A 72,089-nucleotide genomic window follows, 5' to 3' on the forward strand; every position below is an offset into this window, starting at 1 on the left:
TGATAATGTATTTACACTAAAGTGAATATTCTTAACATTATGGGATACCCACTGATAATGCAGTACTTCGTCGTGGCATCTATTTGTATTGTTTCAGCAATACATAATGTTCATTGTTTTGTAGCAATTTATGATAATAAGTGTGTGGTAAGCTACAGAGCTACCATACAATGAGGGGTGACACAGATTACCGTAAATGTTATGTTTCTCGTACTTCTTCAGTTTCCTCATCTGATGCCCGTTCCGAGAAAGAACATTCCACTAATGTCTGGCCAGTAGTGGGTGATATTATGTACAAATTGTATTCCAAATTTGTTTCATGTTACATTACAATGATTGAAACAAAATGGTCAGGTAGATTACAGGTGGGGGTAACGTAGATTGCGTGATATCAGTTTTCTACGTTACCTCGTTGAGATGTATTTTTTCAAATTTAAAGCTGTATCCCACCAACTGTCATTGATTCTGATGGAGAGAGTTGTACTTCTTTAAAGGGAATCAACATTACTGTCATTACATATATGTTTTTTTAATCTGCGTTATTCCATTCGTCGCAGAAATCAAGTAGATTTCAAAATAAACAAGAGTCATCAGAAGATGACATATCCGCCCGGCCGACACATATTTGAAATGACAAATCATCCGACAATTACTTATTGTGTTTTTAGACCAAGTCAGAATTTCCATGGAATTCATGAAAAATATAAATGCCATATATCTGTAATCAGAAAAAAAATCACCATTTCAAGATCTGTCTTGTATATCTGCCAACGTCTTTTGAAAGATATGAAATGGTTTTCGGGTAGTGCTCCAGAAACGAAGTCAGCAACATGCTCATGGAATAATAATAATACATCATAAAAACCTGTAAATAGCAAAAGGCACCACTTTGGGGCCTGCCACACATATCTACCAAGTAACACTGATAGATATTAACAAGTTTTTGAGTTCTGCTCTGGAAACGAAACACACCTCTCACTTTTGAGACTATGTCAAAAATGTTTCCATGGAAACCTAGAAAATGATGAATCACAAAAACCTGGAAATACCAAAGGGCACCACTTTGGGGCCTGCCACACATATCTACAAAGTTGTGCAGAAAAATATTAAACGGTTTTTGAGTTCTGCTCCGGAAACAAAGCCCTTACCTCCATTTTGAGACTAAGTCCGAAATGTGTCCATAGAAACCAAGAAAATGATGAATCACAAAAACCTGGAAATACCAAAGGGCACCACTTTGGGGCCTGCCACACATATCTACAAAGTTGTGCAGACAAATATTGAACGGTTTTTGAGTTCTGCTCCGGAAGCGAAGCCCATTCCTCCATTTTGAGACTAAGTCCGAAACATTTCCATGGAAACCGAGAAAATAATAAATCACAATGCCAATGTTAAATCAATGAATTTCCTCGGTTATGTAGCCACGCAACCTTGACCTTGATAATGTATTTACGCTAAAGTGAATATTCTTAACATTATGGGATACCCACTGATAATGCAGTACTTCGTCGTGGCATCTATTTGTATTGTTTCATCAATACATAATGTTCATTGTTTTGTAGCAATTTATGATAATAAGTGTGTGGTAAGCTACAGAGCTACCATACAATGAGGGGTGACACAGATTACCGTAAATGTTATGTTTCTCGTACTTCTTCAGTTTCCTCATCTGATGCCCGTTCCGAGAAAGAACATTCCACTAATGTCTGGCCAGTAGTGGGTGATATTATGTACAAATTGTATTCCAAATTTGTTTCATGTTACATTACAATGATTGAAACAAAATGGTCAGGTAGATTACAGGTGGGGGTAACGTAGATTGCGCGATTTCAGTTTTCGACGTTACCTCGTTGAGATGTATTTTTTCAAATTTAAAGCTGTATCCCACCAACTGTCATTGATTCTGATGGAGAGAGTTGTACTTCTTTAAAGGGAATCAACATTACTGTCATTACATATATGTTTTTTTAATCTGCGTTATTCCATTCGTCACAGAAATCAAGTAGATTTCAAAATAAACAAGAGTCATCAGAAGATGACATATCCGCCCGGCCGACACATATTTGAAATGACAAATCATCCGACAATTACTTATTGTGTTTTTAGACCAAGTCTGAATTTCCATGGAATTCATGAAAAATATAAATGCCATATATCTGTAATCAGAAAAAAAATCACCATTTCAAGATCTGTCTTGTATATCTGCCAACGTCTTTTGAAAGATATGAAATGGTTTTCGGGTAGTGCTCCAGAAACGAAGTCAGCAACATGCTCATGGAATAATAATAATACATCATAAAAACCTGTAAATAGCAAAAGGCACCACTTTGGGGCCTGCCACACATATCTACCAAGTAACACTGATAGATATTAACAAGTTTTTGAGTTCTGCTCTGGAAACGAAACACACCTCTCACTTTTGAGACTATGTCAAAAATGTTTCCATGGAAACCTAGAAAATGATGAATCACAAAAACCTGGAAATACCAAAGGGCACCACTTTGGGGCCTGCCACACATATCTACAAAGTTGTGCAGAAAAATATTAAACGGTTTTTGAGTTCTGCTCCGGAAACAAAGCCCTTACCTCCATTTTGAGACTAAGTCCGAAATGTGTCCATAGAAACCAAGAAAATGATGAATCACAAAAACCTGGAAATACCAAAGGGCACCACTTTGGGGCCTGCCACACATATCTACAAAGTTGTGCAGACAAATATTGAACGGTTTTTGAGTTCTGCTCCGGAAGCGAAGCCCATTCCTCCATTTTGAGACTAAGTCCGAAACATTTCCATGGAAACCGAGAAAATAATAAATCACAATGCCAATGTTAAATCAATGAATTTCCTCGGTTATGTAGCCACGCAACCTTGACCTTGATAATGTATTTACGCTAAAGTGAATATTCTTAACATTATGGGATACCCACTGATAATGCAGTACTTCGTCGTGGCATCTATTTGTATTGTTTCATCAATACATAATGTTCATTGTTTTGTAGCAATTTATGATAATAAGTGTGTGGTAAGCTACAGAGCTACCATACAATGAGGGGTGACACAGATTACCGTAAATGTTATGTTTCTCGTACTTCTTCAGTTTCCTCATCTGATGCCCGTTCCGAGAAAGAACATTCCACTAATGTCTGGCCAGTAGTGGGTGATATTATGTACAAATTGTATTCCAAATTTGTTTCATGTTACATTACAATGATTGAAACAAAATGGTCAGGTAGATTACAGGTGGGGGTAACGTAGATTGCGCGATTTCAGTTTTCGACGTTACCTCGTTGAGATGTATTTTTTCAAATTTAAAGCTGTATCCCACCAACTGTCATTGATTCTGATGGAGAGAGTTGTACTTCTTTAAAGGGAATCAACATTACTGTCATTACATAGATGTTTTTTTAATCTGCGTTATTCCATTCGTCACAGAAATCAAGTAGATTTCAAAATAAACAAGAGTCATCAGAAGATGACATATCCGCCCGGCCGACACATATTTGAAATGACAAATCATCCGACAATTACTTATTGTGTTTTTAGACCAAGTCTGAATTTCCATGGAATTCATGAAAAATATAAATGCCATATATCTGTAATCAGAAAAAAAATCACCATTTCAAGATCTGTCTTGTATATCTGCCAACGTCTTTTGAAAGATATGAAATGGTTTTCGGGTAGTGCTCCAGAAACGAAGTCAGCAACATGCTCATGGAATAATAATAATACATCATAAAAACCTGTAAATAGCAAAAGGCACCACTTTGGGGCCTGCCACACATATCTACCAAGTAACACTGATAGATATTAACAAGTTTTTGAGTTCTGCTCTGGAACGAAACACACCTCTCACTTTTGAGACTATGTCAAAAATGTTTCCATGGAAACCTAGAAAATGATGAATCACAAAAACCTGGAAATACCAAAGGGCACCACTTTGGGGCCTGCCACACATATCTACAAAGTTGTGCAGAAAAATATTAAACGGTTTTTGAGTTCTGCTCCGGAAACAAAGCCCTTACCTCCATTTTGAGACTAAGTCCGAAATGTGTCCATAGAAACCAAGAAAATGATGAATCACAAAAACCTGGAAATACCAAAGGGCACCACTTTGGGGCCTGCCACACATATCTACAAAGTTGTGCAGACAAATATTGAACGGTTTTTGAGTTCTGCTCCGGAAGCGAAGCCCATTCCTCCATTTTGAGACTAAGTCCGAAACATTTCCATGGAAACCGAGAAAATAATAAATCACAATGCCAATGTTAAATCAATGAATTTCCTCGGTTATGTAGCCACGCAACCTTGACCTTGATAATGTATTTACACTAAAGTGAATATTCTTAACATTATGGGATACCCACTGATAATGCAATACTTCGTCGTGGCATCTATTTGTATTGTTTCATCAATACATAATGTTCATTGTTTTGTAGCAATTTATGATAATAAGTGTGTGGTAAGCTACAGAGCTACCATACAATGAGGGGTGACACAGATTACCGTAAATGTTATGTTTCTCGTACTTCTTCAGTTTCCTCATCTGATGCCCGTTCCGAGAAAGAACATTCCACTAATGTCTGGCCAGTAGTGGGTGATATTATGTACAAATTGTATTCCAAATTTGTTTCATGTTACATTACAATGATTGAAACAAAATGGTCAGGTAGATTACAGGTGGGGGTAACGTAGATTGCGTGATATCAGTTTTCTACGTTACCTCGTTGAGATGTATTTTTTCAAAAAGAAAGCTGTATCCCACCAACTGTCATTGATTCTGATGGAGAGAGTTGTACTTCTTTAAAGGGAATCAACATTACTGTCATTACATATATGTTTTTTTAATCTGCGTTATTCCATTCGTCACAGAAATCAAGTAGATTTCAAAATAAACAAGAGTCATCAGAAGATGACATATCCGCCCGGCCGACACATATTTGAAATGACAAATCATCCGACAATTACTTATTGTGTTTTTAGACCAAGTCTGAATTTCCATGGAATTCATGAAAAATATAAATGCCATATATCTGTAATCAGAAAAAAAATCACCATTTCAAGATCTGTCTTGTATATCTGCCAACGTCTTTTGAAAGATATGAAATGGTTTTCGGGTAGTGCTCCAGAAACGAAGTCAGCAACATGCTCATGGAATAATAATAATACATCATAAAAACCTGTAAATAGCAAAAGGCACCACTTTGGGGCCTGCCACACATATCTACCAAGTAACACTGATAGATATTAACAAGTTTTTGAGTTCTGCTCTGGAAACGAAACACACCTCTCACTTTTGAGACTATGTCAAAAATGTTTCCATGGAAACCTAGAAAATGATGAATCACAAAAACCTGGAAATACCAAAGGGCACCACTTTGGGGCCTGCCACACATATCTACAAAGTTGTGCAGAAAAATATTAAACGGTTTTTGAGTTCTGCTCCGGAAACAAAGCCCTTACCTCCATTTTGAGACTAAGTCCGAAATGTGTCCATAGAAACCAAGAAAATGATGAATCACAAAAACCTGGAAATACCAAAGGGCACCACTTTGGGGCCTGCCACACATATCTACAAAGTTGTGCAGACAAATATTGAACGGTTTTTGAGTTCTGCTCCGGAAGCGAAGCCCATTCCTCCATTTTGAGACTAAGTCCGAAACATTTCCATGGAAACCGAGAAAATAATAAATCACAATGCCAATGTTAAATCAATGAATTTCCTCGGTTATGTAGCCACGCAACCTTGACCTTGATAATGTATTTACGCTAAAGTGAATATTCTTAACATTATGGGATACCCACTGATAATGCAGTACTTCGTCGTGGCATCTATTTGTATTGTTTCATCAATACATAATGTTCATTGTTTTGTAGCAATTTATGATAATAAGTGTGTGGTAAGCTACAGAGCTACCATACAATGAGGGGTGACACAGATTACCGTAAATGTTATGTTTCTCGTACTTCTTCAGTTTCCTCATCTGATGCCCGTTCCGAGAAAGAACATTCCACTAATGTCTGGCCAGTAGTGGGTGATATTATGTACAAATTGTATTCCAAATTTGTTTCATGTTACATTACAATGATTGAAACAAAATGGTCAGGTAGATTACAGGTGGGGGTAACGTAGATTGCGCGATTTCAGTTTTCGACGTTACCTCGTTGAGATGTATTTTTTCAAATTTAAAGCTGTATCCCACCAACTGTCATTGATTCTGATGGAGAGAGTTGTACTTCTTTAAAGGGAATCAACATTACTGTCATTACATAGATGTTTTTTTAATCTGCGTTATTCCATTCGTCACAGAAATCAAGTAGATTTCAAAATAAACAAGAGTCATCAGAAGATGACATATCCGCCCGGCCGACACATATTTGAAATGACAAATCATCCGACAATTACTTATTGTGTTTTTAGACCAAGTCTGAATTTCCATGGAATTCATGAAAAATATAAATGCCATATATCTGTAATCAGAAAAAAAATCACCATTTCAAGATCTGTCTTGTATATCTGCCAACGTCTTTTGAAAGATATGAAATGGTTTTCGGGTAGTGCTCCAGAAACGAAGTCAGCAACATGCTCATGGAATAATAATAATACATCATAAAAACCTGTAAATAGCAAAAGGCACCACTTTGGGGCCTGCCACACATATCTACCAAGTAACACTGATAGATATTAACAAGTTTTTGAGTTCTGCTCTGGAACGAAACACACCTCTCACTTTTGAGACTATGTCAAAAATGTTTCCATGGAAACCTAGAAAATGATGAATCACAAAAACCTGGAAATACCAAAGGGCACCACTTTGGGGCCTGCCACACATATCTACAAAGTTGTGCAGAAAAATATTAAACGGTTTTTGAGTTCTGCTCCGGAAACAAAGCCCTTACCTCCATTTTGAGACTAAGTCCGAAATGTGTCCATAGAAACCAAGAAAATGATGAATCACAAAAACCTGGAAATACCAAAGGGCACCACTTTGGGGCCTGCCACACATATCTACAAAGTTGTGCAGACAAATATTGAACGGTTTTTGAGTTCTGCTCCGGAAGCGAAGCCCATTCCTCCATTTTGAGACTAAGTCCGAAACATTTCCATGGAAACCGAGAAAATAATAAATCACAATGCCAATGTTAAATCAATGAATTTCCTCGGTTATGTAGCCACGCAACCTTGACCTTGATAATGTATTTACACTAAAGTGAATATTCTTAACATTATGGGATACCCACTGATAATGCAATACTTCGTCGTGGCATCTATTTGTATTGTTTCATCAATACATAATGTTCATTGTTTTGTAGCAATTTATGATAATAAGTGTGTGGTAAGCTACAGAGCTACCATACAATGAGGGGTGACACAGATTACCGTAAATGTTATGTTTCTCGTACTTCTTCAGTTTCCTCATCTGATGCCCGTTCCGAGAAAGAACATTCCACTAATGTCTGGCCAGTAGTGGGTGATATTATGTACAAATTGTATTCCAAATTTGTTTCATGTTACATTACAATGATTGAAACAAAATGGTCAGGTAGATTACAGGTGGGGGTAACGTAGATTGCGTGATATCAGTTTTCGACGTTACCTCGTTGAGATGTATTTTTTCAAAAAGAAAGCTGTATCCCACCAACTGTCATTGATTCTGATGGAGAGAGTTGTACTTCTTTAAAGGGAATCAACATTACTGTCATTACATATATGTTTTTTTAATCTGCGTTATTCCATTCGTCACAGAAATCAAGTAGATTTCAAAATAAACAAGAGTCATCAGAAGATGACATATCCGCCCGGCCGACACATATTTGAAATGACAAATCATCCGACAATTACTTATTGTGTTTTTAGACCAAGTCTGAATTTCCATGGAATTCATGAAAAATATAAATGCCATATATCTGTAATCAGAAAAAAAATCACCATTTCAAGATCTGTCTTGTATATCTGCCAACGTCTTTTGAAAGATATGAAATGGTTTTCGGGTAGTGCTCCAGAAACGAAGTCAGCAACATGCTCATGGAATAATAATAATACATCATAAAAACCTGTAAATAGCAAAAGGCACCACTTTGGGGCCTGCCACACATATCTACCAAGTAACACTGATAGATATTAACAAGTTTTTGAGTTCTGCTCTGGAAACGAAACACACCTCTCACTTTTGAGACTATGTCAAAAATGTTTCCATGGAAACCTAGAAAATGATGAATCACAAAAACCTGGAAATACCAAAGGGCACCACTTTGGGGCCTGCCACACATATCTACAAAGTTGTGCAGACAAATATTGAACGGTTTTTGAGTTCTGCTCCGGAAGCGAAGCCCATTCCTCCATTTTGAGACTAAGTCCGAAACATTTCCATGGAAACCGAGAAAATAATAAATCACAAAAACCTGTACATCGCAAATGGCACCACTTTGGTGCCTGCCACACATATCTACCAAGTTTAGCAGAAAAACATTGAACGGTTTTTGAGTTTGCTCCGGAAACGAAGCCTGCCCCACCATTCGACTAACACCAAAATGTTCCATGGAAAAACAAAAAAAATTAAAAATGCCAAAACTCTGTAAACAGCAAAAGGCACATCTATAGGTTGAGATCATTACATCTACCAATTTTGGTCTGAAAATATTGAACGGTTTCTGAGTTCTGCTCCGGAAACAAAATGATTACGGACGGACGGACGGACGGACGGACGGACGGACGGACGAGGCGTCGACTATATCTCCCCGCATTACATGCCGGGGGCATGAAAAGATACCGGTATTGTCATCCAACTGTGACGGGCTAAGGGATTATTTCCTATTCTTGATTTTTGCGCACCATTTTCCACGAGTTGTCACCAGTTAAAACCTACTAAAAATTCACAGAAAGTCAACACTTTATTTGTCAAAAATATATTTGGCTATTGACTCCACTTTACACAGAACGGGTGGATTACGCAAACCTAATGTTGTGACAATCAACAACCATCCCACAACGTTGTTAGTTGGGTTGTGTATTGGTTTATCTTGTATTGTATTGTATTGTATTGTATTGTATTGTATTGTATTGTATTGTATTGTATTGTATTGCCAACTAAATTTTGAACGTATCCCGTCGCTTTTGTCCACGTAAGTTCTGTCCTACCTCCCGCTGACGTGTACACGTTGATGAAGTCAATGACGTCTGTGCAGCTATATGAGGTGAACATCTGTCCTAACAACAGCTTGCCACACAAATCACATATTTTATCCGACAGTTTTATGGTGTTGATTTCATGTCCTAGTCAAAATGGCCTAAAAACTGCCAAGGCACACACAAAAAGTAAAAATGGACATTCAATATTTTATTATAATTTATTACTCATCGCATTTGTGTTATTTGATATCAAGGTTTAAACATGAGAAAAGATGTTATATCTAACAAAACTTGATGTTCATTACACATGAACAAATCATTTTAAACAAATAACAAATATATATGTATGTTCTTTATTCGTGCCCAAGCACCTTTTTACTGTTTATTTTTACTGTTTATCAGTTGTGTCTAGTAAAAAAACTTGATCATTCCAACAGTCCTCCTGAAGATTGGCCATTGATGCTTCCGTCACCTGAAAAGTAAAAGAACAATTACAAAAGACACAAGAATCAACAATTAATTCAACAATGGCGGCTAATTAACGAGGAACTTCTGGATTCACATATCAATTAAGGTTACACAATGCATGTAACCATGTGTTGATTAGTAATTAGCGAGCCATTTAAGGATATGTGGAGTGATCTCTTGAAGACTAAACTGAAAATAAACTTAATGAATGAATGAACGAATGAATTAACATTATTTACTATATAATATATATGATTACCTAATAAATCTGAGAACAGGGGAAATACCTTTTCAACATAGGTGTATCCACTAGACTCCATCAGTAGAGGTTTCCCCTTCTGTGAGCTGGTCTCGAGGAAGGTGAACTTCTCTTCCACCTCAGTGACAATCACAAAGCGTCAATAAGGAAAGTACTCCAATAATAAACACCTAGTTTTGTGTGATATACCTTCTTTTGTCATTTTCACACGTTCATGTCAAATAATACAAATGTCATGAGTATTGAAAAATAATAAAATAATGTATGGCCATTTTAACTAGGGTCAATGTGGCAATTTTGTCAGGCGGCCATTTTGACCTGTTCCCTTTGATTTCAGTAGTAATTTTAAAAAGTAAGCTTGTTGTGATTTAGGGTTTGAGGGATTTGGCCTAGATCTCGAGATTGCAAACTCAACAGTCACTGACAGCAGGTACAGTTGGGACTTGACACAAATGAGATTTCCCAGGAAAATGGAACATCTCCTTTCAGTACTGAGAAAAATGTCGTCTTCTATGCCTTTCGTAACTAACGCCCTAGCCCCCTAACCCCCCACCCCCACCCCCCACAAGGTATTGTCATGGTAGACATGTGGTGTACTCTCTGTCACCCAGATGTGGCCCTCTTTGCGTCATGGCAGACATGTGGTGTACTCTGTCGCCCATATGTGTCCTCCTTTGTGTCATGGCATACATATGGCATTCCTTGTGTCATGGCTTACATGTGGTATTCCTTGTGTCATGGCTTACATGTGGCGTTCCTTGTGTCATGGGAGACATGTGGTATTCCTTGTGTCGTGGCAGACATGTGGTATTCCTTGTGTCATGGCTTACATGTGGCATTCCTTGTGTCATGGCCTACATGTGGTATTCCTTGTGTCATGGCTTACATGTGGTATTCCTTGTGTCATGGCTTACATGTGGTATTCCTTGTGTCATGGCTTACATGTGGTATTCCTTGTGTCATGGCTTACATGTGGTATTCCTTGTGTCATGGCTTACATATGGCATTCCTTGTGTCATGGCTTACATGTAGCATTCCTTGTGTCATGGCATACATATGGCATTCCTTGTGTCATGGCTTACATGTGGTATTCCTCGCGTCATGGCTTACATGTGGTATTCCTTGTGTCATGGCTTACATGTGGCATTCCCTGTGTCATGGCAGACATGTGGTTTCTTTCTTTGTTTATGTTAAACATATGGCATTCCTTGTGTCATGGCTTACATTTGGCATTCTTTGTGTCATGGCATACATGTGGCATTCCTTGTGTCATGGCTTACATATGACATTCTCTGTGTCATGGCTTACATGTGGTATTCCTTGTGTCATGGCTTACATGAGGCATTCCTTGTGTCATGGCAGACATGTGGTTTCTTTCTTTGTTTATGTTAAACATATGGCATTCCTTGTGTCATGAGATACATGTGGCGTTCCTTGTGTCATGTCATACATGTGGTGCTCTTTCTGATGTGGCATACATTTTCAGTGATTAACTTGCAAATCATGAGGCAAACACTCATTACTTTTAAATGAACTGCTTTATGGGACTCAGCCTAAGAAAACTGAATTTAGCAAATACAATACAAGTAAAATTACCTTTGGCAAAAACTTAATGTAAATTTAGCTTTGCATTTGTTGACCCCGCTCAAATGTTTACTCAACAATTGTATTACCAATAATGGTGAAGAATATAAAAGACATATAAATTCCATTATTGCAAATATTAAAAAGCGTATGAAGCAGTATAAGAAAACTTACAGCTGCATGAAAAGATATATATCAGTATCTGCATTTTGATAAATGTACATCATACATTAGAATAATACAGGTTATATGGAAGCATAGCAGGGAAGAATGACTCCTCAAAATAATCCACAGACACAAGTGTTGTGAAACTATGTTTGTGAGATAGCCCTGTAGCATTTCCTCATCCACTCTCAGAGGAGGATACTTGCCACAGATAGAACAAAGAACCATTCTTGGGGACTCATCAAGTGGCATTACTATGTGCTGAATGATATTCAAGGGTTTGGACAGCTTAATGTGGGGAGCCCTAATCACCTGAATAATCCTGATGTAAAAAGAAACATAAACCTTGCTGAAGTAAGCCGTTACTTGCAACTCGTGGTGACCAAAGGGAACAAACACTGTATGTGGCATAGAGATAGGCATCAGTGATACTGACATATTTAAGTTTACAAACACATCAAACAGAGAGGATACATTAGTGGCTGATTGGCACGCCTGAGACATCTGCACAAGAATAGTGACTGTTCCGAGCTGAACATTGCTCTCAACCTTTGGGTGTCACTGCGTGTGTCTATGACAACCCCACTCTCATGCCCACTGCTGCATTCATAAGACAACCCACCCACACCCACACCCTCATCCATACAATCATCTCATCCCCAGTTTCATTCTTGTCCCATCCATCTTCTCCCCATTTCACTCTGTGAAAGCACTATATAAAGTGTTAAGAATATGTAGTGAGAATAGTTTATATGTTATAATATACACATGAATATATATAAATATCTGTAAATATGTTTATAACATCTGAAGTTAATCTAAAATACTTTAACTACCTGTTCACCATTAAGCTGAGAAGCTCTGCTTACCGCTGACCACTTTCCATTGTATGTAATTAAGCTGGGGTAAGGAAAATACAATAAGATTATATAACTGCAGCTTGGGTTTGACTTGATTAAGCTGGGTAACAAAAAGAAAGGTGATCAGTACCAAGGTCGGGCGTGAAGAGGTTGGCCATGTCGGCTATCTTCATTTTGTCTACATGAGAGTGCCATGTCGGCATAGTTTATGACAATTATTTGGATATATGTGATTAAGAAAGTAAAACTTTTAACCATACACTGTGATACTTGTTTTGCCAGTGTTAAAACTATTATGAAAATTGTTGTGTGATCTCTCCACTTGTAGGAAATGAGAGTGAGTGAGTTTGGTTTTATGTCGGTTTTAAGAATATTCTAGTAACCTGACGGCACCAGAAATGGACTTCACACATTATGCCCATGTGGAGAATCAAAGCCAGGTCCTCAGCATGCTGAGAATAACGTGTTGTCCACTAGGCTACCCCACTGCCCCGCACTATATAAAACATGACATTCAAAATATACAACAGAAACAGGACTACCAAATAAAATAAATCTGTGGTAGTTAACAAAACAAACGTGTGAATACTGACACTCCGAATGGTAGCCATTTACAAGCAGTAACTCTAACCATATGACAAAAAGTAGATTAAATACCATGTGCCAACCACGTCAGCGAGTCTGACCACCACATCTGGTGACCCACCTCTTATGATAAACATGCATCACTGAAAATCAGTTCGACTCAGATCTTCGCTAGTCTAGATGTAGATCTTTAGACAAATGTATAAGTGTTAATTACCCTCAGTAAAAACTCAAAATATCACAAAATATATAAACGGACAACTGTAATCTTCATCTCATTTTGAGTCCAAGATTTCCATGATAGTGATCTCCCCGACTGTCAGACAGCTTAGGGCAAACAGATAGTGATGTTAATGTAATAAGCAAAATACAAGCCAGTTATGATGTTGAAGTAATATTCATACATACCTGAAAATGTTACACATTTTGAAAAGAAAACGTACTGGCATGGCAAACAGACAAAACCATATTCATTCCGGACAATCAATTGTGTGAGTGATAAACAGTAAGATTTCATTGGGTTGCTGAAACAAGGGAGACAACCCCTGGGACTGAGATGTACAGCTGTTGTAGCATGACATGGTCAGGTCTGGGCAGGTCTGAGGCAAGTCACATGTCACATCTGTACACAAATATCATAACAAGGTTACATGTTTATTATGTTGATAGAAACTTGAAATTGGATAAAAATTTCTGAGATGATCTCCATGAGACAATTCTCATTACAAACTGTCATATCAGAGACCATATAATCTATTATATGGTCTCTGGTCATATATAGAGTCCGTAATAACATATATGTCATACATACAAACACTTTGAACCAGGAATTATGGGTACCCAATAAAATAGATAATCTCAAGATAAAAAGATGAGTACTGAGTATTGTGTAAGTGAAGCAAAACAGCAGACATATCTCAGGGAGTGGATGGACCAGACGTGACAGAACTGTATTGTACACAGTTTGGAATATAACTCGCAGATCACAGACTTTTGACAGCTTGAGTGATCATTCTTCTGGTCAAGAACATTCATGTACGTCCATGAGCTATGATTGTTAGAAATAAGAAACGATACAGCTTCATTAAGATATACTGGATGATGCAATCTACTGAGCTGAAAGAGGTCAAATGCTACTAATACTTTGTCAGTGATGGCAGCCATTTCAAAAACTACATGCCAGATAACTACACACAAATATACACATCAAATCATGATTTAGTGGAGATTCATAGTTCAGACCATTAAGAGGGAACACCTTCAGATAGGCACCCGATGAATAGAAAGGACTGTAGTACCCACAGGCGGACAAAACTAGACTGTTGGATTTTAACACGAACATGCATAAATATCAACTGTTTGTCATTTTTCTTACTGCTGCAAGACAGCGTACAGCTTCTTTTCCATGTCTGCCATGAGAAACATGTATGAGCGATGTCCCTTGGTCTCTTGTTCGAGTTTATCTGAACCTAACCAGTGCTTGAGTACACAGGTACCCCGTTAGAGCCCTACTTTCAGAAGTCATGGCTGAGTGAAAACTGATTCTGACTTTGGGTGCAATAAATCACATCTGAAGTAATTATATTCATTATAACTCTCTGAACTTGGGAAATAGTTGGACACATTTGCTAACATAAACACTGTATAAACTTATGATTCAGTAGGCACATTAATCTGTGCGCCATCACTAATAAGCCAATATACATAAACCTGTAAATAAACGAACAAGTATGAGAATGAAAACATACTTGATTGGACACATACAATACTTTGCTCTTGAAGGTTAAGGAAATGTTTAACATTTTAATAGCCATTTTACAAAAAAAAATCTCTTGGTGTTAGTACCTACATCAAAATGATGCACTCATTGCCAAAAAGAAGTTGACTATCCATAGAACTTGATTCTCCTTCATCTTTACAACTTCTAAAATGCCTGTAAAGGAACTGAATGAGGTCACTGGGGACCCAGGTGCCTGGAACTAATCCTATCCTGGAACACCCACTGGGATTAATGCTGATGGACATGACTGATGAATCCAGTACTCTCTGGTTGCATGGCAGACATCGTTGGTGTTCTTGTTGGCTCATTTCTCTGAAAATGGAGGCTGGAAAGGTTCTGTTGATGAAGAGTCACTGACATTTGCTGTTGTTGATGGTATTGTTGCTGCTGCCACTGCTGTTGTTGCTGGTAGAATTGCTGTTGCTGAGGAATCAGATCAATGCTGGGAATTGTGTTCTGATTGTTCTGAGTTGGCTGCTGTAATGGCTGGGAAGCATCATGTCTGATCTGCACTCCCCATGGTCCTTGAGGACCCCGAGGGTGCAACCGTATGCTGGAGGCCTCTGATGATGTACATCTATGCTGGGGGTTCTGATGATCGGTGGATGATGTCGTTGTACTGATGTGGCCACGGAAGCTTCCAACTTGGTGGCTCTGTATTGTATGAGGGGAATAACTCTCACACTCATTGGCAAGTAATGGAAACGGTGCAACAGGAGAAATGAAGACTTCACCTGTATGTCCACCTCCTGGCTGTGAGCGCCATGTCACACCTCTCATGGGGTGGGACTGAGTATTCAATAAGAAATGACTCCCGGAGTAATGCTGAGGGTTCGGTGTGACAGTCCTTTGTGGGCAAGGTGGTCTGGAATGGGGCACCTGTTGATGCTGCTGCTGGTTTTCAGATGCTACAGGCTGCTCCAGAACATACCCTGAGGCTGGTTGAAACAACTGCATTGGATGTACATGTGAACTAGCTGATTGGTCAAAGACAGGATACTGGGAGCTATGTTGGTCAGAAGCTGTGCTGCCCTGTGGGAGTCCACCTGAAGTGCACTGTATTGGCTGAGCATAAACACTTCCAGAATTCTGAAATATCTGTGCACCAAGAGGCATATTACCCTGAGTCATGTTAACGTGAGGCATGAACTGTTGGTATTGATAGCTGTTGTCCTGGGAAACTTTGTCAGTCACATCTTTTGCCTCTGTGTCTGATCTGCTTGAATTGATGTTAATTGGCAGCAATGTTACAGGGGTTCCTTTTTCATCAGTTCTATAGACAACTCCAAAAACATGGCGGTCAGGTGGAGGTCGGACTGTTGCAGGAGTATCAGAATCAAAGTAGGAACTGTTGTGTCTCAGTCCTGATGCAAGGTCTTGATACCCTTCCAAGTGTCTACTGTTAGATCTTCCCATCGCTGATCCTGTCTTTTGTTCTGAGTAGCTTTGATGATTGTCTTGCCATTGATTGTCTGCATGCCATTCTGATTTATCTACAGCATCTTGTTTTAGAAGATTTCTATGATGATCTTTTGCCTTCTTTGCCATGGCAAAGGGTCCTGACGAGGTCATGTTTAACTGTTTGTGTTCACATCCTTTCATATCCGAGTCGTCTCTTGGTTGATCTGGCATAAAAGTCACATGAGCTGATTTCAAAAGCGTCTGAGATTCTACTCTGTCATTAGCAGAGGGTACATTTGTCCATGATGATTCAGCTTGCTTACACGGATGTGTCAGTTCACTTGGCGCTGTCTGACCACTTGGTGCAGTCTGTTTACATGCTGCTGCCTGTTCACAAGCTGGTCTCTGTTCATGTGGTAGTGTCTGTTTGAATGTTGGTGTCTGTTTCAAAGGTGGTGTTTGTTGACATGGCAATGTCTGTTCAACATGCTGAGAGGGTGACCTTTGAACAAAATCAACCACAGAGGCAGATACCTTTTCTTTGCCTATCATGGCACAAGGTTCATCCTGTTCTGGGATGGATGTCGATTTTGTAAATGGTGTGGGCGTGGCGATAGGCTGCAGTTCGTTGTTTTCAAAACTCTCCACGCTACTCTCTGAAAACATGTGTTGCCTGCGACTTGAATCTGCAAAACCATTTAACTCCCCTAAGTCAACACTCCGACCTTCAAAACCACTAGCATGAATGTCAAGGTTACTAGGTTTTATTGATAGGTCTTTAAAGCGTTCTGGCAGTTTTTCCTTGGGAGAGGGATCACCACACAGATTAACACATCCTTGTGGCTGACATAAAGATGGAGTTGAAGATGCCACAGGTCTGCCATCATTTGCAACAATGTTGAGGGTTACACTTTCTGATCTTGCAGGAGACTCCAGGGGCCCAGTTCCTGCAATATCAAGAGTATCATGCTTCAGCCCTCTGGTCGGCTGATTGGAACCATCGTGCTGGCTTGCTTCAGGAATTGCATTTCTTTGCCGCAAAAGTTCATTCAGTGTTAGGTGGCCAGGTTTGTTATTTGTGTCTGCCTGTCCGTCTGGTTTAATTGGCTGTTGTGTGTTGTCATCCATAGATTCAGAAAAGGGATCAGTTTTTGTGTCTTGAGCCTCATCCTGATGACCATGGTTTGATGGATCAAGCCAGCTGTCCTCATCAGTTCCTGTAAAGAATGCATAATGATTAAAAACACAAGTGTAACACAAGTGCTGGTAATGGTATACACCCTGTGATACAATACACCATGATACTAAATTTTAGTCACGATGAAAATTGCCAAAGTACTGTGCATTGAAGCTGCAATATAATAAAAAAATCTTGATACAAGGGTGGTGACATGATATGTATCACAATACTGAAATCCTTAATTCTAAAACCAATTGTAACACACCTTACAAACAAAACCACTTTAAGGTATTTTGTTAAATTCCACCAGTGTTTTTCAGTGTTCATTCGGAAATAAGATAATTATTAAGTTTATAGACAGACTTTGTGAATATTCATAAAATGCGAGCGCTATGTTTGACCTAGTTCCTGATGCTGGCATTTCCAAGAAACTATAAGTATGCATATATTTTAATCATCAAACAAATGTAAGTGTCTCTTGGCAGATATCATGATTTGACAATATTCAAAGTTAAACATGGATGTATCATGGCCCATTTGAAGTATCATATTGAGATATATGACAGCAAAATTTTATATTGATCCACTGTACTGGCAGCTTATGGATCAAAGCATTAATGTGTATCAATGAATTGTCACAATGCTATGTGATACACATTTCCACTACATCCCTGTCTCAAGCTGTATTTAATCCTGACAATACGCATGATGTGGTGGCATCCATCACCGAGAATGACACAAACTCACATCCACGCAAAGGCAACATTCATCCTTGATTTACCATCCCAGCATTTAACACTATTATTGACTCAGTCTATTCAAAATGAGGAGGTTGGGCGCTTTTGTCAATCAAACGAAATTGTAATGTTTCATTTGTACTGTTTTGCTTCATACTGTTCACAGTCACTACTCACAGTGTATTCTGTCAGTGTGGAGGGGTTCAAAAATGTTTTTGTAAGCCACTTGCCATGGGGCTATTACTGGGCTATTTATCGAAAAGTGATAAATAGCCAAAAAAGGTAACTGCACTTTATTATCATTGTGAAATTTAATAACTACATTTTGAGCAGACAAGTGTATTTGCAGTTTGAAACTGTAAGCAGAAATTACAACAGACAAGTAAGTAGACAATTACTTGAGTGCCCAAAATGAAAACAAACTTGTCCCAGGTGTCGCGTGATGGGATTTTTTAACAACTGGTGTGGTGAATCATAGGTGTGTGTTGCCTTGAGTTCCAGTCAGTGGTCACAGTTTCACCAATCAGGTTATCTCTCAATCAGTGATGTTAGCCACTACATGTATCATGCAGTAATCGTAAAAGCAAAATATAAACGTTACTGTGTCAAAAACATTAATTTACACATGAAATCAGAATATTCACAAAATATAATATCTGTCCATCACACTAAACATGACATCAAAACCAATTTTTTATCTGCTATTTCAAATTATTACAGTGTACACAAGCCCTGTTGCCTGATGACTACCAGGTTAACATTAGGATTAGGAATATTTTAAGTTGTTCACGGGTCACGAGGGGAACATGGGTTGATGTACCCTTGATATTTGTGTAGGAAGGTGAACATAAACAAACATTCAGGGTACATCCACCAATGGGCACCATGGGACCAATGAACAACTGAACAATGTATTTATCTCTCTGAACATGAGGTGTTCAAAGTTAATTTTGAATTGTTTGAGGCACATTAAATACAAAACTTTATGTAGTCACCACTAGATTTTGCAGAGGACAAAAAACACAGATTTAGAGTTATCTCCCTTCCATCATATTGGCAATTTCTGTAAATCATACATGATTCAATGTTATTCAATGTTATTCAAGATAAAGAATCACTACCACAAAGTTCCAAATGAGTTTGTCATTGCCAGCAGGGTACATAAAAATGTTACTCGCTTGTAAGCAGGGTACACTGAAAATAAATAGACGTGAGCTTTGCCAATCAGAAAGTGACATTTACGTGTGAGTAGCGCTGTATGTACAGTGAGTCTGTGTGTGGACTCTGGTTTTATAACGCTAGTCCAGTGAGGCACCACGCTATCGTTTACCATGGATATAGCACACCAACGTTATAATGATTCCAAACCAACCACTCCTTGACTGATCCCAACTTGAAGACACTTAACTACACGTGGATCACGTAGAGTCCTCAGTAAGTGAGTTTAGTTTTACTTTATTCCAGCTATATGGCGGCAGTCTGTAAATAATCAACTCTGGACCAGACAATCCAGTGATCAATGAGCACTGATCTACACTGTTGGGACAAGATGGACTGTGTCAGCCAAGTCAGCGAGCCTAACCATCCAATCCCATTAGTTCCCTCTTGTGACAAGAATGCTTCACTGAAGGTCCACAACCCACATCTTCAGAGGTGTAGGTTCCTCAGCCTGAGAGCAATTTTATTATACAATGGGATGAGAAGCGTTTACTACTAAACCTGTTTCCTGGGTGTCCAGCCACTGTTTCTTCAGTTGATCAACCTTGAAAGTTTTGTCAGTCAGGTTGTGACGAATAGCATTAGTCCTCATGAGCTCTACCAGGACACGGTGTTTTGTCAGAGCTACAGACTCATTTGGACGCACTGAAATATACGAAGGACATGTTGACAAAAAATACAACCATACACGCCATATGGTGATGTCACAGTGTTAACAGACATGGATAGCTGCACAGTGATCAGAATAAAATATCCAGGACCTGAAGAAACAGACTCTCCTAATTTTAACTTTGGATCATGGCTATTTTAGCCAATCAGATGTCAGCTTTCTAAAACACTCTCAGTGACTCACTCAGTGACTTACCAAACTCCCCTCTCAATCATGTGGAGACCTACCCGCCCTCACAAAATGAGTTGCTTACTTTTGTTTAAATCCTCTGCTGTGAAGTCACTGGCAAAATGTGCAACCTTTTGCAAATGGTCTTGCGCTCTTTTAGCCAGCTGTTCAAAGAATCGAGCAAAGATCTGGCCTGAAACAAGAATCCAAATAACTCAAGAAAATGTACATTTCAAGATAAACCATAGAGCAGACTAACTGAATACCAGTACACATGCCAAATTTGTTGATACCAAATTACAAATATTGCTACATTGTCAGGGCTGGTTACAACATAGGCATCTAGCCATACTTACTGCAAAGCATGCTCCATGCCAGTCAGTGTGATTGTAGATTCTGGACCATGACAGTATGATAACAAGTGTTATTTATTCACCAGTGTTGTTGCACGGAATAACTGCAGATATGATAATTGGCCAAACTGCAAACTTTGGTTGGATCCTTTCGTCATACACAAAATTTATATATCTTGAATTTGATATCACTGTGACCAGATGTAACCAAATTACATGTATATTGTTGTTTATTGTTTGTTCAGTCAGTAATCAGTTGGTGTTAAATAATTGCTTCTTGACTAATCAGTCCATAGGTTGAGTATATTAAACATGAATATGATGACACCCAGTGAACAAAGTGAAGGAGGCTGATGACTTGTTTTGTCCTCTTGCTCAGCACCGTATTCTTACCCAAAATGCAATGAGCCTGTGTATTTTATTAAATCTGTGAGAGCAGCTTGCTGGTCCACCCACTTACTCCATTTCTCCTCATCTGCCAAGTTATCGCTGTTGACAATGCGTAAAGCATCTTGTGATGACCCCTGGACAATTACAGCTGACAAATCTTCCTGGTCAAAGGACATATCTTCAAGATCTTTCAGTTCCCGTCCTGAGCAAATCAAAACAACAAAAGAAAATTCATTTAAATGAATTGAGATTCTATCACATTTTATGAACATACAATGCCCTTTACAAAGTGGACAGTGTAACACATAATATATTTGGGATTACATTTTCTCAATAAAATACTTTGGTTGGGTTCAGAATGACTGCCTGTTCGCTTGCAAAATGTTAGCTGACCTTTGCTCGGGCCTGTCAAAACTTACTGAAGCTGGCCTGCATGGCTTGTGATAATTTAAGAGCTGATTACGTTTCCTGAATCCTGACTTGCTAATTTTATTGACAGCATCGTCCTCAGCAACATAAACAAATAGTTGAATGCATGTTATTACAAATAACTGTATCTAATCGTAAGCAGTAATGTGATTGGTCAGTTCTGAAGTGCCAAACTTGGCACATAGATAGGTATGGTGGTGTGCTGGTGCGTTTTGGTAGTTTTGGAATTCTGAATTCAATATTTTTGGTGTTTACATGGCAACTAGTTCGACTAACTCAGATTGGTGGTAGAGCTCTTTTCTAGAACAGAATCTGTAAACCATTCACTGTTTCTTCACCAAATTTTGTACACATGCATATCTAGGGGCACTGGTACTGGAGTGTTTTGGTACTTTAGGAATTCTGATTAAAATATATTTTGCGATTCCATGGCAACAAGTTTGGCTTAAGCTGAATTTGGTGGTAGTGCTCCTTTCTGGAGCAGAACTCAAAACCCTTTTAATACTCTCCTTCCACTTTGCTAGATGCACGCCCAAGCATTTGACATAATCATAACTCGTAGACATATTCAGTAGAAGAATATTTTGCCAATGTGGGGGATATTGATGACTCTTCTTATCTCAAAATGTATGGGTATTCTTAAAGTGTGTCCCATCAATGCCAGAGGCTCAGAGTTGAAACAATAAATCTGTGAAATGAATACTCGAACTGTTCAGGTCAGTAAGATGTCTGAAGGGCCAGTGACATTTTCAGGTCACTAGCCCCACTGGCTAGAGACATTTTGAATCTATTTCTAAAACTGGTTGGATTGTGTCCTATCCCGGATTCAAAGAGCCCAGGCTGTGACTAAGTGACTGGAAGCTGACTTTGTGTGCAGTGGCGACTAGATGGCAAACTCTTATGACTTGGGTTCAAATTCCAGAACGACAGAAACCTTTAAATAAGTAAGTCAAGACCAGATGAGTGATGATGTCTGATGGGGCAGTCAGAAATGCCCTAGCAATATCAAAGTAAACACCATACACATATGTATGTGTGTGTGGTCATGGACTCACTGAAGCACAGACATACCCATAGGGTATATGCTTGCCTTTGTCCCACAAATTACATCTACTCCATCGGTTGCTGAAGATTATCTACCCCAGGAAATTGTTTGGTCAGCATTTTAGAGGTTTGTAAGTCATTAAGGAAGCAGATGATTTTATGGATTACAACTTGCACGTTGCCATGACTACTACTGCTATATCACCAAGATGTTGCCATGGTACTTAAACCATGCTTCCACTCTATCAGGTACTTCTAACATAAAGACTCTACAGTAATTTGCATTGATTCTGAAACCAATTTCAGAATACAATTGCTGACTTAGTTTAGAATTTTAATTTGGAAACATACATGATGCAAGTACTTACACCTGCCTGTCGACTGGTACACGCAGCCATGTCAGTAGAGAGGATGTGCTAACAGGAGGATATCATTTGCATAAACACTGTACATACCAATACCAATCTACTGCAAAAATATATCACTTAATCTCCTTATTTCTGAACATCTCACTCAGTCCTCAATCCCATCTCACTGTCCTGTACGTACTATATATTTTGGTTGTAAATCACATTCTGTCATTCACCAGATGAATGGACAAGAAGTAGCCCAGAAAAGTTGGGTTGTAAATCCTTACAATACATTGTTAAGCTGTAACCATAGTAACACAGAGATGTAACACAGGAAACTACTTGAACCTGCAATACTACATGTATTGTCATGTCAGTTAGTAATCACTGTAATATTTACTAATAATATGCGTAAGTTTGACCGATAGTCACACAACTTTTCCAGAAATTTCTAATGTTGAAATAAATACCTACCCTATTTAATTGCTTAGTATAATAGTAATGCTGGGGTCACTATCAAATGATCAGTTAACTACAAACTTTAGCAGCTAGACGAGCTTATTAAATGAAAACATAATAACATGGAAAAAACAAACCTTGTAAAAGTATTACTTACGCAAACAAGTGTTCCCAAAACATTTGTGCTCGACTATGAGAAAACATGATTGGCTGGCTGCTTGGTGAAAGCTAGCAATTATTGATAATCTCAGTTCATCTGAGCACAGAGTTCTAGTTTCAGTCACAAAACATGGCAATCCGGGAGACACTTAATTATAAGTTTTAAGGTTCCTTACAGACAAAATGAGGGTAACAGTGTAGAAAATTGTCTGTTTTGATAATTCTGTTAAGAGTCTGGAATGCGTCATTGGTCATGTGGATGGGCAAATGGAATGGTGCACATAACTGCTCTGAAAGAAACAACCAAACACATGGCAAAGTATAGAGGACTTGCAGGAACAATGAATAATATTTTGTGTCTTCTAGATGGAGTGAATAGTTTTTGTGCATCCATTCTCTACATTTGTGCAAATATGGATAAACACCTGTGTGTCACACAAAAGTCTAGGACAACACAAGGCAATGGTATAAACTGCTGAAATTTCATTCAGGTGAATTAAAAGCTAATCATAAGAGCATGCACGCACGCATGCGCGCACACACACACACACAGCTAACGGTAGATGCTTACCTACTAAGGACAAGACAGTAACATTCCCACCACACCAGTTATGAACAATCTTGAAGACATCTTCTCGGAATGAAAAGTCAAAGTTGTCAAGGAAAAATTTCCTCACTTCATCTTCAGTGAAAGGCATGATTTTCACTGATTCCATTTTGAATTGTGAAAAAGAGAGCTTCATCCATGAAGTTAGAATAAAGGTTACATTTGTGATTCTTGTTTTGAATGACTTCAGTGCATTGATCACAAACGACTGGACAATACCCTTACTGTTCCGATCAATATTGTCCAACAAGAGATTCACATGAGATTCCTGATTTTCAAGAAGAAATGTTGCAAACTTCTTCACCAAATCATTTATCATTTCCTGCCGATCACTGCTGTCAAAAATAATTGATGACTTGGTCTCAGTCTTTTGGATAACATCTTTTTCAAAACATGTCTTAAAGTTTGCCTCAACTTCTTCTTTTGTCTTTCCTGGAACTTTCTGACAGTCAATGTGGAAGCATGTGTGTTGCTGATGTCGCTCAACCCTTCTCAAGCAGACCTCTGCAAATCTTGACACACCAATGCCTGGTTCTCCATCTATACAGAATACACGAGTCTTCTTTGACACTATCCGAATAGCAAGCTCCTCAGACAGTTGCTCCCTGCCTATAAACTTGTGTTCAACCTCCATCTCTTCGTTATTCATTGTAGCTAGAAAACAAAAACAAAAGTTATTAGGTGTTTGGGACATTAGTGTTGACAGTCAGTATATATGCAAGTCAGGACCAGACAATCCAGTGACTGACATCATGATTATCAATGTATGCAACTGGGATACAGAGACAAGCATCAACCAGTTCAAGCGATACTGTTAGTTGCCTATATGAGTATAATCATGATAACCACTTCTTATGACAAACATGGCCATGGGTTGCTGCAGACAGATTTTAATCCTGACCTTCACTGGTCACAGGTATTATAAACTGAATCTTACTGCTTGTTATTTTGATCATATATGACCCGTGAAGGTCCCGGGGTAGAACAGGCCTTCAGCAACCCATGCTTGCCATAAAAGGTGACTATGCTTGTCGTAAAAGGCGACTAACAGGATTGGGTGGTGAGGCTCGCTGACTTGGTTGATACATGTGATAGGTTCCCAATTGTGCAGATCGATGGTCTTGCTGTTGGTCACTGGATTGTCTGGTCCAGACTCGATTATTTACAGACTGTCGCCATACAGCTGGAACATTGCTGAGTGTGGCATGAAACTCACTCACTCACTCACTCACTCACTGACTCACTCATTCACTCACTCAATCATATATTTTTGAGAAGTAACAATGTTTGAAGCACTTCATAGACCCGTCATCTCTTTGATGGAACCCATGAATACAGGCATGGTGGTGACAAACCTACAGCTCTGACCCAGATGTCTGATCCTGGAAGATGTATGGGAAGCAACTCATTCATTCGTAGGTAGGTAGGTAGGTAGGTAGGTAGGTAGGTAGGTAGGTAGGTAGGTTACATACATACATACATACATACATACATACATACATACATACATACATACATACATACATACATACATACATACATACATACATACATACATACATACATACATACATACATACATACATACATACATACGTACGTTATAACACATATGTATGCATGCATGCATGCACGCACGTACACCCTCATTAATCTGTACACTGCCAGTCAGTGATATTATTCGGATTATCAATTTCAATATCTAACTTTCATAGTCACCAACCCAACAGTAACCATGGTAACTGTCCTGATGTAGGGGGTTCTGGTTTTCTGTATGAATAATTATTAACAAACATCTGGGAATATATTAGTTATATCCTACATACTTAAACATGTTTCGCTTACACTGCCCAGATAATGGGCCAAGGTTTCTGGGTTAAAGAAGACTCTCCATTTGAGAAGCAAACATCTACACACATATTAAATCTCCACATGATCAGTTAAAGGGGCACTGATGCGGAGCGAATAATGTTTCTCGGCAACGGTCTAATTACGAAACCAAACCGCAAATTGGTCAGCGCCCGCTCCTTCGACCGTGACGGACAAAGGAACTGGGCTCCTGTCCATATTAGCACAATTTCTTCGCCTAAACAGTCAGGAGGCCGGATGCCCATCATATGCCATTTGTTTAAAAATATCCATGGTATTCCTTGTCTGATCGTAACCAAATATCCCAGCAGTGTAGTTCTTTTCGGATGCTTGGATGGTATAGTTACTGATCCAATTTGATCCTATTTCTGTGTTTTTAACCTCGATATTTAATCATGTTACATGAAAATATGATGTCTACAGGCACGTAGCAAGCCATTTGTTTCAGTACGGAAGATTGCAAAGCTTTATATTTAGGTAGTTTTGAGTGTTGGTTCAGCTGTGATAGCAAATATCGCACGTAAATTTTGGTAGCTATGGTAGCTACAATGGTTTATTATTTATGATAATAAAAACACACAGTTGATTTATTTGAATTCGTAAACAAAAAACGATGACTTTGCCTTTGGTAGAGAAATCTGAAAATTTTCTTACATGAAAACCCCTTATTTCACCTATTTACCCAAGTACACAGCAAATGCCTGTGTGTATTCCTTATGTAACGAAATTCAGTTGGTATCCTCAAAACAGTATCGGCCCATAAGTGTTTTCAGGCTGCATGCGACACAGAGATTACATCTTCCTTGCTGTAACTTGCGTTTGAACCTACACGTGTTATTTGTCATCATTCTCTGGATGGTCAATTAACGAATTTATAACAGGTATAATTAGTAGTAACACCACTTCGGTTACTCAACAAAGGTTCCCATTTGGCATTTCTCCTGTCTGGAGTAAATACTCAACATTATAAATTAAGGTCTGTAATGGCAAATGTATTGTATGTTATGTAATATGTGCATGTAAGTGATGCAAGAGGGTTTATCAGCTGAGTTGCAAAAACAAACATTGATCAAAGGATTAACCGATAACACACTGATTGATTAATTACTTTTATCTCCTAGCGGATTTGTCAAAAGGCAGTGTGTGTAGATGACTACACCCTGTCGTAAAGAGTGAGTGCAAAAACAACATCCTCCCTTCAAAGAATTAACCACCCTTGCGCTGATTGATTGATTGTTCATTATTGGTTAACTAAATTACTTAGAATAGTGGACATCATACAATTAGTTGCCAGGTGTGCTATCTTGGGAGACCAATGAAAGGTTTATCTGGTTTTCACTAACGAAAGACGTGGAACGATGTGTTACTTTTTCGCAAACTAGACAGTTGTAAGACGCGACACAGAGCAGGATTATTTACCAGCTGCAGATGAATGGAATACGATTTCTTTTACATGGATATTGATGGATGCATTCCTGAACAAGGTAGTAGCCTGACATTGTTGCTATAAAATTAGTCTGTTTTACTTTCATTATTTGCATTTTGTTTTAATTTATTTGTTGTAGCATTCAGCAGAATCTGTATGACAGAAAACACACACTAGATCGCGTATGTGTGTGAAATAGGATCCAAATTGACAATGTATAAATGTTGCTGTTATGTTAGAAATTTACTATGAGTATAAGCAGATCGTGTGTTCTTTCATTAATTTTCAGAATCATACAAATATGACAATAAACTAATCAGGGTTATGAGACAAAATATAGAGACGTACATTGGCTTCGTTATTGTTCTGTCCTAATAGTTTTTTACCATTTCTACCACTGGCAGATGATTAACCTTCAAAGTGTTTCATTTGTTTTCATAATACATTTGTAATGAAGTAAAAATGACTTCAGCTAAGTTGATCTGTCTATAATTAAACTATCAGTTGCGTTTACGGAATGCGCAGCAGAGGTCACGAACCAGTCACGAATTCTGGGATATCATCCGGGTACTCACGGGAGAAAAACAATAACAAACGTTTACACCAGTCCACGGAAATTGCTCCGCATCAGTGCCCCTTTAATGTCATAAGTTCTATCTCTGAAACCATGGTAAACTTAGATGTCTTAGTATTTTCCCAGACAGTACTTTGAAAAAGAAGGTATGTCACTTTGACATTGCTAACCTAAGCAAGTCACCATGAAATGCACTGATTTCAGTGTTCAGTGTCTGTATTTCATCATGATCATTTATGTAAAAAAAACCATGAATTTCGGAGGTAATGTCTTTCAGTACCTTTCCGGAAAGAATTACCTTGAACAACAATAATTACTGTGTAGATTTTTATTTGTCCCTCATAATAACCGTCACGGTCAATTGATTATGGTATATGAACAGTTCTGAGAAAGCTACAACGATTTCTTGGAAAAGTTGGGTTGGGTTGACAACAAACCGTTGATTCGTTTATGACAAGCAAGATATAAGGGGAAAACAAGCTTACCTCACTCTTTGACAATACCCCAGTACGCAGACTTTCGTATCAGTTTCCCCAATCAGCCATTGCTGAATATTTGTGTGTTGCTACCTGTTGATAGATGTCTGTTCCATCTGTGTTGGTGACATCACCTAACATATAGTGGATAAGTAAACATATCATTTACATTCTTAGATGAATATTTACACACACAAACATTTACCAAATTGCTATCTTCGAAATCGCCTGTGACTTGAATCGGGAAATCCCAAAATTACGCATTACTTTCTGTAGTAGTTATCTCCCTTGGCAGTGTGATTTTTTTTTTTACCCCGAGTATTTTACGAGAGCTTTTAATGTAAATAAATAATGTACAAAGGGAAGTGACTCTCCATATACCATGTTGCTTCATGGAGAAGTCTGGCCAAGGCTATGGACAGGTATGACATTAGTCGAATAATTATTCATAGACTTTAGTGAGAAAATTGACAAATCGTTTAAACTTACAGAAGGAAATGGTGACTTTGTACATGTCATGCATGGAGGTAATGACAGATGGTGATCTACTTCCTGGATGAGTTAAGACTTTCAAGTGTTTGTACTTTCAGTTTGAGTTGTGAAGTATTTCTTCGAAGTGAAATCTCTCAGGGAGTCGTGATACAGCATGTATGATCTTTATTCATCACCAATACGCATGCTTCAGGAAATGTTTGGGCTGATATTGTGGTGAGTAGACATTTGATGTTAAATACCTTTGTACTGGCAAAACATCAACTTCTTTTTTATTGCAAAAGCCCATTTTTTCTTATTAAAGAAAATGAACACTCCCATGAGGGTGTTTGGTTTCACATTTAAAACTTTCAACTATACGATTGACAGTGTCATGATGCTAATTGAGAATTTGAACAAGTGTGTAATTTTCACTTTTAAGTAGCAATTAACATTGTGGAGAGAAAGGTTTAGTATTTACTCACAATTGTTTCCCAGTACTCCGTGAAAGAACACGTTTTACTGTTGGCTTTCTTTTGGAAAATCTCCCCCTTCATGATTTCACTCATGAAGTTTATGCATTCTGAAATGTAGTCAGTAGTCAGTCATTGTATTTTCACTTTGGCCTAATTATTTAACCTCTTTTAACCAGTGAGATCTATAAACTCTTGTGAGTCAAGTCAGTTTTTATGTCATGTTTTATTAGCAAGTTGTGTATTTCCACTTAAGAACTGATTTTGAAGGTACTAATGTTTGATGGGCAGCAGATTTTGGGTTGAAAAGAACCAGAGAATCAATAACAGCTTAACAGGATGCATAGGTCAGAGAGATGAAAGATAATAATCTTTATAGGACTAACTTGCAAGCCCAGTCCACATGAAGGCTAAAACAATTGCTAACATAACATACTTACACCTTGCAGGGGAACCCTGTCGCAGGTAGCAATTCGTCAGGACAACTGCATTGTCTGACATCACTTTCTTTCTCATTGGGGTTTCAGCATCGTCATTGCATAGATCTACTTGTGAGAGGCTGGTGAGCTAGTACTCTCAGTGTGCTGACTTGATGCCAACATAGATCCTGTCTGAGATGAGATCATCCAACCATGACTTGCATATGTCGCAAGAAACATATTCATGTCTGTAACAGTTAAGTGTTTTGATGCACAGAAGTTTCAGGGGATCCTGTCTGTCATTCAAGCATAGTGGACTAAATATCAGGAGGTCATCAGTGAGTTCTGGTAGCAAAGTGTACTGAACTTGCATGAAGTTCCTTAAACAGACATCACATATTGGTGTAGAGGACATGAAATATGGAGAGGTGGTCATAAGACAATAGTATATTATCCCTGAGTGTTGTCATTGATGGTGGTCCTAATGACTTCCTGAAAGGAATTGTGTTACTAGTTGATAGGAAACTAGCCTATTATTCCAAAAATCTCCTTTAAATTCATCACTTTCAGAGATCAACAATTGAGGCTGTTCAAGGACTTGTCATTTCCGATGGGGAAATGAATCTGTAAGAGGAAACTATTATATCATTTGTATGATCATCATTTAATCCTTCGGTATGGAGGAAACAAGAGATGAGGATGTTTTGCAGCCCTTTGTTGGGAGGGAGGATTCCCTGCAACAGTTGTGGGGTCTGTGGAGCAGGTACCGCATCATTGGAGTGTTTGGCATGAGATCTGTTGGCAAATCCAGAACTGTTGAAGAATTCATCAACCGCATGAAATTGGAACATCCATGTTCAGACTCAGTTCATCACATACTTATAGATCTGAATGCTGTTAGCAGTCTGCAGCGTTTCATTTTCCAAGTCAAAACCGCTTTTGGTTTCTTTGATGATGTCCAAATCGATGAAGTTGAACAGTTGGTCGGAAATATTCTGAGCAAGATGGAGAGTACTCCATCAATATTCTATGTCGTCAACTTTGACAATGCTGAAGACATGATAGAAAGTGAAGTGAAAGCTGACTTTGTTCTGACTTGCGGAACGCTGATTGAGAGATGTATGAATCTGAAGATCGTCTTCACATCAACTGCCAAAGTGACCTTCCCTCGATACGCCAGCATATATTGCTGGATGGACCTGCCGCCGCTGTCTCATGACGATGGAGTGGCTCTCCTGAGTTTGATCACCCCAAGTGTACAGTACGACCAGGGAGTTATCGACAAGATTGTGGAACTGTGCATGGGTCTACCCTTGGCTGTCCTTATGACAGGTAGGTTCAGCTGAGCTTTCTCTTAGCTGGTCAATCGAGAGTTATTTGAATCCTTGAAAGTGCATTGATTATTAACATGATATATCTTACTTTGATGTCTGTCTGTATATCTTGCTGTTACCGTGTTCTGCCTGTTTATATGTCTGAATATCAGCAGTCTTTGGTCTGTATGGTTGTGTTCTTTATCTGTATCTTTTTCTGTCTGTTCTTTTTTTTTTCCTATTTGTCTGAATGGCCATCCTGTGGGACATTTGTCTCTCTGTGTGTCTGTCTGTCAGTTTGTCTGTATCTGTCTTTAGTCATGTGTCTGAGTGGCTAGCCTGCTCTCTCTTTTTCTGTCTCATGCATTTTCTTGTAACTATCAACAGTTTGTGGATGTGTGGTAATATTTGTCTCACAATTGGTTTCAGGCTCAGAGCTGGAGATAGACAATCATTTCCTGAGTCCATACCAGATGGTGGACATCTTAACCCAGAGCCGACTGGAGGCATGTGATGATGACTCAGGTGACACTGAAAGAGCTCTAAAGTCGACAAAGCATTTCTCCCTCATTGTATAGACAAAGATCTGGGTTAATTGATCTTCACTAACGCATGCCTGTCATAAGACAGGATTGGGTGGTCAGACTCACTGCCTTAGTTTTCCTGGATTATTTACAAACCACCGCCATATAGCTGGAATATTGCTGAGTGCAGGGAGAACTCAACTCAGCTAGCTCCACTTCCCCACAATAGTCTTCGAACAATGCCCTGTACTTCTGACAAATCTAGATTGTCTTTTGACAATGCCCCATCCTTCTGGTAACTCCAGATATTCCTCTAACAATGCCCTGTGCTTCTGGCAATTCCAGATCGTCTTCTAACAATGACCTGCCCTCCTGGCAACTGTACATGAGTTTGGCAATGTTCTTACTGAAGTGTAGAGCAGTCTTCCCTTGGCAACCATCAAGAAACTTATTTGGAACATTAGTCAACAGTGCCAAGTTGTGCCAGTCTGGTATACAAGATACAAGCTAATGAGAGTTGTTTTAGGGAATACAAATATATTCTGTCATTATCTGATGTTTCAGTTTTGCTCAGATAATGTCATTTGACAGGTGATCAGATTGATTATTGATCATGTTGTACTCGACCCTCAACAAATGTGGTATTGTTGGTCCCAAATAGTCTACATCATGCATATTGCATGCTCATGACATATTCTGTGTTGCTTATTGTGTGCTTCCAAAGGTGTGGAATGTTGTATGTATTTTGTCACTAGTTTGTGGGGCCCTGACAACTATTTCCAAGATTGCTGTGATATAACTGGAACGCTACAGCATGCAGTCACACACTCACTCTGATGACATTTCAGATGGCACACAGGCCCGACTGGAGGCCTGGAGTAGAGACTGCAGTTATGCAGAGGAGGAACAGATTGGTGAGACTGGTCCCTAGTAACAATAAGTATTCCAAACTAGCCCATGTGCTCCAAGCCTGCTCAGGTGTCACTGAGCCAGTGCACATCATTAGCAAATTGTAAAAAGTTAAATTTGATTCTTCTCAGTATTTTTTAAATCATTCAGGGGTATTTCATTGTGGACAAGTGTATTATTCTTTTTATTATTTGAGAATGTTTAACTGTAATATCATATCATATACAATTTTTGGAAAAGTATCATGATGAAGGTTTGTTTTAATAGTCTGTTGTGTTAAACAATCATATTTCGTTTGTGTAACGAATCCGAAAATTAATGTTTACCCTAGATTCAAGTTACTTCCCTTGAGTTTTATGTTACTTTGTAGTGTTTCAAAGAGCACAGTATTAAACAAACCGAACCTTCTAAATGGTCTGATCAATCATAACAAGGTGGCAGCGATTGTGTGAACTATCGTGTAAATGAACGATCAACAAGCAGCTGACAACATACCACAACAGGAAAACCTTCACATTCTACAACAATACTAAACACTGTACACAATTCCTGAGATGAACAGGTCTGAAGAGGAGTGTGGTGAAGCTTTTAGTTTGTTCAAACAAACAATGTTATTGTTCTGCAAAGATGAAGAAATAACTGATGAAGGTAAAATGGCACTGAAGATCAAACGTGGTCTTGGCAATGAAGGTTTACGTCGTTTAAATGCATCAGTGAAGACCCGGACAAAATATGGACTTTCTTTGAAAAGCAACTGAAATTGCAAGTAAATTTTCGTGTGTATGGACTTGAATTGATGCAATTTCGTCAGAAAGAAGGCGAAACCATCGATCAGTTTGTAAGTAGATGTAAAACACTCGCTCTGAAATGTGAGTTCGATGGTGCTGAGTTACAGAAGAGAATCTTAATTTTAATTGCAATTGCCGGCTACTAGTGCTACAGTGGAGGTATGCAACATAGAAGGCGCACATGTTCAAACTGTGGGCTACAACACAAGCCAAAGTCATGACCAGCATACAAAGACATATGTGATGGTTGTGGTGGAAAAGGCCGCTGGAAGAAAATGTGTCGTAAATCAAAGGCCGAAAGTGAAACCCCAAAGCAGGGTAAATGAAAAAAATGTAGAGCCAAGAAGGACAAGGGTAAAGACTTTCACGCTCTGGATCAACAGGAGTCTGGTGAACATGGTGACTACGCAGTAGAGTACTATGATGTCACAGTCTCCAACCAGTGTATGGATGCAGTCGACACAGTTCGTGATTCTGCATACATCTGAAAATCAATGCCCCATCCTTGGAAGGCACCCATAATCTACGGGTAAGATTGACACAGGCGCAGCAGGCAATACATTGCCAACCAGAACTTACCACCAGATGTATGATGACGTACCATATGAACGTGTCCTCATGCCAGTAGGAAACACGAAACTCATACAATGGAGAATCCATCAAGTGTGTAGGCACTATTCAAATGAAATGTCAGTACAAGGATTCTGAATTTCAAGAAACTCTCTTCTATGTAGTGGATGTCCCTGGACCTGCCATTGTTGAGCTACCCACTTGCGAGTCTCTCAACCTTGTCCCAATCAACTGTGTCGTCATTTGTCACAGAGCCTGTCAGTGAGTCAGGACATTTTCCAACAACATATGAATGAGATCTTGGAAGGGCTTCCCAGCGTTGTTAGGATTACTGACGATGTGTGTGTCGGGTGAAACCGAAAGGGATCATGATAATAACCTCTTGAACCTTCTCATCAGAGCAAAGGTAAAAGGGCTTGTCGTCAACTCAGAAAAGTGCCTGATTAAAAAAAAGTCCATTCCCTTCTTTGGCAACCTGTACACCAATACCGGCGTTTACCCTGATCCATCAAAGCTCAAGGATATCAGGAAAATGCCAACGCCAACCTCCAAGGATGACTTACACAGATTCCTGGGTATGCTCACATACCTGAGTGCTTACATGCCTAACTTCAGCGCCCAGTCAAAGCTACTGAGAGACCTTTGTCACATTTGTCTCGCCTACTATGACAAGAACCAGCCACTTACTCTGGAGATAGATGCCTCAATGAAGGGTCTAGGAGCAGCTCTGATACAAGAGAAGCCTATTGCTTTCGCATCAAAAGCACTCACCCCTACACAATCGGCATACTCAAACATTGAGAGAGAAGCTCTTGCCCTAGTCCATGGTGTTCAACGATTTCACACGTACCTATACGGAGGCCAATTTCATGTCATCACTGACCACGCGCCACTTGTGATGTTGCACCGAAAACCTATAAACAGAGCTCCTCCAAGGCTACAATGCATGTTTCTCAAGTTAAGTGGGTATAACTTTGAGCTGATCTGCAGACCAGGTAGTGAAATGACACTGGCAGATACTCTCTCAAGACTTCCCAACCCGGAAAATTGTGGAGAAATTCAGGTCGACACCAGGGTTGATGACATCAGTCTAAATGACATAGAAGACTGCTCAATTGACCTTATCAACTTTGGTAAGACAAAGTGTGAACAGTTGCAAGCGGCAACCAATGCAGAACCCACACTCAACATGCTAAAAGAAGTCATTGTAACAGGTTGGCCAGACAAAATCAAAGCAATTACACCGTCACTGAGGCAATACTGGTCCTTTAGAGATGAACTAGCAGTAGAAGGAGGAATTATCTTCAGGGTAGACAAGTGTTGATTCCTGAGAGCCTTCAGAAGGACATTCTAACACAGTTGCACTCTTCTCACCAAGGCATCGAAAAGACTAGAAAGTTAGCCCATGAGTCAGTGTATTGGCCCCGTATTAATGAAGATATTGAGAAACATGTCAAGTCCTGCACCTCATGCCAGAAAATGCAACATAAACAACAAAACAAGCCAATGGAACCTCATGACATACCTTCGTCCCCATGGCGGCTACTTGGAACTGACCTGTTCCAAATTCAGGACAAACACTTCCTAGTCATCACAGACTACTTCTCGAAATACCCAGTTGTGAAGAACATTCCATCTCCTATGACTAGTCAGGCAGTGACTCATGAAATCAAATTCATCTGTTTTAACGGGGAAAACCAAACACCATTGTCAGCAACAACGGTACCCAGTATAGTGGACATCCATTCCAAAAGTTTTGTGCTGACTGGAATATACAGCACACAACATCATCACCCCACTATCCACGTTCCAGGGGTCTTGCTGAGAGAACAGTTGGAACTGTTAAGACAATAATCAAGAAATGTCTCAAAGAAAATCAAGACATTGACCTTGCTCTACTCCATGTACGAGCAACTCCCGTTTCATCAAAACTTCTATCTCCGGGAGAAATGTTGTTTGGAAGACAGATTACAACCACACTTCCATCCAGACAGGATATAAATGCAAAAGCTTCTGATCAGCGCAAGCACCTGCAAGAAGCACAAGAGACTACGAGGGCATACCATGATAATCATGCCCTACCTCAGCACCTGCTGATACTGTTTCCCAAGCAGCCAGTCAGGTATTTTAAAAATGACACTAAAATGTGGATCCCAGGAACTGTTCTAAGAAAAGATCACCAAAGCCCTAGATCCAACATAATCACGTAGGCAGGAGGTAACATTCTTCGACGTAACAGAGGTCCACTACGGGAAACAAAACAACAGGAACCAACTTGGCAACAGCCACTCAGCCCTCCACACATACCAGCAGCCATTAAAGATTCGCCAGCCGCCATCCTGACAGCTCCTAACTCACCTAGAGGGACAGCTAGGGCTGACAAGACTCCGTCCACTCCAAAGCGTGCCAAAGCTGCAGGGCCAGACGATTGTCCACCCCAGCAACCTGTCCAGCGAACGAGGCATGGAAGAGTCATCCACATGCCCGCACAATATAAAAACTGACACATCCCACCTAACATGCCTTATGGAGCCAAAGACACTGGGAAGCAAATTCTCCTTACATTAATCTTAATCAAAGACTCTAAGTGCTACCTGCTTTTTGTTCCTAAAGGAGGGGGATGTTATAATAGTCTCTTGTGTTAAACAATCATATTTCGTTTGTGTAACGAATCCGAAAATTAGTGTTTACCCTAGATTCAAGTTACTTTTATGTTTCCAGTATGACTGTAGCATGTGATTGCTTTGTAGTGTTTCAAAGAGCACAATATTAAACAAACCGAACCTCCTGAATGGTCTTATCAATCATAACATGGTTATTAGAAGTAACAGTAGCAATAGATGGTTTCACATTTGCAAATACAAGTGCAGTAATTATGGAACTATAGGAATTACATTTCTGGAGTGTTTGGTACCTTAGTGGTGCATATATCTGAGCGTTTGTTACTGGTACTTTTACAGTTATCACAGTGAAGACTGCGTGGTAATTGTCACAATAAAGGTGCAGTAGTAGTGGAATAGGATAGATTTTGAAAAACGTGATCATTTCCTAATGTTTATTCCAACAACCATCTCAGTTTGTTGTTAATTATGGTTGTTAATCATTGTACAGCTATTTATCTCAGTTTTGTTGCATTGCAGGGCGAGTAGTGTCAGGGGTGGAACTAATTCTTGAATTGCTAGTGTACCTTGGCACAGTGGCACTTTTGAAACCACTTTCCCTGATAAGTTTTCCACTATGCTACCTGATTTTCTTGGTGATTATTTAAATAAACAATATAATTAACTATGGAAAGTCCACTGGACACCGGTACAATGTGGTATACAAATTAGCTTGCCCGACAGAAAAAAACACTAGACTTGGGACATTGGGCAATGTGTTATTTCCACCCCTGAGTGTATGCAGTCTAACAAACTGCCGCCCTTTCCCAACACCTATTAAAAACTGAATGAACTCAAACTTGTGTTCAGACCTTTATTTCACCTGCGTACATCATCATTACTTTCAAAACAGTTACCTAAAGCAATTATTATGGCATTTTTTCTCTTTGGATTGCCATCAGATTGCAAGTATCATCTACAAAGCTATCAGACTAGTGAGTAGACATTATCTGTTTCACTTGATGACATTTGATGTAAACCTTTACAGACAGTGAGACATTATTATTACTGAGACGTGCAGTACTTGCAGTCAGTACATTGTTGAAATCTCTGAATGTTTCTTGACAGGGCCAGTGTACAGAAACTTCATCAGCAGGTTGTCCGAGGTGTTTCGACAAAGACTGGCTGTGTTGGGATATATCCCAGGCTCCTTCACTACTGGACATGCTCAGCGTATGCTGGGTGAGTTGGGAATTGTCACTGGAGCTCCTGCACACTCGCATACCCTTCCTTATCATTTGGTTGGAATACTTGTGTTGCTACGGCATTATTCCTGTCAGGTATCTGGGTGTCCCATATCAGGTATCTAGATGTCCGTTGTCAGATGTCTGGGTGTCTGATGCCAGGCCTTTGGATGTTTGGTGTTGGATATCAGGTGTCTGGTGTTGGATGGCTAGCCTTTGGGCATCTGGTGTTTGAAGTCAGGTGTGTGGGTGTTTAATGGAAGGTGTCTGATGGCAAGCCCTTGAGTGTCTTTGTGTCTGATGATCCATCTCTTCAAGTCTGTTGCTATGGTCTCAAGTCCCAGGTAGTCCTACAAGTCAGGTATCAGTGCCAAGTGTCAGGCTTCATGGAAACCTGGAAAAGTTTTGGAAAATTAGTATTGCCGTTCCAGGCCTCAGAAAGCTATTGAAAAGGGTCATTTTCAAAATTTGAATTTGAATTCTAGTAAATGTTCTACTGGAAGAAACCTGAAACATAGGGTTGGGGGCACAAGTTTAGCGTGATTTTTCTGAGTCAGATGTGCATTTAATATTTTTATATCATTTGACTCATACAATTTATGTTCACTCACAGTTTTATGGTCTTAAATTTCACGTGTAGCGGTATATAAATGCACCGGATCGCTGTTTGCTGTATCATGGAGAAGTTGCCAAACATCCTTGAGAAATCATGAAAGTCATGGATTTGGGTGTGTTTTCAAGAATTTGAACCCTGAGTGTGTAAAATTCCAAATTCTAGATTTTGGTTCAGGTGCATTTTGTGTGTATTAAAAGATTCTAGGTATTTGATGTCATGAATGGAGTGTCTCAAGCGTTGTCTTATTCTTATTATGTTAACATTATATCTTGTAGATGAGACCTCCCTTCAGTCTGTGAAAGACAGAACACTGTCCCCTCTGATGCGAAGGCACATGGTGCAGTTTGATGCACCCCAACGCAGATACAACATCCATGGTATCCTCAAGGACTGTCTGGAGGTGTACTTCAGCATAGAGAACCTTACAGGTGAGATAGCAAGACACAAGGACTGTCTGTAGAGAACCTTACGGGTGAGATAGCAAGACACAAGGACTGTCTGTAGAGAACCTTACAGGTGAGAGAGCAAGACACAAGGACTGTCTGCAGAGAACCTTTTACATTTGAGATAGCAAGATACAAGGACTGTCTGTAGAGGACCTTACAGGTGAGATAGCAAGACACAAGGACTGTCTGTAGAGAACCTTACAGGTGAGATAGCAAGACACAAGGACTCTCTGTAGAGAACCGTACAGGTGGATAACCAGATCTGACCACTCTTTAAAAGGCATTCTGCGATAATGCAAGTAAGTACCATTAAATCAGTCCACACAAGTTGTGAACATTTTAACGTAGCACACCATGCAAATAGGAAACTTACATGGCATGAAATATGTTGACATTAGCAATAAACCAACAGAAATGTTGATCAATATGAGGTATTACTTTGAAGGGTTTATCAGAATTTGATGCTAATGATAGGGATGTAGCTTGTGATTTGCAATCGTGGATGTTTCAGATGTGCGGCGGCGCTACTGTCAGACTTTCAGTGAAGTGATGATTCAGCTGTCGAGGAAGCTGGGGACAAAGGACTACACGGAAGCTGTTGCTGACTTGGCTGTGGAACATCCCAACCTTCAGAAGCTCATGATGGATGTCAGGCATTCAAACCAGGAGACTTACCCCATCTATATTCAGATGGTGGAATCTTCCTCAGAAGTGATTCAGAACTTTTTTGGAGGTGCGTAAAGCTGGCATTAAAAAATACTCTGCGTTTAGACTGCAATTCATTGCTGAGCTTGTTATCCTCCACAACCCAATTTGTCAGGATTATTAAAATGGCATCCATGCACATTTGTCTTTTCCAGAGCAGAACTGTGAAAACGTTCAATATTTCTATACCAAACTTGGCAAATAGAGGATCTCGTGCTGTACTGGTGCCTTTTGGTAATACTGGAATTCTGAATTAAATATTTTGGGCATTTCTATGGCAACAAGTTTTACTTGACTGAAAATTGTGGTAGTGTTCTTTTTAGGAGCAGAACTCAAAAATTGCTCACTGTTTCTTCACCAAATTTAGCACGGAGATAGGTCATGCCTTTTGGTTGTTTTGGAATTTTGAATGAAATATTTTTGGCATTTCCATGGCAACAGGTTGGACATTGACTCAAATTGGTGTTAGTGCTCTTTTCTGGAGCAAAACTTTTAAACTATTCACTGTTTCTTCACCAAATTTCATACATATGCATATCTAGTGGTGAACTGGTGCCTTTTGGTAGTTTTGGAATTCTGATTAAAATACTTTTTTTTATATTTCCATGGGAACAAGGTTGGCTTGGACTGAAGCTTGTATTTCTCCTTCATTATTACATGTAGATATATTCATGAAGAGTATTTACTATTGTGGGGGATATGGAACACTTTGTCGTCTCATTTATTACTAAGATGCTTTGCTAATAGATCAAAGGTTTCAACAGTACTTTGTCAAGTGATAAAGTAATTAAAATTGTCATCAGCTCATGCAGTTTCCCCTGGTGCAACAACTCCATAGCTCCCTGTTGTTTTGTTTGTAGTTGCTACACACAACTAAATATTACGTTTAACTTCTCTTGTCACAACAAATGTCTCACCTCAATTCATAATTAAACTGCAACGCAGCCATGTTCGCTAACAAAGTCTAGGTCCACCATCCAACAATGCATTACCTGTACACATCAGTTCATGCGGCAGTTCAAGATATCCTTGACCTTAAGTCCATCCTTTCTTGTGAACTTTCAGGTGAGAGCTACAGATTCTACACGAAATGCCTCAAATTGTGTGAGATGTATGACAAACCCAGGGATGATGCCATAGTCAGCAGTGCATATGGCAGAGTACTCACTAACGTCAAGGTCAGTGTCTCTCCAACGCTTTTGAAGAACGGGCAATCGAGTTCAGATGAACTTTCTTGTCAGTGTCAAGTCCTCTAAGGTTGTCAGTATGAGTGAGCAATGCATTCAAGTCTAGAGATGGCATTATTTTGCTAATTTCAAATATCGATAACAAATGCACCTTGTGGTTTCGAAGCAAGAGCCAACAAAGTTCAGAATTAATTGTACAGTGATGTAGGGTGTATATGTGAGTGAAATATGTGCATGTGTGGAGCCCAGATTAAAAAACACTACATGCCATTCTGTTTGGCAATTTCAATATCTAGTTCAGTGTTTGTTCAACAGATGTTGATTCAGTTGATTCTTCTCTGCTTCTGTTCAGGAAGTAGTTATAGTGTAGTTGATCCAGAGTGGTGCTGTCTCTGTGTTAGTTCATGTGGAAATAGTGGTTTCATGAGCTTAGTTATTTTTCAGAATGTAATTTCCAGGTTCACAATTCCAAATTCCAGCTCCACGTTTATCAGCATCCATTGGCATCCAGTTTATTTACGGAACCCTTATTGACAACACAAAGTTTTCTCATGAAAATGTCTCTGACCTTGCAGAAATTCTTCTTGAAACATGAACATATTTTTGTCTGTTATAGGCAGATTACCCTGCAGGAGAGAGGATGTACAAGCGGGCGCTGGTGTTTGCTGGCACTGACCCTGCCTCCATTATGATGGCCTCACAGCTGCACCAGAACATGGGCTGGAACCTTCATATGCAAGGGAAGCGAGAAGATGCCCTGAGGTAAGATGATGGGTTTGTGGTGAGACTGGATTAGTGTAGGGTTTGTGGTGAGATTGCGAGTGAGAGTGAGGTAATGTTTGTGTTGAGACTGAGGGTGAGGTGGTGCTTATGGTAAGGCTGAGGGTGAGGAAATGCTTGTGGTTTGAGGGTGAGGTAATGCTTGTGGTGAGACTGAGGATGAGGTGGTGCTTGTGGTGAGACTGAGGGTGAGGTGGTGCTTGTGGTGAGACTGAGGGTGAGGTGGTGCTTGTGGTTTGAGGGTGAGGTAATGCTTGTGGTGAGACTGAGGGTGGGGTGGTGCTTGTGGTGAGACTGAGGGTGGGGTGGTGCTTGTGCTAAGACTGAGGGTGAGGTGGTGCTTGTGGTGAGACTGAGGGTGAGGAAATGCTTGTGGTTTGAGGGTGAGGTAATGCTTGTGGTGAGACTGAGGGTGAGGTGGTGCTTGTGCTAAGACTGAGGGTGAGGTGGTGCTTGTGGTGAGACTGAGGGTGAGGTGGTGCTTGTGGTTTGAGGGTGAGGTAATGCTTGTGGTGAGACTGAGGGTGGGGTGGTGCTTGTGGTGAGACTGAGGGTGGTGTGGTGCTTGTGCTAAGACTGAGGGTGAGGAAATGTTTGTGGTGAGACTGAGGGTGAGGAAATGCTTGTGGTGAGACTGAGGGTGAGGTGGTGCTTGTGATACTGAGGGTGAGGTAATGCTTGTGGTGAGACTGAGGGTGAGGAAATGCTTGTGGTTTGAGGGTGATGTAATGCTTGTGGTGAGACTGAGGGTGATGTGGTGCTTGTGGTTTGAGGGTGAGGTAATGCTTGTGGTGAGACTGAGGATGAGGTGGTGCTTGTGGTGAGACTGAGGGTGAGTTGGTGCTTGTGGTGAGACTGAGGGTGAGGAAATGCTTGTGGTTTGAGGGTGAGGTGGTTCTTGTGGTGAGACTGAAGGTGAGTTGGTGCTTGTGGTGAGACTGAGGATGAGGAAATGCTTGTGGTGAGACTGAGGGTGAGGTGGTGCTTGTGGTGAGACTGAGGGTGAGATGGTGCTTGTGGTGAGACTGAGGGTGAGGAAATGCTTGTGGTTTGAGGGTGAGGTAATGCTTGTGGTGAGATTGAGGGTGAGGTGGTTCTTGTGGTGAGACTGAGTGAGGAAATGCTTCTGGTTTGACTGAGGGTGAGGTAATGCTTGTGAGAGTGAGGTGTGGTAATGCTTGTGGTGAGGGTTAGGTAGTGCTTGTGGTGAGGGTAAGGTAATGCTTGTGAGATTGAGGGTGGTTTAGGGTTTGTGCGAGACAGAGGGTGATGTAATGCTTGTGGTGAGAGTGGGCGTGATGTAATGCGTGTGGTGAGAGTGGGCGTGATGTAATGCGTGTGGTGATGCTGAGGGTGGGTTAGGGTTTGTGGTGAGAGTGAGGGTGGTGTCTGCTTTGTGGCATTGTGAGATTGGTGTGAGATTTGTGTGAGACTGAGAATGTAGTAGGTCACTGCAGTAGCAGTTACAGCATGATTATGAGTTTTGATTCTATTTGCAGACACCTGCAAGAGGCTAAGAATTACCAGATCCAGCAGGGGATGTTCTACCAGCCCGTGGTCCTCACCACCCTCTCTGTGCTGGCCATTGTCAACACGGCCATCGGTAAATACAAGTGCTGTGTTCTGTCTACAGCTGAACTGTATAACTCTGCTCATTCTGTCCTGGAAGTCTGGAGAACAAATTTGTTATTATCGCAAACATACAATACACGAAACATTTGATGATTTTACAGGTAACTTTGAAGAAGGGGAGAAATACCACAGAGAGTCGTTGAAACGAAGAATACACCTCCACGGTGAGAACCACCCCCACATCGGGTCTGTCTACAACAACATGGGCATCTTGTACCTCCAGATGGGGGACATTGACAAGTCCAACTACCACTACAGGAAGGGGCTGGAGGTGAAGAGGGCAACCAAAGCTACCGCCAGCTCCATCATCATCTCCCTCAACAACGTTGCCTGCGTCGAGATTCAGAGCCAGAACTTTGAGGCTGCTGAACTGCTTCTGCAGGAGGCATGGGAGTTGCTGGAGAAGTCATCACAAATCTACAAGTAAGGCCATGAATGTTTGTGCTGGTCAGGGAAACACACTTACATTTTCACTGCCACAAAGTGACTGTGGCTATGGAATTGGATGTGATGTTTTGTCTATGGAATGTAAGACAAAGTACATTGAGTTGTTTTTGCACATGTAATAGGCAGCTTCTAATAGGTTCCCAGTGATGGCAGATCAAATAGATCTGTGGTAACGTTTGACCTGTATACTGCTGATGGTTTCCACTCTCTGGGAACTATTTCCAATCGTAGAATGAATCAAGTATCAGAAAATATGAATGAAGAATAACTGAAAGTTTATGATGCAGAAAGATATCACGCAAAAAGTTTATATGTTAATTTAAACCAAACATGTTTCTCCAGTTACCCGGCCTTCATAATAATACAAAGGCACATCCTTCTTCTTTAACTGTAGTATGTTTCTTCCATCTAACTGACTCTGCAATAATACTTCCAGGACAAACCTATTCAATTCTTACTTTATTTTTCCCTCATCCATAACTATCAGTATTGTCTTTCAAAAACAAAAAAGGCATTGAAAGGTCTTGAATCAAAATAAAGAGCTGACTAGCACAACCAATTATTCTGTATCTAGAGCAAGCTTATGTAGGTGACAGGCAGAGTGACCAGACAAACGAATACAACCAAAGACAATGCTCCATACATCAGCCCTCTCAAATATGGCTGCTGCCACACTGGTGTGGGAATACATACTTGTGTTTATAGGGTATGGTTTTGTCTGTATTCGAAGTTAAAAACTGTAAATGTCAGATTTTGAGTTTTTGTAACAGTTTCAACCCTGTGTCACAGTTTGCTGTCTCCATCCCTGAGCATGACACCTTCCTTGCCCCACAGCAACCATCACTACACGTCTTCTCCCTGAAAACATCAAAGTTTACCCTCAAACATTGTGACATGTGTACTTATCATTGAGAATCTATCCTGGATAGAAAGGCGGTCATGCATGCATGCACACAAACACAAACTTCCCCTTAACCTTTGGACTTCGTGATTTATGTGCACCCCATTCTCCAAAATCTTGAATCTACGCATGGATACTGGCAAAGGTTGAGAAATTGCAGTTCCAAATTAGGAGGGAGGATATTTGTAAATATTATTGTCAAGCGGTTGTGAGTTCAGCACCAAGTCTCATAGTAGCGAAATCTGTCATATTTGCCAAGTCTTAAACATGTTAAAAGCTGGTTTGAAATGATTAGTTTCATGAATTTTGAAAATGGCCTGTACAATCTACCTTTTGAATATCTTGAATTTCTTTGCCTTTTTCCGATAGGTTTGAAGAAGGTCTTACTTTGGAGAACTATGGCAAACTCTATCTGGCTATGGGCAATTACGAGAAAGCAGCTGTATACTTAGGTAAAACAGTGGCCATGAGGGAGGCTGTTGCCTGTGGTTCGGTCACCCATGTTGAGAGTCTGATGAACCTTGGCAAGGCCTATCAAAGTGGAGGCAACTCAGAAATGGCCTTGAAGGTCTTCATGGAGACTTTGAGCTTTAAGGAGACTGCTGCCATGCAGATGCCCCAAAATAGTTTCATCTGGGAATGTTTGGCCCAGATGTGGACCATATTACTGGAGAAAAGTGGGGATCACTCTCAAGAGCTTGCAAAGGTTTTCTCTGATGGGAAAAAGGAACTGTATAGAATTATTAACCATTACACTGAGAAGAGGATATTTGATGAACGAAACAAGTTTGACAGAATTTTGAAGGAGTGGAATGAGAAATGTGAAAAATGTGTCAATGTCAGGGTGGGAAGTTTTGACTCCATTCCATAACAGAGTAACTGGCAGGTGCTTGTTGCCTGTACACTCAAGTATCTGGTTGGGTGATGTCAGTTGCCAGTGAAGAGTTTAACCTTGGTGGTAACTTCAGTAGTAAGACTGGCAAGGTTTAACAATTCTGAATTATGAACTATTGTTTGCTTGTGGTGTCTGTGGTGTCTCATCTGTATGTGGTGTCTCATCTATATGTGGTGTCCCATCCGTGTGTAGTATCTCATCTGTAGGTGGTGACTGACCAGTACAATGTATCTCACGTGTGTGTGGTGCCCGACTTGAACAGTGTTTCTGATCTGTGTGTGGTGCCTGCCTAATACAATCTATCCCATCTGTCTGTCATGTCTCATCTGTGTGTATGTGGCCACCAAATTGTAAATACCATCTGATCTAAATATGTCCTCTGACCAACATGGTCCTTCTATAATGAACTCTGCTCATCTTCAGACCCGCATGTCGAAAACTTGCACTTAGTGTAAATACTTCCGTGAGTCAGATTCAGTGGAATGCACATTCAGCACCAATGAGAGTTCAGTAAGAGCATGGACTTCGTCAGGGTGGTATAACAAACTGTATCAGCCATATATACACTGGTGTTGACATTCATGTTAACCTGCTTACAGGCGAGTAACCTGTCACCATGTGGCAAATATTTACCCATATAGGAACCTTATTTCATAAATCACATTTATACATGACATCATGCAACTTGTATTTCATTGATAACTGACCAACAGTAATTGTACTTCTTGTGTTAACATTATTGTATTTAATCAGAAATCTAAAAATACTTTTCAAATCTTTTTCTTTTTTAACAAAGTGATATTGTTGTCAATATGGCTGCCCAGGGTATGTAGTTGGAATCCTAGATAGATCCTTGATCAATGGTGATGATGACACTTGTCTGGCAGTAGTGTTTAATGTGTTGTTTGCAATGAATCTCATTTGTGTTATGAAGTTCCTACCACAGAATAGCATATTTCCAGGAACAGTCTTTTGAGGGTACCCTGGTCTAATCAGTATCTCGGAGGGCTTGCACTCTAACTTCTATAGGGTGAAAATATTGATTGTGTCATTGAGCCCCATTTGATTTCATCTCACCTTCCTGGAGACAGTTGTTCAGGGTATTTATTGGTTGGGTCATCCTGTGATGGATGTATTTTAATGATTCTTCCAAGTTTGGTTAGCAGCAGATTAAGATACCAAAGTCGCTGTGGTGATCATGACATTATATATTCAGGGCATCTAATTTATCCACATGCAGTTATTGTGCAGCACCCATGATCTGGACGAGTACTGATGGGAACAAGGACTTGTCTTGACCTGGTGAGAGGATTACCATGGTTCAGCCAACTGCATCTAATGACAGTGACTATTACTCAACTGAGATTCATAAACTGCTCAATTTATCATGTTCGTTTTTTATGATATTGTTGACATATGACAAAGTGCATGTTGTATGGCCTGGTAGAGACAAAGATGGCTTCCAAGTTACTATCAGTATATATCCTGCAAATGCTTTGTTAAATGGATCGGGGATCAGGCTTGCTGTCATCAGTTCCCAATTGCGCAGATCGATGCTCATGCTCAATTATTTACAGACATATAGTTGGAATATTGCCAAGTGTGGCGAAACACTCACTCACTCACTCACTCACTCACTCACTCACCCACTCACCCACTCACCCACTCACCCACTCACCCACTCACCCACTTGTTAAGTGGGTGTCATATAACACCAGCCAGTCACTACAACTCAGTCGGATGTTTCTGATCAAAGGGACCGAGTTCTTATTCTATACTGTTATATTTACAGAACCAGATGTATATCAAATGTATGCTTATCATTTATATCCCTGGAAAACTGTTGATGAAGTTTTTTTAATTTACAAAAATATGTTAATGGTTTGTTTGATAATCAAAACATAGTATTTGTGATATATATTATCCCTTCTATTTTTTTTGTCTGATGAGATTATTTTACAAAAGGGTATATTTTATTATCTGTGTTAAACCAATGTCGGTTGTTTGCAAGAATTTGTTTGAATGTGTGTTTTCACATCTGTTTTATGAAGATTTTCTGATAAATGATCTGGAATCAACACTGAGATAGTACAAGTTTGACTACAGCCCTTTAATGATGTTTTCCTATTTGGACTGGTTTGGTACCAGAGTGTGTTTCTATATGCTGTGTGTTTGTCTATATACTGGTAGCAATCAGTTCAAATAGGATAGAGTGAATTGGAGAACCAACATATATGTATATGAAGAATATGTATTCTTTAGACCTTTTTTGTGGATTTGGAGATCAGGATAGTCATCTGACTGTCATTTATGAAGCAGAACTTGTAAAACAATGAAAGTGAGACATGCTAGACAGATCAATGTTGAGGTGAACTTGTGCTTTTTATGTTCTTCCATGACAAATTGAACTTTTACTGAAAATGAGACAAGTGATCAGTTTGTCTGGTTTGCAGACTTTCTTGATGCTGTCTTCCCATGACAGCCATCTTATTGATGGAATATTGCTTAATACAACATTAAACAACGAACAAATAAAACTGTTGGTACTGATTCCTTCACTGCTACTAGTAATACTATACTGTATGAAAGCATTCACATAATATAACTATATACTCACACATTTGGGACCCCAGGACCTAGATTCTATTTCCCACATGGGTACAATGTGTGAAGCCCATTTCCTGAGTCCCCGCCTTGGTATTGCTAGACTGTTGGTAAAAGCAGCATAAAACTTCACTCACTCCCTCTCTCACACACTTACCAGACAGTAATTAGCACATCTGCTGCTTTATAACAATGTTGCTTTAAGATAACACTGGTGCTATATATCTGCTTCTGCTGTTGTTGGTGCCTACTAATATCTCACTGTTTGGTTGTATACATGTATTTAGTGTTTATGTTGATTTTATTTTCTGTACGTGGTTGACCATGTTGATATCATACAATAAATATTTTCGGTAACCGAACTTTAGGAACATGAAACTCATGTTCGACCGCCAAAACCCATAGAAAATATATGTTATGAATCCCAGTTAAAAGACGAAAACTAAGATCAAGTTTCAGAATACTTAGATATGATTCCGGAGTTTTTTTTATATGATGTCTTTCAAATTTACCTGTCACGCGCATATAGTAACAAGTGAGTTATCTCCCGTATGCCATGTACCCTCGCAATAATAGAAGCGTCTGTAAAATATTCAGCTCAAAATAAAGTTGTGTAACGGCTGACTTAAAGTCTTTTCGTTGTTTTGTTGCCCGAGTTAAGTGCAGCGCTACTTTTGGGAAAGGAGGTGACGTTAACTCATTTTAATGTTATCAAATGAATCAGCTGTCGTGACTGTGTCTGTAATTAGATCTATATTTTGAAAGTTTTATTTCTTCGAAATGAAGAATTATGAAAAGTGGATGTGGTTTAAAACGAATTTTAAATGGTATTCCGGGATAGAACAGACACGGCCTTATGAATGGCAATGTAAGGCGCATGGTGATGACACCATAACAGATGGAATGGTTGCAAATTAGTATAATGTCAGATGTCACGTACTGTTCATTCACTTCGTCATGTCAATCACAATTATGGGGCCAGTTTGATCTTAGGCTATGAATTTCTCCCCGCAATTATTCCAGGATACGCTCTTCTTCGGTTCGAATCACAGTTCCTGAACTATATTATTTTCCCTACAGCCTTGCCGTCCCTTCAGTGCTAAATCCTCACATGAAGTAAGTCTTGATTTCCACAGGCTCTGGCCTGCCTTCAGCTCCTCAATTTAATATGTTTGCTTCTGTCAAAATTATATATATTCAGAGACTAAGCATTAGTCTGGTTCGAATGCCCCCCCCCCCCCCCCCCCCCCCCCCACAAGCCGTACTGTGGCACCCAGCGTCAGCTGGACTTTTTTTTTAATGTGACCAACAACCACAGGCTATGTAGTCCTTTTACACGAAGTTGACACAGTGGAAATGATTTAAATATTGTTCAAGAATACTCCCCCATGAAACTCCTCCTTTGTCATCAAACCCATACCGGTATCTGTAAAATCATGCATTTCCTCCATTTCCACAAGCCACATGGCCTGAATGAGCGTGTTAACATTACATCGCTATTGTTGCAGGGCCATGCCATACCAATGTAACTGTACTTCCCTCACTAAACTCTAACTGGGAGCGGGAAGCTCGTAACTGTAATTGCGTTTACCGGTGCGTGGACTGGAATATAAACCTTCCAAACATATTATGAGTCGATAGTTGAACAAAAAGCAAAACGAATAAGCAGTTTATTAACTAACGCCATTCATACTTTCGTCGCAACGCTGTTCTCCCGAGAGCAGTAAAAGAGGCACTGACACGAATATGCACGCGCCCCCTGAAACATGAACATGATCGATAGACATGAAATTATGTTATATGACATAAATAGAATGAAGTGTGCACACCCCTTTTCTCAACAGAGTGCACCTCCTCCCCTCACCCACCCCAATTTTTGCCGTATTAAATAGGTACATTTCATCATCTCTATGTGGCACCGTAAAGCGCGACAATTCTCACGGTGGTTTTCAAAATCCAAGACGGCACTCATGAACCGAGGTCAACTGTAGTTGACTAAACGTACTTAGGTAACTAGTACTAATTTACCGATATACCTGATAATCCGGTTATATAGTAGATGTAGCCCTTGTACTGACTGAGCAGACAGTGGGCGGTGCTCTCGTTACCAGCCTCCTCAACATGAAGTGACATTCACTTCGCTTGATGATTTTGTGATGAAAAAAAGAGTATACGGATAAATACAGTTCACTAGATATTGATAGTATTCAAGTATTTCTTCAAGTGTTTCTGATATGTACGCGAGAAATGTAATCTTTGATTATTTATATATTAAAGTTTTAGAATCAACTATGCATACCCAGTGGCGTGTTATTTTGAATATATTTGAATATTCATGATACAGAAAGGGTACAATGGTAACTGTCAAGCAGTGAAACGAGTGTTATCCTGGCAGTTGTATTATTGACAAAAATAGTTGATTTTTTCCCCAATTATTTAGTGCCCACTAAATGCAGCATTATGACGTCGGTCTGCAAATAATCGAGTCTGGGCCAGAATATCCAGTGATCAACACCATGAGCATCGATCTGCGCAGTTGGGATACAATGACATGTGTCCACCAGGTCAGCGAGCCTAGCCACTCAATCCCGTTAGTCGCCTCATACGACAAGCATGGTTTGAGGAAGACCAAATCTAACCCAGGTCTTCACTGGTCCGAACTATGGTACACAGGTACTGGCTACTAACGGCCTTTGATGATTATGCGCCCTGTTGCCATCGGTCATTATTGACTCTATCAAACAGTTGTCCAGATTAACTGCAGAGTCAGCCCATTAGACTGAGATAAGCGGCTTTGAAAGTTAGCGTTACAAACGCCCTTCGGCAGATGCGGGCCGTTTTCATTTCCTCATTCGTAATAGGAATATGTAATCAGTGAAACATATCACACACAACACCAAAATTAATGTTTCAATCAAAGGTAGGAAGGGGACGTGTTTGTTGTTTGCCACCATTATAGTGTGATAATTGCCAGTCTAAGTAAACTTAGCCCCAGTACTTGTCGTTACACTCCACAAATTGCAGTAGTGATAATGACGGCCGTGCGTGAGTGCTTCAAGTTGGCTTGAAAGTAAAATGGTGCATAATATGTGTCCATTAAAACGTGAATGTATATATATTACGTCTGCTGTTGATATATTACCATGATCGGCCATGCCTGCACTGAATAGTGACAAATAGTTTAGCCTATGTCCGTGCATATCTTACATGACGGTATGTATGTTAGAGAAACGCTCCCCACAATCATGAGTATTTTACAGGAAAACCAAGAAACATCATAGAGCGAACCGGGATTCGAACTTGCGTCGTAGGTTTGTGACGTTCACAAGGAAGTCAACTCTGTAGAGCGAAGGTCGAGCGGCGCCCTAGTCCAGCTGGAAGATCACACTGGTATTCATGTATGGGTACCGCGCTCTACAGTTGCGTGATTTCAACGATGTGTGGACAGTGTTTCAAAATAATCCACGGCGAGTTAGGTGTTGGTGGACAAAAGTCCAAATCCATGCAGGTCGTCCTGGTGTTGACACCCACGATGAGACCCAGAAACATCCAGATGCGTTCAGGGATTGGAAACCATGGTCACAGGTGCCTGACTCTCTCTAAGGGAGACTACTCCACATAACGAATGTTTCTCTTCTGACATTCACCTTTTCATGCCGCTCATATCCGAGAGTTTAATTATTTGTACATCCATCAGATTAATGCTTTGTAAACGACCTGTTCTAAGTGTCCTAAGTATAATGTATAGCTTCCAAATACGTACCCATGGTTCAAAACTTAGTTTCGTCCCTTTGTGCTTGCTTAGTCCTCCTTCCGGTTGAGACTGGCATGTGTGCGGCAAGTCTAGAGATTCTATAAGTGGCATTCAGGGCATGGAAAAACTTGCATCTTACAAAGATCTACATTTACTTTCCTATTACATATATCTGGTAATAACAGCAGACACTACGTCTTCCTCGACGACAAAAACACCCCCGGGGCCCGAAGACGCGTTATTATTGAACTCTTTGAGTGGCTAATTACTTTGGGAGACGATATCCCTCTGACGCCTGCTAGATCGGAATAATCGGCTCGAGAAACCCCTGAAATCCACGCCACGTTCTTTGTCCCCCAAATTATTGAGATCTACACCCTGATTAGGTAGCGCCAGTATGTGGAAAAACCATTAACGGAGCCTGGTATGACCTTTGACCTCTTTGTATGACGCGTCATTCTGAAGGTCATTTGAAGGTGAATGAACCAAAATCGGCACGGTTTTACCTTCAGGTCACGTGACGCAAGACAGGCGAACTATCGATTTCTGTTGACCTAGAATCCAACACATGACGGCAATTGGACAGACGAAGACTGCGGCGGTGATTGGCTTTAAGCCACATTCCGGTATAGCCTTTCCGTTTGATGAAACATAAATTTTCCTTCGGTATTTTTTTTTTCGGTTGCGTAATCCGGTTTTGATGAAATTAGGACCCTCCGGAAAAGTCGAACAGAAGTAGGGAAATGGAGAGTCGTCGACGATGGAGATTGTGACGTTACTGTATTGATTGGAGGTTTTAGTGACCAAATTTGGACTAAATTTCCAGACAAATTCACTTAAATTTCTTACCACGTGCTGGTACCCACAGCTCGCAGTGAATTTGGGATGTCAAGAAAGTAATTTTGCCGGAGTGCTTTGCCGACGCGTATTAGGAGATGTTTTTCACAGAAAAAGTATGACGATTGTTAGTTTTCCTGCAAGTAAAACAGGTATAATGTTTATGATTTTGTGACGGACGGTTTTTATCATGTTTGAAGCGTTATTAGTTCAATAGTTCAAGGTTTACCACAGTGTATTTACTAATGAACTATACTCCTACCCCTTGCTATCGTCACGGGTGATTGGACTGCTGTTACTTCCACCTCCCTCCCACCTGATGTCACCGTCTCAGCTTGATTGAACTGCTGTTACCCCACGTCATCATCACATGTAAACTCAGCTGCATTTCAGTTATCAGCTTTTGATCACTGCACAGCACGGGAGCCTTTAATCCCTCATCCCTACCCCCATTCATGTATGTAAACTTTTGAATAATAGTTTCACCCACCCAACCTTCTCATCTTTATTACCACCCCACGAATATATCAATGAATCCTCCAACGATCACGTGAAACGTCAAGTATGATCCCCAGCTCATGAAATCATGAAATCAAGTGTCTATCTTGAAACCACCTCGACTTACTGTGCCACGACCAGGGGCGACAAGTACGTTCTACAATTAAAGTGCTCATAAAGTTCAGACTTTCGTTGGAATTGCCTTAAATGGATGCTGTTCGCTTTCTGCTTAGACTTTTCTCTCTTCATTGTCTCAGTGATGTAGGCGTATTGAGTTCCAAGCCACAGTTCTTCACGCAGGCTCATACACCAACATCTTTCCGACATAAAATTTGCAAGAAATCAAATGACAATATATTCGTCAGCTCGGATGCTAAAATATCGAGGTTTTTTTCAATATCTTAGCCATGTAAGAGATTCAATAGAAGTGACTGTCAATTCAATACAATGCAATACAACTTTTACATCATGAAAGAATATCATTATGTAGTTTGGTCGGTGACCATTACGGATCCCTGCCCTACTATCTACGATCATAACGGGTTACCCGTCCTAGCCCTACTATCTACGATCATAACAGGTTACCCGTCCCAGCCCTACTTTCTGCGATCATAACGGGTTGCCCGTCCTAGCCCTACTGTCTACGATCATAACGGGTTACCCGTCCCAGCCCTACTTTCTGCGATCATAACGGGTTACCCGTCACAGCCCTACTATCTACGATCATAACGGGTTACCCGTCCTAGCCCTACTATCTACGATCATAACGGGTTACCCGTCACAGCCCTACTATCTACGATCATAACGGGTTGCCCGTCCCAGCCCTACTTTCTACGATCATAACGGGTTGCCCGTCCTAGCCCTACTTTCTACGATCATACCGGGTTACCCGTCACAGCCCTCTTTCTGCGATCATAACGGGTTACCCGCCACAGCCCTACTATCTACGATCATAACGGGTTACCCGTCCCAGCCCTACTTTCTGCGATCATAACGGGTTGCCCGTCCTAGCCCTACTGTCTACGATCATAACGGGTTACCCGTCCCATCCCTACTTTCTACGATCATAACGGGTTACCCGTCCTAGCCCTACTTTCTACGATCATAACGGGTTACCCGTCCTAGCCCTACTTTCTACGATCATAACGGGTTACTCGCCCCATCCCTACTTTCTACGATCATAACGGGTTGCCCGTCCTAGCCCTACTGTCTACGATCATAACGGGTTACCCGTCCCAGCCCTACTTTCTGCGATCATAACGGGTTGCCCGTCCTAGCCCTACTGTCTACGATCATAACGGGTTACCCGTCCCAGCCCTACTTTCTGCGATCATAACGGGTTACCCGTCACAGCCCTACTTTCTACGATCATAACGGGTTGCCCGTCCTAGCCCTACTTTCTACGATCATAACGGGTTACCCGTCCCATCCCTACTTTCTACGATCATAACGGGTTACCGGTCCTAGCCCTACTTTCTACGATCATAACGGGTTACCCGTCCCATCCCTACTTTCTACGATCATAACGGGTTACCGGTCCTAGCCCTACTTTCTACGATCATAACGGGTTACCTGTCCTAGCCCTACTTTCTACGATCATAACGGGTTACCCGTCCCATCCCTACTTTCTGCGATCATAACGGGTTACCCGTCCCATCCCTACTTTCTACGATCATAACGGGTTACCGGTCCCATCCCTACTTTCTACGATCATAACGGGTTACCGGTCCCATCCCTACTTTCTACGATCATAACGGGTTACTCGCCCCAGCCCTACTTTGTACGATCATAACGGGTTACTCGCCCCAGCCCTACTTTCTACGATCATAACGGGTTACCCGTGCCAGCCCTACTTTCTACGATTATGTTATTGCGTTTATCCGACGACGTATGATTATCGATTCCGTCCCAGCCGTACCAAACAGACTCAAAAAGATGGAGCTTGTACTTTTCATGCCAGGAACTCGGACTGAAATGGGTGGGACAATGACAGGTAAAAGTGCCTGGTATCTCAGAAGGTTAGCCATGTAGCATTGTCATTACTCTCGATCAGTAGATTAGTACAAGCGCACCCGAGCACACACACCAGCCCTCTATACAAGTATTTCTATAACGCCATACCTTTGAACGCTACGTCAACCCACTCTATTTCACCCCAAGAAAATGAAACCTCTTTCTTCAGCGCGATACTTCAGTGCCTAAAGATCTTACCACACATCCATTCACTTCAGATGTACCCACATACACAACTAACTTTGTGCCCAGTTAAAAAGAAGGAGGCACATTTTAATTACCGAAACGCATGGAGAGAATTAAAAAATACAGTTCACTTTCATTGGCGAAAAGCAAGGTTTATATCAATTTTGTATTGAATTTATTTTGTTGCAGGCATGACAAAACGATTTAGCTATATGTGTACGTAGATTTCAAATGCAGGGCGCACCCATGCCCTTGTCACACTAGTCATGCTTATGTAGTGTTTTAAAAGACAAAGATTGCTGCTAAGTACAGCCATGTTTAAAGCCCATTCTTATCTGACTCCACAGTGACGTAGCCGTGATGTCGTAAGCAGACGCTAACACGTTTGTAGTGATGACGCAACCCGTTGATGTACTTCAAACTAAGCCACATTTCGTGATAAACATGTTGTTTTGATGGTGAGAGCAGTCGGGTAGTGGCGATCGATATTTGTGACGGCTTTGGTGCGCCACATTGCTGCCACGTGTTGTGAGAGACAGCGCTACGCGTTAAGATATGTCCTTATAACGAGCGACTGGTAGAGCCTTCCTGACCAACACTAGGCTAACCGCTGACCTTGGTGACATAGGAGGACGAGTTGGAGAACTGCTTTTGGTTCAGCGAGAATTACTCGCACTGGTGTCTTTCATTTGGTGTTGGAATGTTCATAGGTAAAAGTATAACTCGCAGTAGAAGTAATGCCGTTGTCATGGAAACCGTAATAAGCGAAGTGAAACTGAGTTTCCATCGCGTTCAGTGTTATTGCACATAACACTATTTAAGAGGAAAAGGAGCTACAACGAGTGGGGAAATATGACATAAGGAAATCTAGACTGTCATGATTTTAGGCTTTTTAGATTAAAGGGACTTGACGCACTCAGACTCGAGTAACTAACAGTATCGTCAGTCAACGTCTTTTGGCTTGAAGCGACATTTTAATAGTGTATATATCTTCGTATTTTATATTTTATGTTCATATCTAATTGTTTCTCATAATTCTATATGGGATGGTTCGTCAAATGTATATTTTTTTTAGTCTCACGTAATGTCTGCATAGGACAGCGATCTTCCGTTCCACTACAGACAGTAGTAGTAGTATTAGTAGCAGTAGTAGTATTAGCAGCAGCAGCAGCAGTAGTAGAGGAACTGTAAAAGTACACCTGTCCGATACACAACGATGACGCTGTTCATATTTTCACTATCAAGTGCAATGCTTTGTAAGAATCGATCTCGCCGGTGTCGCTGTTTGGATAATCAAAATCACGAGTTGTCTCCCTTCCTCCGTCTCTGGCGGGATGTCAACACGTTTTCGTGTGACTGTCTCGGCATGGTATACATACGTACGAAAACACGACAGTTAAGAACACCAAACGTGTGGGTGATCATGATGTATTAGATATGGAAACATTCATGACGTAAGTCGGACAGAATGCTGGGGCGTATAGTCTCGATGAACATGTTACTATGAAATAGCATGGGCCCACTCGCTGGTTTTGCCGACACTCGACTGTCATCTGTACAAGGGTTCGCCTATTTTGGATGCGGGGCTAGGCTTTCATCGTCCTTCATCTCACAGACATTGATTACAGGTTACAATCTACCGCTGAAGCTATACAGCCACACCGCCATCGTGACGAACGCTGACATGGAGTGTCAGAGCCTTTGGTCTGTGACGCTGTCGATACAGGGTGGTTACTTGCATTTTTATATGCTCATCGCGTGACTGAGCGACGCACGTGATACAAGCAGCAACTGTCCACAACTACTGGTCGGGTGACAAGAAGATGTAAACATGTTATTTGACATATTAAGTCAAATAGTAATCGAGTATTTTGTTTGTATAGCGTGCCCTAATGTGGAATACGTTCCTTAAGGCAAATTGTTATTTCACTCATATGGAATAACATTTAATCCAGATTGATGTGTTCACTCACAAAATAGTTTAATTGTGAATAACATGCCGTACATGGAACGCTTCATCGGTGATTAGCCTGTAGTTTCCTCAAAGGACTGGTGGCCTGCATAGAATCCCTGTCTCCCAGTCCCTGAACACCACTACTTTCCCAATACCTAGCACTCTCTTCAGAGCGAAAGCCCTAAAGGTAGCAAGTCTAGATTTCCTCAGAATCTCTGGCCTCCCTAGGCCCCCTGTTCAATTAAAGTGGGTTTGTTACTATCAAAATCATAAATATTCTGAGACTAAGCCTTGTCTAGTCTCCATACAGTTCCATGTCAGGTACATGGCAGACCTCGGGCAGTAGACATACGACAGGGGACACCATAAATAGACTTCACACATTGCTCCCACATGGGGAATCGAACCCGACTTGACGAACGAATGCTTTAACCACTAGACTAAACCAGTATCGGATCTCGACAAGCCCAATGTAAGAATGCCACATTGGGGTGAATGGTACCAGCATTCCTGTTTAATCATGGCATGTCCCAAGTGATACAGTCTCAGACATTACTGCAGGTCGTGCATGGGAGTACCCACTGTACCAAGAAACATAACAGAGACGAACCGGGATTCGAACCAGCAGTGATAGGTTCTTGACGTGATCAGGGCATCGTACTCTGCACTGCAGAATAAACAAGACTAAGAACTGCACCAGCCATGCCTTGTAAAGGTTAAGTTGCAGAGCGCTTCAGTCGGTCTTGTTGTCACACAGCAAATATCCGTAATATGTTGGGAATGCGAGCAGCTGATTCATATTCCCAACAGATTATGTTTATAACAATGAGTGAGGGAGTATAATTTTAAGCCGTTTTTACCAATATTCTACAATGTGACACAAGAAATGAATTTTACACACGGGACCCATGTGATGAATCTAACCCGGGGTATTGGCGTGACGTGCGATTAGAGACAAGGAAACCTTTTATCTCATAATATCATTCTGAAAGGTTTACAATGTTTTCACGTGTTGTTCACTTAGCGAAGTAACTCTAGAAACCGCTTGTGAATGAAATGTTTGCGTGAACCACCCCATTCATCAAATAATGTCAAATTGCAGCCACGGCTTCATATAGCGACACAGACACCTTCTTTTTATTCAGTACTTTATTGATTACCCCGATATCATATCGATGTATTACGTCTGGGGCTTTTTTTTAAAATTAATGTATGTATATATATAACGGAAATTAGAAATCACTTCCGCAGTTATTCATGTATATGTGCATTAAACCTGAAGTACAATTACAATTAAATGCACTTCATGGAAAAAAAGTATATGAAAAAACTCATCCGCAAGAAACAACTCATTTTTTTAAATGATATCTTTGATAGACTATAAAAACTGTATGACTCTAATCCCAAATATTTTTAGCAAGAATTAAACAACATAAAAAAATACCAATATGCCCTCAGGACAAGTGGAACCAAACCCGTCAGACCTATTGAACCATTTTTAAACACTTTATAATTCAAAATCGGCCCTAAAAACCATGACCCCAGAAAATTGTACTAACATAGCATAACAACAGTACCTTGAATACGACCATCAGTGCAAATGAGGTTAAGACTTGCATAAATGAACTTAAATGCAACAAGAGCACAGGCCTTGACAATATTATTAATGAGGTCCTGAAATCAATCAGTCATACAATAATAGATCACTTTTGCACACTGTTCAATGATGTGTTCACATCAGGCCTCTTTCCAAGCATATGGGCCACATCAGTCATAACACCACTTCATAAACAAGGTGAGTGAGTGAGTGAGTTTTTGTTTTACGCCGCACTCAGCAATATTCCAGCTATATGGCGGCGGTCTGTAAATAATCGAGTCTGGACCAGACAATCCAGTGATCAACAACATGAGCATCGATCTGCGACATCTGTTGATATGTGTCAACCAAGTCAGCTAGCCTGACCACCCGATCCCGTTAGTCGCCTCTTACGACAAGCTGAGTCGCCTTTAATTCATAAAAAAGGAGACACAACGGACCCAAATAACTTCAGAGGTATTGCTATTAGCAATAGCCTGGGTAAGCTATACTGCAAAATCCTTGATAACAGAACCATCAACCATCTAGAAGAAAACAATCTCTTAGATCCACGCCAATCTGGATTTCGCAAGGACTTCAGAACTTCAGATAATATCTTAGTTCTAAAAACTCTGATAGATAAATATGAACATAAACGGAAAAATATCTATGCTTGGTTCATCGATTTTGCAAAAGCCTTTGACACGGTTGGCAGAAATTTGTTGCTTAACAAACTAAATATGCATGGAAGTAATGGTAACCCGTTACAGTCCATATGTTCCCTATACTCAAATGTGAAATACCAGCTACTTATGGGTTGTCTATGCCCTTTTCTTCAAACACTGCTGTTAGACAAGGATGTACGTTATCACCAACACTCTTTAACATATTTGTAGATGATAAACATAAATATCTAAACCAACCAGAAGCACTAGGATTGAAACTGAATAATATTCAGATCTGTCATTTGTTATTTGCTGGTGATCTATGCTATTTATCACCTGATAAATTACAAACGCTTCTGGACAATGTGTCGCGATATTGTAACGTAAATAACATACAAATTAACCATGATAAATCTAAAGTAGTTATCTTCGGAAAAAACAATAAAGACAACAAAAACTATAAATGGTCAGCACAAGGAAAAACAATAGCTACAGCTGACAGGTACATATATCTTGGTATACAACTGCATCAAAATGGAAAGTTCAAAAGTTGTATTCAAGCACTCACTAGAAAAGCTACAAGTGCATATCATAGATTAAAAACGTCAATCTTTCATCATGATATTCCAGTAAAATTAGCAACAAAACTGTTTAAAACCTTCATAGAACCAGTAATGTTATATAACTGTGAAGTTTGGGGTGTAGATTTTACCATGTTAAAAACATACTGACACTCTGCTCAACCCAAAATTACAGCTTCAGTTTTTTAAATCATTGTTAGGAGGAGGCAAAAAACAAATAACTGGGCCTGTCGTGGAGATCTAGGTATACACCCATCATTAGTACCTATCATCAAAAAGATAATTAACTATAAGGCCCATATAGATAGCACAACAAATATAATACTTAAGGATGCCTTAGAAACAATCAATCTATGTGATCACAATATATGCTGGGCTCATAAACCTTAATAAAATAAAGCAAACTTTTGAAATAATTAACACAACTAAATTCAATAAATTTATAATGAATAAACTCTTGTCCAATTGTGAAGACATGTTCAGACTGTCATTAAGTGATTCGCCCACATCAAACAACAAATTAAGAACCTACAGATTGGTCAAGTCATCCATAAATCTTGACAACTATCTATCTCATTGCAAAAACAAATCCCATAGGTCACATTTTTCAAACCTACGTTTAAGTAATCATAAACTCACAACTGAAACTGGAAGGTATACAAAACCTGCAACCCCACTATAACGCCGTCTATGTGAAACTTGCCATGTCTAAGAAGATGAACAACGCTATATAATATCTTGTACCAAGTTTAGGAAAGACAGGGAGTCACTTCTACAAACATTGCCTTTTCATAATCAAAACTTTGCTACACTTTCAAGAAAAGAATAATTTCTAATATTTTTTTCAAACAGAAATCCTGAAACTATTTCTAAAGTAGTCATGATATTGACAATTTCAAATGAATTCTCTATATTGCCTCATATCGCTTCCATTTGACTATACTGCATATGATAAACTGCTGTAATGTATATCATTTATGTATCAGTATTTCTATATGTCTGTAACTACTGTAACGTTCATATTTTTAGTTTATAGTATATTGCTACTCTTTCTTGAAGCGATGATACGCAATAAGTAAATATCTAATATCTAAATATCTAATATCTAATATGCATGACAAAACCAGTAACGCCAAATAACAGAACCACATGAGGTAGTTATCTTCTGAATTAAAATCAGTTCAGAATGATTGTAATAATCATGGATTAAGATAATTATTACCAGTTTAGTCATTTCAGACTTCAGATATACAGGGCGCTATATTGTTCAAAATGAAGGGGCATTTGTATGCTCTCCCGAGGTCACTGACCCGGGCGTCTTGGCAGCGTGAAGATCTGTCTGCTCAGAATGAATTAAAGTCTTCACAGATTTAACTCATATTTGAATAACCCATACAACAACGTTAGAAGGTTTGGTTGAAGACAGAGTAGATTTGTAACAGACACTGTTTTTCTATCATATGAAGGACCTGCTGGAGAAAGGTATATTCGCCTTCTTGTTTGGAAAGAGGAGGGATTTTCAAACATGCAAACTTCTCGCGGGAAATTGTCCGGACGTGTATTTGCGCCAGCGCTCAAAATAATCCCCCTTTCTTTGAAATCACATCACCGGAAAGGTTAGGCTGACCTGAGCTGGACGAGTCAATGACCTCTCGTGAGGTTTTGACCACTCGCCCCACGCTCCTGCCCATCTGCCGCGAGCCGAGCGCGTGGTCACTTTGCGCTACAACAAGTTCATGGCCTCAGCTAATGGACTCAATGAATTATTAAATTACGATCTTTTGCTAAAAATTAATCTCGCTGAAATATTAAGGGTGGATTTAATCCGAATTTTTATCTCCGTGAATTTAGAGGATTAATTTAGATTAATTTGTCGCTAATATGGAGTATCCAGTAATCCCTGCTTTCAACCACATCGTGATTGTGGATCAATGAGTGCTGAGATCCTTTATGAGGGGTGTCAAGTACAAACACAGATGGCGACTGTTTCAGATTAGGCCCTTGCTTTGGTATTATCTAGTTTACACGGACGTAATGTCAGAATGGCGAAAACAGACTTGTCTTGTTAGGTAAAACCTGATAATCTCACTAAAGAATAGTGAGTGAATGTATCATTTCTTCTGCCTTACACCACACACCACAGAAAATACTGTATCAATAGCAGAATGAGATCAAGTACAATGGATACTCAGCTGGCAAGGATAGCGGTGTTCGTAATTCAAGCTTGTTTTAACGATGATAGTACCTACAACGGAACGTCGTACTCTTTGCAATAAAGACTATCCACAGACTATCCACAGAACCTCATCTTTACAACTTCTGAAATGTCTCTCAAAGAATTAACATATAGCACTCGTGATACGTGATGGTGGTGGTTAAAGGTGAGACTGATATGACAAGGGTGGTGGCGATGTTGTTGATGCTGATGCTGTGACTTAACATCGTGAGCATAGATGTAGGCAATTGGGATACGATGAGATCAAGGCAGCGAACCAGACCAACCCAAACTGGGACTCGTCTCTAACAACAGGCAGGAGCCGCCGAAGACCGGATCTTCACGGTCTGATGAAATGAAAGTGAAGTGCAGTGGCGATAAATGTCTGTAAAATTATTTTCGGGCGTTCCGATTTGTAACTGGTGTGTGCAACAAATCGGGTGGTACGTGTAAAACACCCCCATCCCCATTGTACTGTCGCACCCACAATTCGCCATTTGGAAGGTTCAACAACATTAGTGATCTTGGGTTCCCCGTTGCAGTTCCATCGCAATAACTTGATACGTTCTGCTACAGCACTTATTACTTCCCCATGATGTATGTTGTTGCGATCACTCACAAAGATTTCTTTTGTTTCCTTGTATATTTCTTTTTGTCATACAATCCAACCAGATGTTTCCAAAAGATATATTTATCGCCAGAATACCGCCAGTCACAGCAAACAGATGAATACTATTTTCATCAGTTTTCTTTTTATTGACTGTTTTCTCTCACATCTCTTGAATGTTCTTTTACGACAGATCTGCTTGTTTCACACCGACGTTCGCACTCCCCGGCGCCTTGAAACCGTTTTTCAGTGTTGACAAATTAAATTTGTTCTTTAGAAAAACACATTAAACTCCCGAAGGCCTGACTTCATTCAGCCGGCCTCTCCTGCCTGATAGTCCTACTGCTGGTATCCATGCTGACTAATGTCAGTCATTGTTACAAACCAAATAAACTGATTACTGTTGTAGTATTTGTTTGTGTCTTGCATGTTTGTATTGACACTGCACATTTGTTTGTCTTGTATAAGAAATACCAAAAACTGCAATATTTTCTTTTACTTTGATCAATAACCTAGGCGTCATGACGCATAGACACTGCAAGTATTGCATCCCCTTTGTTTGCTATTTTGCATATACTTGTGTATTTTATTCAATACAATCGAAACCCGTCCAGCCTTTGAGAACAACTTTTATTTGGGGTTTATGTCATTTTTATTATATTCTCTGATCATTTGCAAAAACTTTAAAAAGAATGTTTTATTCATGCTAATGGATGTTTTACAGGGGAATTTCTATATTGAATGTGACTGGTCAACTCTTTATATCCATAGTGGAGGAAAGGTTGAGACAATGGATTGAATGTAATCAGTTATTATCACAATCACAGGCTGGTTTTAGGGAGGATTATTCCACAACTGCTAATATATTTGTGTTACATGCCCTGTGTCAAAATATACTAGAAAATCGAAACATCGCTTCTGTACCGTTTTTATTGACTTCCGTAAAGCGTTCAACTATGTATGCAGAAAGAAACTCCTCTATATTATGTTAGTAAAAGGGTGTCATGAGAAATTATTTCAAGTAATCAAAAATATGTAACGAAACGTTTGTGCGTGTGTAAATGTTGAATCTCGCCTTACTGATGTCTTCACGGCGTCATGCGGAGTAAGACAAGGCTGTTTTGGAATCGTTCTGTCCAAGAGCGACCGTCGTGGTTTGCCCCCGGGTGGTAGTTCAGGGTGGTGGACAAGAGACTGGGAAGACAAGAGTCGATGGTAGAGATGAAGACAGCAGCAGCCATATCTTATAATTGTTTGATTGAATGATGGTCGAAATGGTATACACAGTGGTAAACATGTGACAGAACGCACATCGGGACTGAGTGGCCAATGACACCGATGTGGAGACCCGCACTGTCAGTTACACACATTCAGAAGTCCGACGGCGATTCTTCATCGTCGACGTAGCCGAAGGTGGGACGACGGCCTTGGCCGACTACCCGACTAGGCGCACAATCCTTTCACTCTGTCGGTGATCTGGTTTCACTGCTTGGTTCCCGTGACTGGTCTCGCTGGTCTGTCTCCCCGGTTGGTCTCACTGGTTGGTCTACCGGTCTGACCGTATCAGTCAGGTTTTTATACACAGGGCTATTACGCCACATTGTGCAAGGTCACTGGCCCATGCACATGTGCATATGTAAGATTCGCCGACATAGGGAGGTGTTAATAGACATGTATTGATAGCATTTGAGAATTAAGGGTCCTGCTCGGAGGGGGGGTTATGATAAGAGGGGATACACCGACTGTTTGCTGAATTAAATACATAGACAAAGGGGTTAGAATTTCGGTGCGCTTTGGACTGATATTGAAACAAATAGATTGTTTGAATAAATGAAGTTATAAAGAAACTTACTGAAATGATTTTGTCTGTGGCAGTTCTGTGATAAATGGGCATGGAAAGTAAACTTAGATTAGTCAGCTCTTATTGTTTATCGCAATGGTGGCCATCTTGAAAAAGGTTGAAAAATGGTCTACAGAGGTTTGCAGATGTTAGCAACTACACAATACACATACCTTGGTATAATATTCACTTCCAGACAAGTATGGTCACATGCCCGTGAAACTATTGGTTTGTATTTTAAGCCAGTATTTTCTTATATAGGTAGTATATTCAGTACAATATTCTGATATACCACTTAAAACAGTTGCTAAAATGTTTGATACTAAGATGTTACTATTTGTTTTGTATGGTTGTGAAACCTAGGGTTATACATACCGAGAATCTAGTGATAAAGTCCAAAGTGTCTTCTTTACAAGATGCCTTGGTATAAGTAAATACTTAAAGGTCACATGCAACGTAAAACACTACTTTGCAGATTCTGGTACTTTTCGGTATGCACTTACCGAAACAAATCATAAAAAATGCCAATTCAACTTATAAAGTTGAAAAAACGCGATGAAAAAAAAGCCCGCGAAATCGGAGTTCAAACGTTTCACTAAATTCCCCCCAGCGCTGGGGGGAAACCTGGTTTCAACAACTGTGCTGCGCTGCGTCCATAACGCATGCGCAGTGAATAGGTTCGCGGAGCTTGAAACAACCCAGCGTCTGAGGTCGTGAGCCGTAGTCCAATCTTGGGTGTGTATACAAACAAGTAAATAAAATAATCTACTCGTTACATCAAAAAAACTTGTTGATTGTGGTAAGCAGCCTCTGTCACAGAGAAAGCTCAATGTCTGCTTTATTCACACCTATATGTCTGCCTGTCTGTCTGCTAAGGACAACATGCAATACACAGCTTCAATCATTGACCACATGCAATTTGAACTTAACACCTATCAGACTATACGACATAAAGAAAACAAGTTGATTTATGACTCGTGCACCCGAGTCCCGTGTCTGCCACATTATGTAATTAGGCACGTGTGATACACATGACATGTTTTTATGTCTGTGGGCTGCAAACAAACTACGTTCATTTTTTTTCGGATGACTGGATCTGACGGAAACTGGTGCAAACTCTTGACACTTTCAAGTCCTGCTTTGTACTTGGACGAATGACGGATTCCGCCACGCAGTAGTTTACCATCTATACTGACGTGATTTTTTATTGGATCGAGCGCAAATTCAGAGCACATGTATTTTCCAAACCCAACATCTCTATATACATTCTTCATGGATAACGACTTCTTTTAGTGTATATGATTTTGTTTGACAACAGTATATGAATCCATACTGAAACGACGCATCAAGTACACAAAAAGAAGTTGTTATCCATAAAGAATTTTACTTTCTTGTGACTGGCTAAACTTCTAAAATGCCCATCAAACAGATCACCTTTCTGTACACACAATGAACCAACAGCATATCAGCAAATGAAACAGCCACTCGGAAGCCGTCGTTACACTTGAGTGCATATCCACCCGCTATGACTGGGTTCGGTCTCCCGAGGGCCTCGTTTCGGGGGATGTAAGCCCAAGTACAAAATATTGCAGTTTTGAATCGCGATTGTACGCTTATAATTTTGTTGTAATAAGTGTCCTGCATAAATGATAAATGTGTTTTAATTATGTTTGATTTTTTGGTTGCATGTGACCTTTAAGTAAATACTCCCAGTACTGAGTCTGGAGAGATTGAGTGGCATAACTCCTGTAATTACTCCTGTAAATGCGTTCGCTATTGGTGCAGACTGATCCGCATAGATACCTGCATGCTTGTTATGCTATGATGAAAGAACACGATGGGCACTGCAGTACACACTGGGTGTCTCACATCAGAATGCTACTTATTAAAACCTCATATATATATTTCTCTCAAGATTGTGGAGATATGAAATATATTCTAAGATGGTTTAAACAAAGACTCAAAGACTCGAAGGATGTTTATGATCAACAATGAATGTGCGCCATCTCTTATCCAGAAAATAAATACTTTTTTGATGCAATGAAAAATGTTAAAATCTGAGACGTGCTGTGTAAACCCGAAAGGTTATGTGGGGAGTCGAACCCGTGTCTCCAGTGTGACAAGCTGACCACTGGGTTATTCCACCGCTCAACATGAGTGCCACCCGCTCAAAACAAGGCGTGTCATAATGTGATCTGTTTGTTATAAAAACTGGTTTGTCTTGTACGTACTCCAATCTCCTGCCTGTCAACATCCCTGATTTTGTTAATTAATCTTAGGTTTTATAAAGAAATAGAATATATACACCCGGAGTAATTCGACAAAAAGCAATTGATTTAATCTGATGGTGGGGCTCGGCGGCATGGTCGGATTGGTCCTGACAATCACTGGATTGTCGGGTTCAGACTGGACGATTTACAGACCGTCATTATAAAATATAGTATGTGTCCATAGTCATATACTGTGTGGGGCGTGATACAAAAAAGGCAATCAGACAAACTGTATGAAAACGTATAATATGAAATAATTTTACCAAGCCAATCATTCCGGAACGCGAACTGTCCAGTATAGAAAGGTTCCGCTGTGTGTGCACCGCCTGCTGGTTTCGAATGAACTTCGTCTGTCCATCAGGGATCCCTGGCAGGCCCCGTGGTTAAAATACTCGCTCGTCGCGTAGACCGTTGCCAGAGAAGCTGTTTCCTAAATTCTTGGCCGCAATGTTATTGAATTATTGCTGAAAGCACTATAGAACCACGCTTGATAACTTTGTCCAGTGACATCTACCGCCCAGGACCTTCTTTCACAAAGCACTAAGGTGATCTTAAGTCACTAAGGTAACCTATGTGCAATGTTCAATAACGGGAGCTAAGGTTAGCCTTTGTACAGGTTACTTCATCACTGTAGTCCGAGTATATGTTATGTAATATTTCATTGTTGAGTATATTATAGTCCATGTCAAAGTCTCCCCCAATGACTACCTGATTCTTTTCCAAACATTACACTTTTTGTGATATATGTCCTTGGATTCTGCATCGTTTTCTCATGAAATGTAATATTTTTTCATAGACATCTCATGGGGGTTCTGATAATGGCCATTACTGTCAAATGTGTTCAGCCTGAAGGACAGTTGGTAAGTCTTTTAGTAGGTATGGGGCCATGGGTCGCAGCATACTGTTCGTGGTTTGTTTTTGGGTTTTTTTTGTTGTTGTTGTGGTGGTGGTGATGGTTGTTGGTTTTTTTTAAATCTATGACATATCAGTCAAAGGAAATCAATCAAAACATCAACGGCACCGTCGGGTTATTTCACCAATAATTCCCGCTGGTGTATATAAGCGTTATTCAACCAGAAATACGGCATGGTACTAACGTGTGACTAACAGTTAATGACTAAACATGTGACTGATGGTGGCTAGTGACTAACACGTCATGTACTTCATGTACAGCGGCAACTAATACTCCGTGTTCCATCACGCATGGAATAATCGATTTTACCACAGAAGATTTTTCATGGTTAGAAAAATAGTTTTGACTGGTAGTTCTGTATTGTGAGACACGTTGACATGTGGTCGAGGCGTAAATAAGACGTAAAGTCGTGCCTCATTACCGTGTCAGGATCCGCTGTTCTGCATTCGAATCCTAGTCTTGTTATTGTACCGAGAATCACACTCGACTGGTTACCTCCCACACAGAACTGAGACATCGCTATATGCGGTACCTGAAACACTATTCAAACGACGTTACACATCAGGTAATCGAACGTTCACAAGGCATATTTCTACATTTACTTCGTATGCTATATGATGGTGACTTCACAATCCGAAAAGGGTTCCCTTTGTCCAATACAGGCAAATGATTCCAAACATGTGTCATTAGTCATAACCGTAACACGCATTATCATAGCCCACACATGGCTTGAAACAGTAGATTTCAAATGAAACAGGACAGGGTTTGTTTTGGACTTTAGGTAATAGTAAATATGATCGTACGCCAAAACGTAAGCTGTCACATTTTGATTATTTTCGGTGTCACGGAAATAATAAATGGTCAGTCCCAAATATCACGAACATTAGTTAGAAAATATCATGTATTGACATGAACAATCGGAAATTATAGAGGCAGTTTCGGTGAAGATAAAGGTGCAAAAGAATCAGTTTCGTTGTATCCATGTCAAAAATACAAATCTGGGTGTTACCCTTTGCACTCTGTATGGGGTCCAACTCGGCAATCGGCGTTACGAGCGAACGCATGAACCACTGTGCCACCCACTTACAAGCATGTATCTAGCGTATAGGTTATGTAAGTCGTGGTCAGGAAGACCTTGAACCAAACACTAATCGATACTGTCCGAGATTATCGTGGATCCACCTACCGCCATGTCTATGGTTAATGATATATATGGCAGCGTGAGCTTGTATCACCCGATATGTATACTGAAGACACAGATTGTAGGACACTTATTGTTTCACTATTTCCATGAATAAATATTGCCTCATCTGTGTCCGACATGGTGTAGGTGTCCCACCGGGTTATGTGGCGATGTTTGGTTCGTCGAGAGCACACACTGCCATCCTAAGATAGTATGTCAGGGGCGTATACAGTTTTTGGAGAAAGAGGAGGGAAGGGGGAACATTTCATTTTCACCCGTCTTTACGAGAATTTAATGATGATTGTTTGGCATTTTAGAAGATGTTATTTAATGAACACAGAAAATTTTCTGGGTTTCATCTTCATTTTATTCTCTGAATACAACGTTTCGGGGCTTGTTCTGGTTCCATCGCTGGGTATCGTAATGAACAGCTTTATGAGAGGTCAATGGTCATTTAATAATCTTTCAGGTTAACAGAGCAGGTTAACAGAGCAGGTTAACTTTGTCAGGTCAAATGGCACGTTTATCGCGTGGATCTGTCGATATTTTCACACGTTCAGCCAATGGTATTATGTCACTGAAGCATAAATATAGTGTTAAAATTGAAAACTAAAATATTCATTTGTCCTGTTATGCGTAAAGTGTGGTTTCAGGACTGAATGTTCATAAAACACGTTCACTCGATGGTGCAATATGCGTACGTGATTGTCTTGTTTGTGTATTCACCTCACCTGGCAACAAGGTGATAGTGAGTAATCAGCAATCACCGAACCGTGGATCCCAGGTGTGATGAAACACTAGTCACAATGGAAAGATCCGGATTCCACAGCCTCACTATTTTCTGTATTCTTTAATCAGAAGGGTTCAGTATCTATGGTTCATTGACCTTTCGATTGATTTGTGTGAGATGTTTACTGACAGGGCTGTGTCATGCAGCTCCTGATTAATGGTGACACACAATTCGGTCAAGGATCGATTATCGATCTCATGCGTAATGGATGACCTTCAGTTGGATGACACAAACACTTTATGTTATGTACATGTTCATTAACTGTAGGTTGTTTGTTTCAGCACTGAGGGGGACTGACACTGACAGGATGAGATCAGTTTGTCACTAACATCACACAATGTTGACGTTTGCACCCACACCGGCTGAGTGTAATCAGGACGCCATAGCTGGCAGTTGTATGAAATACGTATTACACAATAAGTTCAACTCGTGAACTGTATATAATAGGGTTTGTTTGTTTCTTTGAGACGTACCGTGGACTTTACACTTCCTCAGGTCTCTCAAGTAACGCTATATTATGTAAATGATAGTTTCTGAAAAGAAAGAATATATAATAGGTCGATATACTTAGACTGTCCATTTATTTAAACTCGCCTCTTCCAAGAATAGAATTACTATGCATCCATGGGCTCAGCCTTCAGTTCAGCCTGGGAGCAAAGCTTCCTGGACGTCTGAGTCTACGATAGTTGAGCCACACCACCATGCGGCTTGGGATACTGTGTACCTAACGCTGGGTATTCACAGACAAGGTGGTGGACAGTCTCACATAATTGAATGGGCAGTCTATATTTCAAAATTACATTTTGATGCTGTATTGCACACTGACGATTTCAAGGGGAAAGTGAAAGCTCCTGCAAGAGGAACATCTATCGTCTTGGTTTTCAGGTCAGTCGACTTCCGGCAAAGGTCTCTACTCGGTGATTGTTCTTCTCAACACTCTGCACATAAACCCGACACTGTAGTTGTTGAGAGAAACCTTCCCTTGAAAACCTGCTGATATGATATGACACTTCGCTGGGCTGACACTCATCTCATGACAGTCATGTCAGTAAATAACCATCACCAATAATCAACAGTGACGTTGAGATTATGTCCTAAGTCCTCGACTCATGTAGAAATACTGTGGGATGACATGTTTTCATCGTGAATGTTGACACGCTTCACAAGAGACATTCTACAGATTAAGTAACTCGCCCCCCACGTAGAATGACGGATCCTCCTCCTTCGTACTTGCCACGGTTCTCGTCTGTTGTACCTAGACAGTTATGCACAGAAAATACAGTAACACTTGTTCACAAAGTGGTCGGCCTCACCAGGACCTTTATATAAAAGCAACTGTTTTATGTCATATTTTGCTACATATTATCTGTCAATCTCAAGCAAATTGTTTTGCCATGTTCCAGCCTCGCGATCCCCGCTTTGTTTGGTAACCCCCCGAAACGCAAAATCGGTAATAAATGCATCACTGACTTCAGGAAACCAAACATGAAAGAAACATTTTGTGTGTTTGAGATAAGCAGAGGCCCTCTAGATTCAAACGAAGCTATTAAAGTGCATAAAAATGCAAATTGAAACTACAATCGCTTGTTAAAGTGACTCCCCCCATGATGTTTGCTGACAGAGCTTGTTTTGGAGACACTACCCACGCCCACTTTCAGATGACGTAGTCAGAAGGAAATAAGTTATTCTAATGTTTTCACGTATTTATGCATGATGCGAAGGGTTCCAACGAAATGCTGAATGGTCACACGAGTGTCATCTTTTCCTTTAAAAACAGCCTCATCTAACTATACATCAAGCTGTCCAAATCTTTGAATGGTGATTATGACGTGAAGTCATCCATACAATGCTGATCATATTTTATATCATATTCTGATCTGAGCTCATGCCATCATCCAAGAGGTAAATAACAGCTTTTTCACTTTCTGCTATGTTTAAGAAAATATTACGCCCCAATGTGTAATGTGTACACAAATATCTCGTTAACCACATTAACCACATATGTGAAATTCTGGATGTGCCTGCTGCAAATGATTCCTTCGAAATAAAATGGAAGCTTTTCTAACATTGGACATCGAGAATATGGTGAGGCCGACCACGTTTGGGGCATCCCTTGTATGTAGGATTAGGAAAAGGTTAGGATCGGGTGTATCGGTTCCAGTTGACAATATGGCTAGGTCGATAATGATGAGCGAGTGATGACACCATGTCTGTTTAGTTCCATATACGGCATGTTGGATAATCACACTAAATGCAGGTTTGTACAGTATATTTATGCGATTTGACTGGAGTCAGGGAATGCTTCTGTTTGCATTTTACCCTTCCCGATTTCATCGATGTCAAG

At 40.2% G+C, this 72,089-nt stretch overlaps 2 protein-coding genes across 2 annotated transcripts; one reads left to right on the forward strand and one right to left on the reverse strand.

Moving 5' to 3' along the window:
• Positions 1–11,377: 11,377 nt before the first annotated feature.
• On the reverse strand, positions 11,378–28,624 carry LOC137286343 (uncharacterized). The gene is made up of 6 exons (XM_067818143.1): positions 28,349–28,624; positions 23,959–24,648; positions 21,017–21,148; positions 20,289–20,396; positions 19,867–20,010; positions 11,378–17,447 (listed from the first exon to the last, which is right to left on the reverse strand). Exons 2-6 carry the CDS (start codon positions 24,641–24,643, stop codon positions 15,058–15,060), a joined length of 3,459 nt encoding a protein of 1,152 aa, XP_067674244.1. The 5' UTR covers positions 24,644–24,648; positions 28,349–28,624; the 3' UTR covers positions 11,378–15,057.
• An 85-nt stretch (positions 28,625–28,709) lies between these two features.
• Positions 28,710–48,487, forward strand: LOC137286893 (uncharacterized). The gene is made up of 13 exons (XM_067818912.1): positions 28,710–28,761; positions 28,930–29,047; positions 30,273–31,034; positions 31,445–31,540; positions 32,388–32,453; positions 37,535–37,648; positions 38,542–38,694; positions 39,224–39,445; positions 40,483–40,595; positions 41,221–41,366; positions 42,884–42,987; positions 43,118–43,439; positions 44,734–48,487. Exons 3-13 carry the CDS (start codon positions 30,380–30,382, stop codon positions 45,233–45,235), a joined length of 2,493 nt encoding a protein of 830 aa, XP_067675013.1. The 5' UTR covers positions 28,710–28,761; positions 28,930–29,047; positions 30,273–30,379; the 3' UTR covers positions 45,236–48,487.
• The last annotated feature ends 23,602 nt before the right edge of the window (positions 48,488–72,089 follow it).

Source organism: Haliotis asinina, chromosome 6 (genome assembly GCF_037392515.1).
Source record: "Haliotis asinina isolate JCU_RB_2024 chromosome 6, JCU_Hal_asi_v2, whole genome shotgun sequence".
Taxonomy (NCBI): domain Eukaryota; kingdom Metazoa; phylum Mollusca; class Gastropoda; order Lepetellida; family Haliotidae; genus Haliotis; species Haliotis asinina.

Bases quoted from the DNA above. Each gene is read 5' to 3' on its own strand.
- LOC137286343 (XM_067818143.1), bottom strand. From the start codon at position 24,643: ATGAATAACGAAGAGATGGAGGTTGAACACAAGTTTATAGGCAGGGAG. The intron at 20,397-21,016 runs GTAAGTGGGTGG...TTCTTGTTTCAG, and splicing joins GGCAGATGAGGAGAAATGGA to GCCAGATCTTTGCTCGATTC. The intron at 17,448-19,866 runs GTTTAGTAGTAA...CATTCTTTACAG, and splicing joins GCTGGACACCCAGGAAACAG to GAACTGATGAGGACAGCTGG.
- LOC137286893 (XM_067818912.1), top strand. From the start codon at position 30,380: ATGGAGGAAACAAGAGATGAGGATGTTTTGCAGCCCTTTGTTGGGAGG. The intron at 39,446-40,482 runs GTGCGTAAAGCT...GTGAACTTTCAG, and splicing joins GATTCAGAACTTTTTTGGAG to GTGAGAGCTACAGATTCTAC. The intron at 43,440-44,733 runs GTAAGGCCATGA...TTTTTCCGATAG, and splicing joins AAGTCATCACAAATCTACAA to GTTTGAAGAAGGTCTTACTT.